At 42.9% G+C, this 72,089-nt stretch overlaps 1 long non-coding RNA gene across 2 annotated transcripts; it reads left to right on the top strand.

Annotated features, from left to right (window-relative positions):
* Positions 1 to 23,979: 23,979 nt before the first annotated feature.
* LOC122543866 (uncharacterized) lies at positions 23,980 to 50,525 on the top strand. Of its 2 annotated transcripts, XR_015752091.1 has the most exons (6): positions 23,980 to 24,087; positions 29,429 to 29,536; positions 32,628 to 32,734; positions 37,738 to 37,844; positions 43,047 to 43,616; positions 50,267 to 50,525. It is a non-coding gene; the product is annotated as an uncharacterized LOC122543866 (long non-coding RNA). The 2 variants fall into 2 exon arrangements; XR_015752090.1 differs by lacking the exon at positions 50,267 to 50,525 and having other exon boundaries at positions 43,047 to 43,866.
* Positions 50,526 to 72,089: the final 21,564 nt, after the last annotated feature.

A 72,089-nucleotide genomic window follows, 5' to 3' on the forward strand; every position in this document is an offset into this window, starting at 1 on the left:
AGGGTTTAAAACAGGTAGGTAGATAAATCCCCAGGACCTGATCAACTGTATCTCAGGACATTGTGGGAAGTTGGTGAAGACATTGTCGGGCCCCGAGGAGAGATATTTGTACCATAGAGAGCGATGTGTGATAGGCTGGTAGACTGGAGGGTGGCATTGCTGACAGTGAAGAAGGTTTCCTAAGATTACAAAGAGATCCTGACGAAATGCGTGAACGGCTGAAAAACCGTAGATGGAGTTCAGTCTGAATAAATGCGCAGGAATGCATTTGGTACAACAAACATGAGCAGGGCTTGTACAATTAATGGTAGGACCTTTGGTAGTGTTATCGAACAGAGGGACCTCGGGGTTCAGGTACATAATTCTTTGAAGTTTGCAACATGGAGAGACAGAGCTGAAAATGTGTTGCTGGAAAAGCGCAGCAGGTCATACAGCATCCAAGGAGTCAACCAACCCAACCACCCCGTAGCCCAACACTTTAACTTCCCCTCCCACTCCACCATCGCCAGACCATGGCAACACAACGGTTGGAGGAAGAGCACCTCATCTTCTGCCTGGGAACCCGCCAACCACAAGGGATGAACTCAGATTTCTCCAATTTCCTCATTTCCCCTCCCCCACCTTGTCTCAGTCAAATCCCTCGAACTCAGCACCACCTTCCTAACCTGGAATCTTCTTCCTGACCTCTCCGCCCCACCCCACTCCGGCCGATCACCCTCACCTTGACCTCCCTCCACCTATCGCATTTCCAACGCCCTTCCCCCAAGTCCCTCCTCCCTACCTTTTATCTTAGCCTGCTGGACACACTTTCCTCATTCCTGAAGAAGGGCTTATGCCCGAAACGTCGATTCTCCTGTTCCCTGGATGCTGCCTGACCTGCTGCGCTTTTCTAGCAACACATTTTCAGCTCTGTTCTCCAGCATCTGCAGCCCTCACTTCCTCCTCGAACATGGAGAGACAGAATGGCTAAAAAAAGGTGCTTGCCGCACTTGCTTTCAATGCTCAGTCCTTTGGATATAGGAATTCGGAAATCACATTGAGATTACACAGGCAATTGGTGAGTCCTCTTCTGGAATACTGTGTCCAGTTCTGTTCGCCCAGTTGCAGAAAAGATATTATTAAGTTGGAGAGTGTTCAGATGAGATTTACTGGGATGTGGCTGGTTATGGTAGTTTTCAGTTATAAAGAAAAGCTGGTTAGGTTGGTATTTATTCATTGAAACCTGAATGTTGACAGATGACGTCATAGAAGTTTATAAAATAATGAGGGGGATAGATAGAGTTAATGGGAGTTGTCTTTTCCCATGGACAGGGGAGTTTCAAGACTAGGAGCTACATTTTTAATTTTAAGAGGAGAGACATTTAAAAAAAAAAGACATGAGAGGCACATTGTTACACAGAGGGTGGGTTGTGTGTGGAATGAACTTCCCAAGGAAGGCGTGAACATGGGTACAATTACAATGTTTAAAATACATTAGGATTAGGACAGGAATAGGAAAGGTTCGAAGGGATATGATCCAGGAACAGGCAGTTTGGACGAGATCAGTTTTAGAGTAAGGTTAACGTTAACCGAACAGTGCGATATGACTCTCTGACTATGAATATAATGTTGTGTCATTAATTAAGAAAGGCTGCAAGAGAAAGCCAGGAACCTACAGACTGATGAGCCAGACAGCAGGGTGGGTCAGATGTTGGAGTAATTCTGAGAGGTAGGACTTACATGTATTTGGAAAGACAAGGACTGATTACAGATGCTTTGTGCATGGGAAAACATGTCTCACAAACTTGACTTGAGTTTGTTCAAGATGTGACCAAGAAGATAGACAAAGGCAGAGCAACAGATGTTGTTTCTGGCTTCAGCAAACCGTTGGTCATGGTGTAGCATGATATATTGGTTAGAAAGGGTAGATCACAAGGAATCAGGGAGAGCTAGCCAACTGGATACAAATTGGGATGACGGGGGAGAAAGAGTGGGAGAAGGTTGTTGTTCAGACTGGAGACCACTGACCAGCAGTGTGCTGTAAGGATTGGTGTTGGGAACACTGTTGTGCACCATTTAACTAAACGATCTGAGTGAAAATATAGGAGTCACTGTTAGTATGTTTGTCGATACCAAGATTAGTGGAAGAGTGGGCAGGCAATATAGTTATTGAAAGGGATGGTAATCAACTGGGCCAGTGGACCAAGGAATGAAAGGTGGAGATTAATTCAGGTGTTGGATTTTGTTAACCCAAACAGGGAGGACAAATACAGTTAATGGTAGGGCCCTGGGCAGTGTTGTCGAATAAAGAGAGACTAAGGGGTACAGTTACATTGTTCCTTGGAATTGGCATTGAATGGGGACAGGGTGGGGAAAGCAGCATTTGGCACACTTGCCGTCATTGGTCAGAGCATTGAGTACATGAGTTGGAGATATGTGTAACATTGTCGTCAATATTTCTCCTGGGCAGAGGAGGTCACGGGGTGACCTTATAAATGTTTATGAAACCATGCATGGCCTAAATAAGGTGAATTACCAAGGGTAGGCGAGTCCAAAGCGAGAGGCATTAACGTGAGGTGAGAGAGCAAGGATTTAAAGAGGGAGCTGAGGGGCAACATTTTCCACAGAGGATGGTACATAGACAGAATGGAAATGGTAAAAACAAGTACAATTTCAACATGGAAAAGACACTTGGGCTGGTACATGGAGAGGAGATGATTTGAAGGAATATGGGCCAATCACAGGCAAATGTGACTCATTCCATTTCAGAAACCTCGACCGAAGAGTCATGAAGCACAGAAACAGACCCTATCTCACCAGTTGTTGGAGGAGGAGACTATCTAGATAAGGCATGTTGTAGAGACTGAAGCAAGTTACAGCGATATGGATGGTTGTCTGAACTGGAAGCTTCAAATATGTGAAATAATTGGTGAGAGGGGAGGAGATGACAGAGGTAGGAAATCTTATAGAAGTTAAAATGATTGAAGGCACTGGTCCACAAGACATGCCATCGATACAGTGTTGGAGAGGGAATAGAAAGATCCCAGGCAGCATTACCACCTTCTCGTGGGAGGCCTGCTTTCCCCTCTGTTATCCTGATGCTCACCAAGACACCACATGCCTGGATTGAAAACTGGGAACTCCTGATACTGTCTCAGTACAACAAAACGTAAAGTAAACGTGGTGAATGAGCCTGGTGTGTGTCTGTACTGTGCTCCCCCTCCAGCACTATATCTATGTCATGTCTTGCTAGCTTATGTTTGGATCCCTCTCATTGCTCTCTGCTCTGTGCACTGGAGTGATCTTACCTGGCGGCAGGATTTATTGAAGGCTGCCGACCTCCCTGACCTTTGTCTCCGTGGCTGACCAACAATCTTTCCAACCAGCAGTTGGCAAGTCTATTGAGTCAGCAACTCCCTACGTACCTGTAGAAGAAATAGGCAGAATGGGAAATTAGACTGATGCTATGAGGGTTACACATGGAGAATGGCACTGAGCCCCATAGAGATCTGGAAAATCCCACTCTCCATCCCTGGCCTGCGCTGCCTCATCTCTCTGGAGTGGAGAATTCTGTTGGCTCAGGATCTGGAGTGACTGCAAGAGTGAGAGATGCTGACAGAGGCAGCAATTAGACCCACACAGTGAGGGATACCACATGGAGAGATACTGAGTGATATCACCAGAGTGCTGGATCAAACAATTGTGCAGGAAGAAAGGGTTTTATTTCATGTTAGACTGGGATGCGCAACCTGTGAGCAGGCGAAGTGATGGCCTTGTGGTATTATTGTGAGACAATTTATCCAGAAATCTGTGAGTGAGTATTAAACAATTGCTGATGTTAAGAAAAATCCATCGGGTGCATTCATGTCTTTAGTGAAGTAATCTAAGATGGGACTGAGATATCACATGTATTACAGAACAACAGCTGAGGGAGGGATAAGACAGGCAGCTAAGTGTTCCAGGGGACAGATGCTGCAGGAAGGACAGAAGGGGAGCTGAGAGAGGAGGAGAGCCGCTGGTTCTGATTGGGTGAAACATCACAGAAGTACTGAGAGAGGATATTCCTGCGGGATCGCCCAGTGAAGCTACGTTCGTGAAATCAATCAATAAAAATGGATCTTCCCTTACTGGGTCCTGGAGGGTCTTTTTTGGGTATTGTTTTTACCTGTATCCAGGACTTGTGAGTTCTCTGCGCTCCTTTCTCCCAGGGAGGCTCTGAGCATCGCTCTCTGAAGCTGATCGCAGCCGTTGCTGGAGAAAGCAGCTCCATGTCTCTCTCTCTCTCGCTGTGTCCTGACCAATGTGACACTGTTAAAAATCACACAACACCAGGTCATAGTCCAGCAGGTTTAATGGGAAGCACACTAGCTTTCGGAGCGACGCTCCTTCATCAGGTGATTGTGGAGCGTCGCTCCAGTCCCACACCGGCATCTCCAAATAGGACACTATGCACACTCCACATAGAAACCAAACTGCGTGTGCGTCTGACGTCATCGGTGAGTTTATAGAGAATATTCATACATGCACAGAATCATGGGTGGAATGTTAGTCATTAACAATTGCTCTGTCGAGTTACGGGCATTGAGCTGTTTAGCATGCAAACAGACTGTTTGGTCAAACTCAACCATACTGACCAGGTATGTAAATTATCAATCGTTCTGGGAGTTTGAAAATAAGTTTCTTACTCGTGTTGTGCAAATCTGTTGTATATATGTACGTTATCAGATTTACATCTCAACTATTTCTTAAAATCTCACATTAATTTATGCTCCACTATGTAGTGAGAATGATCAATCCGACAAAATAGTTTGCTTTCAGACCAATCCTGAAGCGTTCACTCCCGAGAATGCTTTGGGCCCGCTCCTCACACATTCTGTTTGGAGGACCGGCTGCTGCTCGGTCCTCAAGTTCTGACCGTTCCTCTCAATTGCAGAGTTGATTCAGGCGTGACTCAGCAGGCTAAGGGACAAGGGAAGTTAGACTCGATGGAAATGTGTTGCTGGAGAAGCGCAGCAGGTCAGGCAGCATCTAGGGAACAGGAGAATCGACGTTTCGGGCATTAGCCCTTCTTTGTGATGTGGTGAAAATATCCCGAATCTTGGACCGAGAGGCCTGGGTTCAATTGACAGCTTGTGCAGGTGTGCGTAATAATAACTTTGAACAGGCTCATTAGGAAAAACAAGGGAAGTCAGGAACAGAGTTAAAACAATAGACAATGCATGCAATGTGGTGGAGCTCTCAATGCTCAGATGATTTTTGTCTTTACCAAGTGTTTCAGGGCCCCCGTGGGTCCCAGTACAGACAGATACCACGATTGTGGGGCAAATGTTGTGGTGGGATATAGAGGTGCTCTTCTGGAAGGAGCTGGATTTTGGACGTGAAAATAGGTGAGAAGGAGGAGGGTTTTGTATGGAGTTAGCTGTTACCCTCCTGTTGCAGCATCTTATTATTGCCCTGACGCGACCTCGTATATGTTTGGTAGAGATCAATGATATTTCGTAAGCACACAATACAAGATCCGTCACTCTGTTTAAGACAGCAGAAATCTCTTGTCGGACTTTAGTCATAGAACAATACAGCGCAGAAGAGGCCCTTTGCTCCATGATGTTGCGCTGACCTTTGAACTGTTCTCAGCTGGTCCCGCTGCAATATCCCAAAATCACCCATGTGCTTATGTAAGGATTGATTAAATCTTCCTGATGTGGCTGAGTTGACTACATTAGCAGGTAGTGCATTCCACACCCGAACCACTCTCTGAGTAAAGAACCTGCCTCTGACATCTGTTTTAAATCTATCACCCCCTCAATTTGTGGTTATGCCCCCTCGTACAAGCTGACGTCATCATCCTAGAAAAAAGACTTCCAACGTCTACCCTATCTAAGTCTCCGATCATCCTGTATGTTTCTACCACATCCCCTCTTAGCCTTCTTCTTGCCAATGAGAAGAGGTTCAACTCTCTCAGCCTTTCCGTATAAGACCTTTCCTCCAGACCAGGCAACATCCTGGTAAATCTCCTCTGCACCTTTCCCAATGCTTCCATATCCTTCCCGAAATATGGGCACCTGAACTACACACAATATTCCAAGTATAACCTCATCAGCATTTTGTATATTTGCAGCATGATATTGCGGCTCCGGAACTCAATCCCTCTACGAATGAAACCTAACACATCGTATGCCTTCTTAACAGCACTATCCACCTGGGTGGCAACTTTCGGGGATCTATGTACATGGACTCCAAGATCCCTCTGCACATCCACACTAACAAGAATCTTTCCATTGGCCAAATACTCAGCCTTCCTGTTATTCTTCCCAAAGTACATCAGCTCACATTTAGCTGCATTGAACTCCATTTGCCGCATCTCACCCAATTCTGCAGTTTATCCAAGTCCCCCTGCAACCTGTAACATTCTTCCACACTGTCCACTACTCACCGAATTTAGTGTCTTTGGCAAATTTACTAATCCATCCACCTATGCCTGCATCTAAGTCATTTATAAAAATGACAAACAGTAGTGATCCTAAAACAGATCCTCGTGGCACATCACTAGACTCCAGTTGAATATTTTCCGTCAACCACCACTCGCTGCCTTCTCTCAGAAAGCCAGTTTCTAATCCAAACTGCTAAATCACCCTCAATTCCATGTCACTGCATTTTCTCCAACAGCCTACCATGTGGGACCTTATCAAAGGCTTTACTGAAATCCATGTACACCACGTCAACTGCCCTATCCTCATCTACATGCTTGGTCATTTTCTCAAAAAACTCAATGACCTGCCCTTGACGAAACCATGTTGACTATCTGAAATCAAATTGTTGTTTGCTAGATGATTATGAATCTTACCTCTTACCTCTTATAATCCTTTCCAAAGCCTTTCTCACAACACTTAATGGTAAGGTCCTAGGGAGTGTTGCTGAACATAGAGACCTTGGAGTGAAGGTTCATAGCTCCTTGAAAGTGGAGTCGCAGATAGATAGAATAGTGAAGGAGGCGTTCGATATTCTTTCCTTTATTGGTCAGAGTATTGAGTACAAGAGTTGGGAGGTCATTTTGTGGCTGTACAGGACATTGGTTAGGCCACTGTTGGAATATTGCATGCAATTCTGGTCTCCTTCCTATCGGAAAGATGTTGTGAAACTTGAAATGGTTCAGAAAAGATTTACAAGGATGTTGCCAGGGTTGGTGGATCTGAGCGACAGGGAGAGGCTGAACAGGCTGGGGCTGCTTTCTCTGGACCATCGGATGCTGAGGGGTGAACTTATAGAGGTTTACAAAATTATGACCTGCATGGATAGGATAAATAAACGAAGTCTTTTCCCTGGGGTCAGGGAGTCCAGAACTAGAGGATATATGTTTAGAGTGAGATAGGAAAGATATAAAAGAGACCTAAGGGGCAACTTTTTCACGCAGAGTGTGGTACGTTTATGGAATGAGCTGCCAGAGGATGTGGTGGAGGCTGGTCCAATTGCAACGTTTAAGAAGCATTTGGATGGGTATATGAATAGGAAGGATTTAGAGGGATATAGGCTGGGCGCTGGCAGGTGGGACTAGATTGGGTTGGGATATCTGGTTGGCATGGACAGGTTGGACCGAAGGGTCTGTTCCCATGCTGTACATCTCTCTATGACTCTATGTGTAGCGTGTAGTCCCAACACTGACCCCTGTGGAGCTCCCCCATCACCAGTTCCCATCGTGAAAAATACCTCTTTCTTCACTCTCTCTGCCTTGTGCCAATCAGCCAAATCGTCTATCCATGCTCAGCATGTTGTTCTGAAACGGAAATTTCATTTCACACCTACTGCTGGATTTATTTTTCTGTCTGGCTGTAAATAGCAGAGTTTCACCATTACCTTCCCATCTGTAATTCCCTGGAGAAGGTGGTGGTGAGCTGCGTTCCTGACCCATTGCAGTCCTTTGGGTGCAGGGACAGACACAGTGCTGGGAGGATGGAGCGTGGCTTGGAGGGCACCTTGGAAATGCTGATATTCCCGTGCACCTGGAGCTAATGTACTTCCAGGTTATAGTGCTTCCGGGTTTGTGAAGTGCTGTTGAAAGAGCCTTCATGATTGACCTCAATGCTACTTGTAGATCTTTTATTCCTTCATTCATTTATGAACATGAGCTTTGTTGGCTGAGCCAGTATTTATTGTTGATTTGGAGTTGTCCCTGAGAAGGTGGTGGTGAGCTGCCTTCCTGAGCCACTGTTGGAACTGTTGTTATCTGTGTCCCCTCCGGCAGGCGCTACAACACTCCTCATGTCTGTAACTGCATACAGACAAAGCAGCTCTTCCTTTTATATCTGCCATCCTCCCCGATTTATAACTCTTATAGTTCCTCATGATATCTCACCTCCTCCCTTCCCATCTGTGCTACAGATCTCTAAAATTTCTTTATTCTTGTTTAAACTTCTGACCACCTAAAATCTCTCCCTTTTTAAATTTGTAACCCCTTCAGTTTCTGTAACTCTCCATCTAACTGTACTCAATGACAGCACAGGTTCCCTTCCTTAAATCTCTATAATTACAATGGTTGCATGTGCTAAATTGGCACCTTTCATCCTCCTTATCCATCTCAGGACTTCCATCCCCTACAATCCCACTATTTGGAATGCTCCCATTCTCTGCACCTCCCCATGTCCTGGGGGTCCTTGAACACCACCAGTGCTCCAAAGGTTTATATTCCCTCCAGTTATTGCAAGTCGTCCAACTCTGCAACATCCAACAGTCTCGAGTACCCAACAACACTTGCTGGCTCTCAATTTGCATTTTTTGAAGTCTACACATCTCTATAAACAGCTCAGAAAAAGCCCTTTAGACTCTACAAAGCTCCGTCATGAACAAGCCACCATCTCTCTATTTCCTTTGCTGCCTTCAGTGTGTGCAACTCTCGCTGTATCTTCAAGTAAACTTCGTTATTTGCTGCAGGTCTGCCGAGCTCCCCAGATAACCTGTTCCATCCCATACAGCTCGCTCAATCACTGTAACATCCTCTGGCCCCTCTAATCCTCCTTTTCTCCACTGCCTTCCAGGCACAACAACAATCCTGTAAGAGAGCAGTGCGGAATGGGATGTTATAAATGTCAGCTGAGGCTTGAGGTCTACCATTACCTCGGAGTCACAAGGTGAGAGAACCTGAGAGAGAGCAGCACACAGCAGGAGAATATTAATCAGTAGCGAGGAAGAGGGGGAACTGGGACTTGGAGTTGGAGAAACAGCAGAGCAGGAGGCTCGAAATCAGCACCGAGTCACAAAGGGAGTAACCATGTGAGGGAACAACTTGGAGCAGGAGCTTGAGGCTCACCCACACCTAGGAGGTGACTGCAGCAAAGTGGGAGGATATAAATCAGCTCTGAGGATCGAAGCATGGTCGTGCCTGGGAGTCACAGAGACGGTGACCCTGTGAGGGAACAGAGTGGAGTGGGAGCTGGAGGATTTCTCGTACCTGGCAGTTACAGAGACGTTGACCCTATGAGGGAGTAGAGTGGAGTGGGAGCTGGAGGATTACACGTACCTGGGAGTCGCGGAGATAACCTTCTGCTGCTGGGGCCTGCCTGCACCGAGTTTGAAAGAAGTGCAAGAGCCATCACATTAAAGGCTGTAAGTTCATTGGCTGATAATAAACCGTTATTATTGACTGTCAGTTAATTGCTGTAAGTCAGCAAATTTATTTTGTCAACTTCTAAATTAAGGATTGAACTCAGAAATATGAGGGAGATGTGAAATTCTAAGCCAGTATAATAAATTGCCCTCAGTAAGCCACAGTTGAATAAGGGACTTAACCATATTGCTTTGTCCCGGATGTTGACTTCATTCTAAGTCATTAAGTAAGTAACTCTAGACATGTTGCATTTTACGACATGACATGACATGTTTGACAGATGGAAAATGTGTTCTGTTACATTGGAAAGTCATAGCCCCTGCTGGTGTCCGAGATGAACACTGGGTCTTGGAGATCAGACAGTGACTAGAGACTCTGTGATGCTGAGAGTGAGGAGGATAGCGCACACACACAGAACAAATCACCCTGCAGACATGACAGCCGAGAATAAGGAAGAGAATGGGGAATTAGGCAATCGAAGAGAAACAGTCAGGGAATCCAGGAATAGCCTGATGTCTCCCTCCCTATTCAGTTTCCAAGTTTGGAAGGTGATGAAGGTGCTGGCTGCTCAGGGGAGGACAGTCAGAGCCATGTCTGTGGTACCACACGCAGCCTGACTTTACACGAGGGGAGGGAGAAGGAACGAGGAGCAATAGTCACAGGGGAGTCAGGATGTTGAAGAAGGTGTCAGTGTTTCTGTAATTCCCGAATAGTGGGGTTAAGAATGTCAATGTGTCTGCAGGACATTCATCTGGGTGTCAGTGAGCAGTCAAATGTCATGTCCATGTTGGTAGGAATGACCTGGGAAGGAAGGGTGAAGTGGTCTGGGAATCAGAATTTAGGGAGCTAGATGGATGGTTAGCAAGCAAGACCTCAGATGTGGCAATCCATGGAATAGTCCCAGTGCCGTGTACAAGTGAGAATAGAACTCGGAGTTTTTGGTAGGTGAGTGTGTGACTGGAACGATGGTGCAGCATGAAGGTCTTCAGATTCCTGGGACACTGGGACTGGTTCTGGGGAAGGCAGCAACTGTACAAGCTGGATGGGCTAACGTGATAGAGCTGGGACTGAATTTCCTATGGGGTGTGTGGGAGGGATTTAAAATAACTTGGCGTGTGTATGAGATTCAAAAAGGAATAGTAGAGGAGACTACCAGGATTCTCAATATAATGGGAGATACAGTTGGTACTAATTTACAACAACAAGCTTTAGTAAAGGAGTCCAAGAGAAAGAGGACCCGTCCAAGGACAGAATGAAATTGGCTGGAGCTACAGAACAAAAAGTATACAATTACACTGTGAGGTACAGTCTGCCGGCCAGCAACCAAAGAAATGATGGAGAGAATAAATATGCAGGTGCATTTGAGAGCGATGGCAATACTATAGATTAGTTATATTGAGAAACTTAATTTATCCAGATATTGACTGCGTTATTTTTGGTTCAGAGTCACAAGGGGCGAGTATTCCTGGATTATATGGAGGAATGCTCACTGCAGGCGTATGTGTCCAGCCCAAGAGATGATGTACTGTTGGACCTGATCCTTGGGAAAAGGTGGGGCAAGTTGATCCATTGTCAGTAGAGGAAGATTTTGGGTCAGAGTGTTCATTTTTTTGTAAAGTTCAGGATGATGGTAGAGAATGATATGCAATTATTGAGAGTGAGAAACACTAGTTGAATGAGGACAGCCTTCAATGGGGCAAGAATGAAGCTGGGAAGGTTTGACTGGAACACCAGTTTGGTCAGAAAAAGATAAAGTGATACATGGGTTCCCTGCAATGAGGAGATAGCTTGGGTCCAGTCGAGGAATGGTCCCTCAAATAGGAACGGAAGCATAAACAATCCCAATGTTCCCTCGGTGACAGTGAAGAATAATAGATTTCGCGTCAGATGGAGAATCGAGTTGGGAACCAGGAGGAATGCTATAGGTTCAGAGGGGAGATGATAGAGCAGAGCGGAACTATGGGAAAACTGAGAGTCACCATACAGCTGTCTCAGAATCTTCCTATGGACCCCTCATAATGAGCGTGTTAAAAGATGGAGTAAGGCTGCATTGAAATTAGAAAGAGGATTTCTACCTGGAAAAAGATCTCCGCAAGTAGTTAAGATGTTCTTAGATGCGTTGTAGCTGCATGTTTGACTGAAACATTCAGGAGGCGATTGGATGATTTTGGATACAAAACAAATGTGAGGATGTGAGTGAAGGAGGAGATCATTACTCAGCAAAGAGTTCAGTTGAATAGCTGGTTTAACCATGATTGGCCATATGACACCCTTCTGTGCCATGAGTTTTCTGTGCTATTTAGTGTAATGTCTTGAGAGTACTCTAAATCCATAAATAGCCCATCTTTGTAACCTCGTCGATCCTATGTGATACATTCTAATCTCTGCAACCTCCATCAGCCAATATCGCCCTCCTTATCTCTGTAATTCATACAGGCCATATAAACCTTCTTTCCCTGGAATCTCCACCAGCCCCGATAAACTTTTCTCTCTATAAAATATTTCTCAAGTCTTTACAATTCTCCCCTTCTCTGCAACTACTCTGATCCATAGAAACCAAATCTTTGCAATCTCTTCGAATCCATACAACAATCAGCGTTACTAATCTCGTTCTGCCCTGACAGACAACTCTGCCCGCCTCTTTTCTTTGCTCCAGTCTCTGCAATTTTCGCTGTTGTGTAACCTAATCCAATGCCTAACGAGCCGTGTAACATCCTCTAGTCCCGATAGTGCTCCTGATTCTGTAACCATCTTCTGATCCGACACAGCTCATGGTCCCTGAAATCTCCAGATTCTAAACCTGTCCCGATGAGAAATGTTCATTTAGCACCTCTCCGATCTCCACAATCAACCTCCCACTTCTGTCTTTGTTTTACCTCATTCCTACCCTAATCATCCTTTTATTCCTCACATACCTATCGAAAGCTTAAGGGTTCTACTTTATTCTATTTGCTAAAGAGTGCTCGTGTCCTCTCTTAGTTCATCTTAACTCTCTCTTTAAATCCTTCCTCGCTGATCTGTAACTCTCCATCGCCTCATCTGAACCATCTTGCCTCATCAACATATAAGCCTCCATCTTCTTCATAAGAAGCGATGCAATTTCTGTTGTAAACCACGCTTCCCTTACCTTATGATTTCCACCTTGCCTGACAGCGTCACACCTGTCAATGACATGCAATATCTGTTCCTTAAACCAGCTCCACATTTCCATTGTCTGCATCCCCTTCATTTTTCTATCCCATTCTATGCATCCTAATTCCTGCCTAATTGCATTATAATTGCCACTGCCCCATCGATAATTCTTGATCTATGGCATGTACTTATCCCTTTCCATCGCGAAACTAAACGTAACTGAATTGTGGCCACTCACTCCAATGTGCTCACCGACAAGTAAATCAAACATCTGACCTGGTTCACTACCAAACACCAGATCCAATGTGGCCTCCCCTCTTGTCGGCCCTTCGACATCCTGTGTCAGAAAACCCTCCTGTACACATTGGACAAAAACTGATCCATCCGACGTACTAGAGTTATAGCATTTCCAGTCAATATTGGGAAAGTTAAAGTCCCCCATAATGACTACCCTGTTCCTTTCACTCCTCCCCAGAATAATTTTGCTAATCCTCTCTTCCACCTCCATGGAATTCTGCGGACGCCTATAAAAACTCCAAGCAGTGTGATTTCTCCTCTCCTGTTTCTAACCTCAAGCCACACTACTTCATTAGACGAGTCCTCATCAAAAGTACTCTCAGCCACCGTTATACTATCCTTGACTAACATGACTTGCATGGACCCATTGCAGTGCTTCAAACTCCATGAGGCAGCCATACTATCTATGACAGACAGACTCAGTCTGGAACCTCCTCTGTCCTTAAGACCTTATACACTGCCTGCACTCCTCTGTTTCTCCTTCGCATGTTCACTTTCCAACCCACCGCACCTGCATCACTCCACAATTGGAGCTGTCAAGGGCAGAAGTCTGTTAAATAGCCTCCCGAACCTTCTCTATCCTCCTTTAAGATTTTTTTAAAATCATTCTCCTTAATCAACGTTTTGACCATCCATGAAGCACCTGAGGAGATTTGCCATTGTGAACGATTCCATACAATGCAAGTAGTTGTTGCTATTGCTATACATTAGGAGAAACAGGAATGATGCATTCAAAATTCGAACAAGAAAGTCACTGATAGGTGCAGTGTGTAGGCCAAATAATAACATCACATTGGGATGGGCAATAAACAAAGAAATAACTAATGCCTGTAAAAATGGTATGGTTATTATCATGGGTGATTTTAATCTACATGTAGTTTGGCCAAACCATCTCAGTCAGGGTAGCTTTGAGGAGTTCATTAAGTGTATCTGTGATATCTTACTTGAACAGTATGAAATGAATCTACAAGGGAACAAGCTATCCAAGATCTGGCCCTGTACAATGAGACAGGAATAATTAGTGATCTCAGAGTTAGGGATCCTCTCGGAAGAGGTGATCACTGTATGGTTGAATTTTATACATATGGAGAGTGTAAAGATAAAATCTAATACCTGGGTCCTGTGCTTGGACATGGGGGACTACAATAGAATGAGGGAGAACCTGGATAACGTAGACTGGAAACAAAGATTTTATGGTGGGACAGTTAATGAGCAGTAAAAGATTTCCAAAGACACTTTACAAAGTCCTCAGCAAAGGTATATTTCAGTGAAAAGGAAGGACTGTAAGAAAAGACATTCTCTGTGATGGGGATCTAAGGAAAGTGATCAAATTGAAAGGCATACAAAATGGCCAAAACCAGCATGAAACTAGACCTGGGAAAACTTTAAAGATCAACAGAAAGCCACAGAAAAGCTACAAAGAAATGCAAGATAGAACATGAGAAAAATAAACTATCACAGACTATAAGGACAGAGAGCAAAGGTTTATATAAACATACATAATGAGAAAAGAGTGGCTAAAGTAAATGTTGGTCCTTTGGAAAAAGAGAAGGAGAATTTCATTATGGGATATCACAGTGGAGGATACCCTTAGGCATCTGTTGATGAAATTGCGCGGGTATCCGTTTTTGGCGAATACATTGTATCGGTGTTCTTCTTCCTCTTTTTGCAGTTCTGGTGTACTGCAGTGTAATGTGGCTCTTTTGAATAGTGTCTTGATGCAACTTCTTTTGTGTGTGTTGGGGTGGTTGCTTTCGTAGTTCAGGACTTGGTTGGTCTGTGTGAGTGGCTTTCCTGTATACCTTTGTGGTGAATTCAAACTACAACGGAACGAGGACATGTCACAACCCAAAGGACTAGCCACACTACCATACATCAAGAGCATTTCCGAACTGACAGCCAGACTACTGCGACCACTAGGACTCATAACAGCGCACAAACCAACAGCCACTCTCAGACAACTCACCAGAACGAAGGACCCGATACCCAGCATGAGCACAACCAATGTAGTGTACAAAATCCCATGCAAGGACCGCATAAAACACTACATAGAACAAACAGGAAGACAGCTAACGATCCGCATCCATGAACACCAACTAGCCACGAAACGACATGACCAGCTATGCTTAGTAGCTACACACGCAGATGACAAGCAACATGAATTCGACTGGGACAACACTACTATTATAGGACGAGCCAAACAGAGAACAGCCAGGGAATTCCTAGAAGCATGGCCCTCATCCACAGATTCAATCAATAAGCACATCGATTTGAACCAAATATACCGACCACTGCAACGGACAGCTGGAAGTGACAACAGGAAGCGGCAGATTCAAACCACTACAAATGTCAGAGGAAACATCATAGAAGCGCTTCACAGGAGGCTCCCAAGCACTGTGGATGTCACCGAGACAGGGGACGAAATGTCTGCAACACAAATTCCCAGCTCGGCGAACAGAATCACAACAACGAAGACTGTGAAACTTTGCAGAGTAACATAGATACATTGAGTGGGCAATGGTCAGTCATGTAGAATATAATGTTCATAAATGTAATGTCATACTGTTTGGTTGGAGTAACATTTAAAAAGAGATTATTACTTGAATTTTAAAAAGTTGTATTAGTTGCTATGCAGAGGCACCTGAGTATCCTTCTGCATGAACGTTGGTCACCAGATATAACAATCAATTCAGAAGGCAAATACAATTTTGTCCTTCATTGCTGAAGGGATTGTGCTTAAAAGCAGAGGTTATGTTCCAGCTGTATTGGGTTCTGGTGAGGCCACATCTGGAGTACTCCGTGTAGTTTTTATCTCCTTAGTTGAGAAAAGATGTACTGGCACTAGAGGGAGTGTAGAGGAGGTGAAATAGGTTGATTCCAGAGTTGAGGGTGTTGGCTTAACAGAGGCTGAGTAGATTGGGATTATATTCATTGGAATTCAGAAGAATGGAAACATATAATATAATCAATGAAATGGATAAAATGGAAGTAGAGAGGATGTTTCCACTGGCAGGTGAATCTAGGACAAGAGGGCATCAACTCAAGATTAGAGGCAGCAAATTTAGGTCTGAATTGAGAAGGAACTTCTTAACCTCAATGGAATCTATTGCCCAGGGAAGTAGTTGATGCTAGTTCAGTAAATGTTTTTAAAGCTAAGGTAGCTTTTTTTAAAAAAAAAGAAATAATTAATTAAGGAATACGGTGAGAACATGGGTAAATGGTTCTGCGTCCACGAAATGATCAGCCATGATCTTATTGAATGGCAGAGCAAGCTCAAAGGGCAGGATGGCCTTCTCCTGTTCCTCGTTCTTATGTTATGCATTCCTCCCTCACTCGTGACTTGGAGGTGCTGGTGTTGGATTAGGATGGACAAAACTGAAATTCACAGAACACCAAGTTACAGTCCAACATGTTTATTTGGAAGCTCGAGCGTTGCTGCTGCTTTATCAGGTGGCTGTGTGTTTTTAACTTTGTCCCTCACTCTTGTAACTTATGAATAGTAACAAAAGCCACGAAGCAGTGCGCATGCTCCAGCCAACAAAGGTCCCCGGATGATTGATGTCACGGGCGGAGCTGGAGGACCTGGCGGGGCAATTGGCCCTCCGACCAATCAGTGAGCGAGGGGCGGGACTTGGTAATACCACGTGATCATCCTCGCGAACAGCGCGAATGTGCGGACGGAGAGTTGTCAGGTGACGAAAGGAATAAACAACAGGAAACGGGAGGGAAATTGTGTCGGTATGAGCTGAGAGATTTTGCAAACATTTGGTGTACATTGGAAAATACAAATTTGAAACTTAGTCTCGTTTTTTGCAGTAAACGGAAAAATGCCTCATTTAGCGATTGACTTGAGTCAGCGCCGCCATCTTTATTCGGGGCAGCAATTCACTGGACACGTGCGGCCGCCAGCTTTGTAGGTGGCAAAGTTCAGAGGGCTGTCTGTGCAGCCTTTTCTGGCAGAGAGTCATAGAGCAGGATTTACACAGAGCACATTCAAACACAGAAATTGATTTTTTTTTCTCTGGATTTGTTTCGTCATTCATTTAAATGATTTGGATATGAATAGAGGCGGTACAGTTAGTAAGTTTGTAGGTGACACCAAAATTGTTGGTATTGTGGTCAGTGATAAAGATTGTCTCAGAATACAATGAGATATTGATCAGATGGGCCAATGGGCTGCGGAGTGGCAGATAGGGTTTAATTTTGATAAATGTGAGGTGCTGCATTTTAGAAAAGCAAATCAGAGCAAGACTCACACACTGAATTGTAAGGTCTTGGAGAGTCTTGCTGACCAATGATATCTTGGAATGCAGGTTCACAGTTCCTTGAAAGTAGAGTTACAAGTGGATAGGGTAGTGAAGAAGGCATTTCGTATGCTTTGCTTTATTGGTCAGAGCGTTGAGTAAAGGAGCTGGACAGGACATTGGTTAAGCTTTTGCCCGAAACGTCGATTTTGCCTGTCCTCGGATGCTGCCTGAATTGCTGTGCTCTTCCAGCACCACTAATCCAGAATCTGGTTTCCAGCATCTGCAGTCATTGTTTTTATCTCTAGGACATTGGTTAAGCCACTTTTGGAATATTGTGTGCATTTCTGGTCTCCCTCCTATCAGAAGGAGGTACTGAAACTTGAAAGGTTTGCGAATTGATTTTTAAGGATGTTGCCAGGGTTGGAGGATTTGAGTTGCAGGGAGAGGCATAATAGGCTGGGGCCATTTTCCCCGCAGTGTCATAGGCTGAGGTGTGATGCTGAAGAGTTTTATATAATCGTGAGGGGCATGGATCGCGTATAGACAAGTTGTTTATCCTGGAGTGGTGGAGCCCAGAACTAGAGGAGAGAGGTTTTGGGTGTGAGGGGAAAATTCAACAGGAGCCTAAAGGGCAACAAAAATTGTAATATCTTGTTGGCATAGAATATCTTGTTGGCATAGACGGGTTGGATTGAAGAGTCTGTTTCGGTGCTAGATATCTCTGACTGTGGGATCATAAAAGTGAACACTGCTCTGATTCGCCTGTGAGCTCCTTGATGTCCACTTGTTCATTATCTATCTTCCTCAGTCTCTGAGTGTATTTTTGCTCTGTTTAGTATTTTATGATTACGTTCACAGACCATTCTGTAAATGAATTGTCCACTACAGCCCAGCCCCTGGCCATATTACAGAGGAGGTAGTACTGGATGTCTTAAGCAAGGTGGATAAATCCCTGGGACCTGTTAAGGTGTATCCCAGACATTTGTGGAAAGCTAAGAAGATGATGACAGTTACCCTCCGAGATATTTATATTGTCATTGTTTGTGACAGGTGAGGTGCTGGAAGACATGTGCTATTATTTTAAAAGTTGGTAAGCAGAGGCCAGGGAACAAGAGAACAGTGAGCCTGAAGTCAGTGGCAGGCAAGTTGTTGGAAGGGAATCTGAGGGACAGGATTTACATGTATTTGGAAAGATGAGGAATGATTAGTGATAGTCAACATGGCTTTGTGTGTGGGAAATTCTCTCTCTCTAACTTGATTGAGTTTTTTTGAAGGTGGACTGTGGACGTTGTCTATATTGACACTGAACGATGTTCCAAAAAGCAGACTGGTTAGCAAGGTTAGATAACATGCAATGTTGGGAGAACTTGCCATTTGGATACAAAACTGGCTTGAAGGTAGGAGGCAGAGGGTGGTGAAAGAGGGTTGCTTTGTGGACTGGAGGCCTATGAGCAGCAGTGTGCTGCAAGAATGGATATTGGGTCCTTAAATAATTGACTTGGATGTGAATATATAAGATATGGTCAGTAGGTTTACAGAAGACACCAAAATTGGAGGTGTCGTGGACAATGAAGAAGGTTAGTTCAGAATGCAACAGGATCTTGATCAAATGGGCCATTGGGGCAAGGAATGGCAGACTGGGTTCAATTTAGACAAATGTAAGCTGTTAGATTTTGGAAAGGCAAGTCAGGACAGAACTTATACACTTAATGGTAAAGTCCTTGGGAATGTTGCTGAACATAGAGGCCATGGAGTGCAGGTTCATTGTTCCTTGAAAGTAGAGTCGAAGGTATGCAGACTAGTGAAGGTGGTGTTTGGTATGCTTATATTTATTGGTCAATGCATTGAGTACAGAAGCTGGGATGTCAAATTGTGGCTGGACAGGACATTGATTAAGCCATTTCAGGAATTCTGTTTTAAGTTCGAAATTCCCTGTTCTGGAAAGGATGTTGTGAATCTTGAAAGAGTTCAGATAAGATTTGCAAAGACTTTGCTAGAGTTGGACGATGTGGGCTACAGGGTGAGGCTGAATAGACTAGGTGTAATTTCCCTGGAGAGTCAAAGACTGAGAGGTGACCCTCAAAGATCAGCAAGGCAGCCATTGTGTGGAGCTGCAGGCGATGGGCGAGATACGGAGACAAGTATTTTGCATCGTGTTTACTATGAGGAAACACATAGGAGGTATAGGATGTGGGGAAATAAATGGTAACATCTTGAAAAATGTCCATATTACAGTGGAGGAGGTGCTAAATGAGTGGCTAAGGAGCTGGTGCAGGGGAAAAGGATTCACATTTTTTGTATCATTGTGATCTCCTCTGGAGTAGAGTTGACCTGCATAAGAAGGATGGATTGTACCTGAATTGGAAGGTGTTTAATATGTAGGCAGCGAGTCCTGCTAGTGATACTCGGGAGGCAATAAACCAGTGAGGGAGTGCGTGTTAACCCAAGACGATAGTGAGAAAAGAGGTATGTCTGAGGCTGGTAAAGTTCAGAAGTCAAATAGTCACGGCAGGCAAGGGCAAGGCACAGAATGAAGTCGGACTGAGCAGTTGCACTGCATTTACTTCAATGCAATAGGCCTGACAGGGAAGGCAGAGGAGCTCAGGGTATGGTTTTGAACATGGAACTGGGATATTATAGCAATTACAGAGGCATCACTCAAGGATGGATAGGCCTGGCAGCTTAATGTTCCAGGGTATAGATGCTATAGGAAGAATAGAAAGGGGGACAATAGAGGAGGGGGAGTGGCATTTTTGATACGGGATAGCATTATGTTTTTGCTTAGGGAGGATATTCAGGTGGAACTGGGAAATAAGAAAGGGATGATCACCTTATTGGGGTTTTCTCCATGGATCTCATCGGAGTCCTCTGGTTTCCACTCATAGTCCAAACATGTGTCGAGTAGGTTCGATTATCCAGGCTGAATTGCCCACAGTGTTGAAGGATATGCAGGTTGGGTGGATTGTGCAGGTTGGGTGGATTATCCAGGTTGGGTGGATTAACCAGGCTGAATTGCCCATAATGTTCACGGATGTGTAGGTTGGATGGCCCTGGGAAATGCAATGTTACAGGGGGAGGTTAAGAGGCTCTCAGGTTCAGTATCAATGTGATAGGCTGAATAACCTGCTTCCACACTGTTTGGAATTCTCTCATAATTCTACTAGTTTTAAAATAGTTACAGAAAATAATATACCAGATCTAAACGTTAAGGTTCTGAATTGGACAAAGGCCAATTTTGATGGCACAAGGCAAGAACTTTAATCTGGCCCCTCAAGCCTGCTCTGCCATTCTATAAGATCAGGCCTGAGCTTTTCATGGCCTCAGCTCCACATTCCTGCTCTCTCACCATAACCCTTAATTCTTTTCCTGTTCACAAATCTACATTTTGCCTAAAAGGCATTCAAGTTGATAACATCAAATGCTGCACTCGGCAGGGAATTCCACAGATTCTCAACCCTTTAGCTGAAGAAGCTCCTCCTGAACTCAGGCCCTAAATCTGCTCCCCCTTATTTTCAGGTTATGCTCTAGTTTGACCCGCCCCCAGTGGAAATAGCCTCCCTGCTTCTATCTTGTCTACTCCCTTCAGAATTTTATTGTTTCCTCTCCAACCTCCATTCTTTTAAATTGCAATGACTATCGAACCAGTTTTCTCAAGCTCTCCACATACACGAATCCTCTCAACTCCTGACTCAAACTAGTGAATCTCCTCTGTACTCCCTCCAGTGCCAGTACATCCTTGCTAATGTAAGGGGACCAAACCAGTACACAGTACTCCAGGTGTGGCCTCACCAGCACCCTGTACAACTGCAGCATAACCATCCCTCCAGCAAGGAAGGATAATATTCCCTTCACTGCCATAATTACCTACTGCACCTGCAAACCAACTTCCTGTGATTCATGCATAAGTCCACCCAACTCCCTCTGCACAGCAGCCTGCTGCATGTTTTCACCCATTTCATCATCCAGTTTGCTGTTAGTGCAACCAAAGTGGATGACCTCACATATTCCAACATTGAACTCCAGCTGCCAGACTCTTACCCACTCACTTGACCTATCTGTCTCCCTGTGCAGACTGACAGTGGCCTCTGCAGATATTGCTCTACCTCATCTTTGTATCAAATGTGAACTCTGACACCGTACACTTGGTCCTCAACTCCAAAACATTTGTGTAAATTGCAAACAGTTGTAGTGCCAACACTAAACCAAACACCCATTTATCCCCATTCTTTATTTTTTGTTGGTTAACCGATCCTGTATCAATGATGATACATTACCCATAATGCTGTGCATCTTTACCTTATTCAGCAGTCTTTTGTGTGGCAACTTGTCGAATACCTTCTGGAAATCCAGGTACACCACATCCACTGAGTCCGCCTTGTCCAACGTGCTCGTCGTATCTTCAAATAATTCCAGTAAATCCTTAAACGTGACCTGCCTTTCATGAATCCATGCTGTGTTTGCTAAATGAGACAATTTCTACTCAGATATCTCACCACTACTTCCTTGAGAGATTCAAGCATTTTCTCCACTACAGAAGTTAAGCTAACGGGTCCTTTTTGAAAAATAGTGGCATCGCATTTGCAGCTTCCAGTCTGTCAAAGCCATCCCAAAATCCAACAAATTTTAGTGAATTATCACGAGTCTATTTGATATTCACTCCCCCCCCCACCCCAACCACCACCCCCCGCCATCTCCTTTAGTCCCTGGGATGCAATCCATCAGGGCCAGGAGACCCATCCACATTTAGGCTGTTATCTTTCCCAACATTACCTCTTTACTGAGAATGATTGTTCCTCTGTCCTCATCTGCCATTGCCTCCATAGGCATGCGACAACAAGAATGCACAAACAGTATGTTCCTGTTAAGGCCAAGGCTGGTAGGTGTAGAGAATGCTGCCTATCGAAAGAAATTGAGGGCCTGGTCAAGAAAATGAAGGAGGCATATGGTAGGTACAGAGAGCTGTTTTTGTGTGAATCCCTAGAGGAGTATAGGGGCAGTAGGAGTATACTCGAGGTAAACCATGAGGGCAAAAAGTGGACATGATATAGCTTCAGGAAATAGGTTTAAGGAGAATCCAAAGTGATTGTACAAATACACTAAGGACAAACGAGTAACCAGGCAGAGAATAGGTCCCCACAAAAATCAAGGCTGTCTGTGGGAACCGCAGGAGGTGAGAGAGATTCTGTATGAGCGGAGAGGTTTTACAAACAAAATGTGCACATCGGAAAACACAAATTTGAACGTCCCAGTTTCGTGTTTTCAGTAAACGGGAATTGCCTCAGTGTGGCTGCAGGCATGGGTGCGCGCCACCATCTTTATTTGGGGCAAAAATTCACTGGACACGTGCGGAGCCACCAGCTTTGTAGGGGGCAATGTGCAGCCAGGCGCATGTGCAGCCTTTCTCTGGTACAGAGTCATTGGGCAGGATTTACACACAGCACATTCAAACACAGAGAAATGGATGTTTATTTCTGGATTTGTTTCGTCATTCATTTAAATGATTTGGTATCGTAAATGAGTTTGCAGGTCATACAAAATTGGAGGTATTGTGGATAATGGAGAAGGTTACCTTAGATTACAATGAGATATTGATTAGATGGGGTTTAATTTAGTTTGGAAAAGCAAATCAGGGCAGGACTCATACACTGAATGGCAAGGCCCTGGAGACGTTTGCAGAACAAAGAGACCTTGACTGCAGGTTCATAGTGCTTGCAAGTCAAGTTGCAGGTAGATAGGATGATGAAGAAGGTGTTCAGTATATTTTCCTTTATTGGTTCGAGCATTGAGTATAGGATGTGGGAGGTCATGTTGCTGTACAGGATATTCGTTAGGCCACTTTTGGAATATCATGCGCAGTTCTGGCCTGCCTCCTATCAGAAGGGTTCTGTGAAACTTGAAAGGTTTCAAAAAAGACTTACAAGGATGTTGTTAGGGTTGGAGGATTTGAGCTGTAGGGAGAGGCATAAAAGGCTGGGACTGTTTTCCCTGGAGTGCCATAGGCTGAGCGGTGATGTTATGGAGATTTATACAATCATGAGGGGCATGAATAGAGTAAATGAACAAGGTGTTTTCCCTGGAATGGTGGTGTCCAGATGTAGAGGGCATTGCTTTCGGCTGGACGGATAAAATTTCAAAGGGGCCTAAAGGACAACTCTTTCATGCAGTGGGTGGAATGAGCTGCCAGAGGAAGTGGTGGAGGCTAGTACAATTAAAACATGTTAAAGGCATCTAAATAGACACATGATATGATTAGGAAGCGTATACAGGGATATGGGCCAAGTGCTGGCAAATGGGAATAGACTTGGTTCGGATACCTGGTTGGCAAGGATGAGTTAGACCAAAGGGTCTGTGTCGGTGCTATACATCTCTATGACTGTGGGATCATAACAGCTAATACTGCTCTGCTTCATCTCCGGGCTCCCTCATGACCACTTTGTCAATATCTAGCTTCGTCAGTATCGAACAATGGGTGTATTTTAGGTCTGTTTGGTATTTTATTATTATTTTAACGGACATTTTTGTAAGTTAATTTTTCACTGCCGCACAGCCCCTGACCATGTGCTGCTTATCAATATTTTCTGGAAATTCTTTAACAGTCAAGAATTCCTTTTTCCAATTAGCAAGTGTATCTTCCTTCCATTTCTGACTATCTCATTCTGCACCATTTTCATTCCCTGTAATCCATTTTGCACTTCCTGAAACATCAACTGTGTTTCTCCTTCCACAGATACCAGTGATCAATGCCAAAGCCCTGTTGCCTGTGGAGAGGGTGATGTTTGACTTTCTTGTACAGCTGCAGTTTGTGTGGTGAAGGTGCTCCCACAATGTGGTTGGGTAAGAGACATTACAGAGTATTCATTACAGCAACAGTAAAGATCTGAAGATAATGTCCAAATCAACAACAGTTTGTATTTTTATTATCATGCTTATAATTCCACAAAAATATCATTCAGAATTTTAAACATAAGGCCAGAGATGGTGATATTAGGTCAGGTGACCAAAAGCATTGCCAAATAAGCAGGTTTTGAGGAATGTCTTAAAGGAGGAAAGCAGACCTGTGAGGTTTTGGCTGCGAATTTCAGACCTCGTTGATTTGGCAACTGTAAAAGCAGCCACACAGGTGAAGTAATGAATTAACAGGTCATTGGAAGACTCGAACAGAATGGGTTGTCGAGGTCTCACAGGGTGTGAGATGCAGCGAGCTAGGGATGATCACAATCAGGAATTAAATCAAGAGTGAGAATTTTAAATTGAGGGATGTGGGCCGGATGATGGCAGGTGAGACGAGATTGGGTTGGGATATCTGATCAGCATGGACGGGTTGGATTGAAGGGTCTGTTTCCATGCTGTACATCTCTGTGGCTATATGTTGTTGATTATGAATAGCAACCTTTTGATGGATCAACAAGTTTTGGTACGAGGGAGTTCTTGGGCAGCAGAGATTTTTCTTGAGATTACAGGGAGGTTGGATGTGGGAAGCTGGCCAGGAGTACGTTTGGATAATGAAGTCTGGAGATAACACAAGATGGATGAGAGTGTATGAGCTGAGACAAGGGTGGAATCAGCTAGAATTAGTGGTCTTGGAGTGGGACTGGGCTGTCCCCCTCACCTCGCCTCTGGGATTCAGTTAGTTGTCGGGTTGTGAATCAGGGCAGTACCACAATCGGGAGCTAAGTGGCCCTGGTGGAGACTAAAATGAGTGTTACTCAGGTGGCTGTTGCTGAGCAGCTGCTGCTTGATAGCCCTGTTGATAACATGTTCCATCACTTTACTGCTGATCGAGTGTGGACTGATAGAGGGAAATTGGCTGGGTTGGATTGTCCTGTGTTTTTGTGTTGAACATGCCGAGGCAATGTTTCACATTGTCGGTAGATGCCAGTGCTGGAGCGGTACGTGACTTGGGTGGCAAGTTCTGGAGGACACGCTGTCAGTATTATTGCCAGAATGTTGGCAGAGCCCATAGCCTTTGCACTGCTTAACCATTTCTTGATGTTATTCAAACTCAAGCTAACTGGCTTAAAACTCACATCTGTGATGTCAGAAACCACTGGAGAAGGCTAAGATGGATCATCTCACTTTGCATCTGGCTGATGATTGCTGCAGATGCTGTCATCTTATCTGGTACATGGATGTGTGAGGCCCCTCCATCAGTAAGGGTTGGGATATCTGTGATGCTTCCATCAGTGAGTTGTTTAATTGTCCATCACCGTTCACAACTGGGTGTGGCAGAACTGCAGAGCTCCGATCTGTTCCATTGGATTTGGGATTGTTTAGCTCTATTGCTTGCTGCTGATGCTGTTTGAAATGCAAATGGTCCTGTTTGGTAGCTTCATCAGGTTGGCACTTCATTTTTAGGTATGCCTGGTTCTGCTCTTGGCATGCCCTCCTTTACTGTCCATTGTGATGGGTGAGAGCGGGATTTACAAACCCATGAGATTTCAGATTGTGCTGGAGTACAGTTCTGCTGCTGTTGATGTCCCACAGTGCCTCAGAGATACCCAGTTTGAGATCCTACATCTCTTCAAAGTCTGTCCCATTTAGAACAGTGATAGTGTCACTCAACACAATAGAGGTGTTTCTCAACTTTAAGCCAAGACTTGTGACTCATAAAGGAATGTGTGATGGTCGTTCGTACTGATACTCTCATGGACAGATGTATCTGCAGCTGGTCACTTCATAACAATGAGATCAAGTAGGTTGTACACTCTTGGTTCCCTCACCACCCACTGCAGACTCAGATGAACAGCTCTATCCTTTAGGACCTGGCCAGCTCAGTCAGTAATTCTGTTGCAGAGTTAGTCTCAATTGTGGACATTGAATTCCTGCACCCAGAGTACGTTTGACACCATTTTACTTCCTCAGTGCTTCCTTCAAATGTTGTTCAACATGAAGGAGAACTGATCCATCAGCCAAGGGAGGACAGTACGTGGTAATCAGCAGGAGCCCTGAGATTTCCTGGTGTCCGGAGTCAATGCTGAGTACTCCAAGGGCAAATCCTCCCTGTCTGTGCCACGACCTCTGCCTGGTCTATCCTGCCACTAGGGCAGGACATATCCAGAGATTTCAGAAGAAAGTGAAGACTGCAGATGCTGGAGATTAGAGTCAAGAGTCTGGTGCTGGAAAAGCACAGCAGATAAGGCTGATGAAGGGCTTAGGCTCGAAACATCGATTCTCCTTCTCCTCGGATGCTGCCTGACCTGTTGCACTTTTCCATCACCACAATCTCAATATCTTGGGATGGTGATAGTGGTGTCTGGTCATTGTCTGTAAGGGCTGTTTTCATGAGTATGAGTATGTCAGGCTGTTCCTTGATTGGTCTGTGAGACAGCTCTGCACATTTTGGCACCAAAATCCAGATGTGGAGGTCATTGCACCATCGAGAGGGCTGATTCTATGGTTGTATTTTCTGGTGCCTTCTTAGATGCCGAGTGGTCCATCCAGTTTCATTACTTTGTTGAAACGTTGCTGTGATTATTTCAGTGAGTAGCTTGCTGGGCGACTGTCAGGTTGGCAGGGTTTTTTTTGCCATTGACAATGGTTCCATGGAGATCAGGAGATTCCTAATTCCAGTTATTTTTTCTTGAATTCAGATTCCACCATTTGCCAAGATGGGACTCGAACCAGGACTTCAGTCGTTTGTTTTAATCGTTTGGATAAAAGTTAAACACATTAGGTTTGTTCACTCACTTTAAATATGACTTACCCAGGTTTTGTTTCTTTGTGAAACACTGTCCATCATTCTGTCTCCTCCATCCTTCTCTCCAACAACAAGAGTTTGGAGCACATGGAGTTTCTCTGTCACTAAGACTGAGATAATCTGATGTGCTGCTTCCCTCCCTCCCACTAGCCCGCCGAGCCAAACTGCCTCACGGGGTGTTCCCGGTTTTTGTCCTAAACTTACATCTTCCTCCAGTCTCTTGTCAAGCCTTATCAGAGCTTGACCCTTTACCCTAATTTCACTAAACTATAGACTTTCCAACTCTCTTTCCTCCTCCTCCTCCTCCTCATCAGTCCCCCTCGCCGATTCACAGATATTGTTCCTTGTTCTGTCTTTTCTGGTTATGTCCTTCTCTCCCAAAATCCTGCTCCATCTCCACTCTCCCTTTCCTTTCTGAATTCCTTGCATTTGGTGTCCTTGGTCCCTTCTGTATCTCAGGTACATACTACCAGGAGATGACATTGTGCAAAAGCACCATGTTGGGTTTCACATGTACACTGACGATGCCCAGCTCTCCCTCTCCATCATCCCTCTCCATTACCCCACTGTTATTCAGTTATCAAACTGCTTACCACATTCCCACTACTCGATTAGGCGCAGTTTCCTCCAATGAAACATTGTAGTGGTTAAACCCGTTGCCTGACAAATTCCTTTCCCTTACTGCTGAGCCTCTACCTCTCACTGGGAACTATGCAGCAGAACTACACTCTTCACAGTATTGCAGTTATATCTGACGCGAAGCTGACCTTCTGATCAGACATCTACACAATCCCAAACACCAGAAATTCCAATCTCTTAAACGTTGCTTATCTCCTCCTCACCCCAGCTCCATTTCTACTGAAACACCTTACCCGTGTCTGTGTTGCCTTAAACTTGACGAATCCGAAACAGAACCCTTGATTCTGTGACTGACTCAGAGTCTGGTTTCAAACTCCCCCCTCAGTATTTACCCTCAGACACATCAGTATTTATTCTGTCAAACCCCTTAAGAATCTGGTGGTCCGGTCTGATTGTAGCTCGTGGAAATTGCAGAGGATGATATGTTGTATCTGGGTGGAAGGTAAGGACTTGGGGGGGGGGGGTGTTCTATCCTTGTTGCAGTTGGAGATGTGGGTTTCAAAGGCAGATGTGCGGGAAGTGGAGAAGATTTCGTGGATCATATTGACCACATGGGAGGGGAAATTGCAGTCCTTGAAATACGGGGCCATTTGGAATGTTCTGGCCTCACTGGAACACTGCACTAAGCATGAGACAGAGATGTTGGCCAGGGAACAGACTCGTGTGTTGAAAGTGGCAGGCAGCTGGAAGCTCGGGGTCTGTTTTTGCAGCAGAACGTAGATCATCAGTCGCCATTTCCGCCACCTCCACTGAGATGCTGCCAGACACAGGTTCCTGTCCCCTCCATTAACAACAATACACCCTCCTAGCCAGATCGTAATCCACTCCTTTTTCTTTCCAAAATGTTCTGGTCTCTCTTTGGGTTCTGTTCCTGCCTATTATTTACTCTTTAACCCATATCTCCTGCAGTATAAAGATCTGCAGGTTAGTTGAATTGGCCAAGCTGAATTTCCCATAATGTTCAGGGATGTGTAGATTAGGTGCATTAGTCAGGAGAAATATACAGTAATAGGGTAGGGGAATGGGTCTGGGTTGAATACCCTTTGGAGGGACGCTGTGGAACTTTTGGGCCGAATGGCCTGTTTCCACACTGATTTTCCCAGCTCCCATCGGTTCTGAGGAAGGGCCACCGGACAGATTTCTGTTCCCAGATGCTGCCAGACCTGCTGAGCTTTCCCAGCACCTTCTGCTTGTTGTTCCTGATTGACACCATCCATACACCTTCAGGGTTTGATTCAGACGGGGGAGGATCCCACCACTGACCTCACAATGGGCTCCAGCTGATTGATGGCAGCTTCGGACCAATAGGAAAAGGTGGCAGGACTGGTGGATGAAGTGGAAACCAGCTGGTCATCCAAACAATGGGAGTGAATGAGGGGCGTGGCCAGTGGGATGACACGTCACCAGTAACTCTGCCTGTGCAGTGCCACGCGATTCGGCCGTTGGTGAATGTGGGAGACACAAACAGGGAAGGGGAGAGTGGCCTTGGAGACAGGGAGATAATGAGTCACTTTAGACTGGGAAGTTTTAATTACATTCTGTGCGGTTTGTAAGTCTGAATTAGAAACTCTTAATCCCGCGTTTGCAGCAGATGGGAAAATGGCTGCGGCCCTCAGGCGGTGAAAGGTCCTGGGATATGGCCGCCATTTTTATTCGGGGTAAGGTACAGTGAGGTGCATGTGCATGTCCCCTTCCTAGGATTGGGGGGGGGGGGGGGGGGGGGGGATCGTGCAACTTGAAGAGAGGCATTTACACATCAAGCACATACCAAGAAAAAAGTATGTCGTTATATTCTTCCTGTACTGACTGTGAGTTTTGTTTTGTGAATTCATTTCATAGAATATTAAATCAGAATAACTGAGGCTGGGATCTCAAAAGCAAGTTTTTACAGTCAATGGAGTCATCAGGATCTGAATATCATTGGCATTTAACTGTGGAAGGAAAAAGGTTTGTCTGTTCTGTTTGTGGGGAGATATCTTCAATATTTTTGTTAAGCAGAAAGATGTACAAATTCATGGTTGGTTCACCCTTTGGGTGTATTCTCTGTTATGGGACCTGCAGCTGACGAAGGGGATATTGGCCTGAGAGGGAGCACAGATTTATCCAAATTACATGTCGTCTCTTTGTAAGAACTCTCAGATTTAGACCCAATCACCCACTTCATGATGTTAACCTGTAAACTTCATATTTTCAATTCCGTGCAAATTTCCCATTAAGAATCCTTTTGGACTCAAATTCCAGTACCTTTTCAGGTGGAATGTTCCAGCTTCTGACAAGTGTCTGTTCATTCAGAAACTGCTGAGGTCCATGTTGACTCTGGGGTTACAAAGGGTTGAATGGGGAGATGAGGTGGTGTCCCTGAGCTCACATTGAGATGCATTGGAAAGTGCAGGAGGCTGAGGGCAATGTAGGTATGAGCAGACAATGAAAATGACAGGGCTGCACTGTGAGGGCTGCTTGGCTCAATGAGATTGTTCTGGAGTTGGGTGTAAACAGACTGATGTGAGACAGGGAGAAGGTGAAGCTGAAACTCAGTTTTAGTTCAGGCCGTTCAGAAATTCACATGGTCCCAATGTGAACAGCCAGTTTTTAAGTGATACCTGCGGAGTATTTGTTAACAGTTTGTAAAGTATTTTTCCTGAGGGCAGTTGAGAGTTAACCACATTGCTGTGGGTCTGGAGTCACATGTTGGCCAGATCAGGTGAGGATGACCGTTTCCTTCCCTACAGGACATTAGTGAACCAGATAGGTTTTCTAACAATCAACAATCATGGCCTTTTCATTCTAGATTGTATTGAATTCCGATGCTGCCATCAGCCATGTTGGGATTCTATCCCTAATCCTCGGAACACTGTACATATCACTCACCTGGCAGGCATACCATTAAGCCATTGTCTCCCTCTTTAGCAATGTTTAAAAGAAAGTTCCATCATTCTACGTGTACAATTTGAGATAAAATACTGCAACGTCCATGTGTCAGCCTCTCCAAAAGGTCAATCAACAGAAATTTGTTTGGGGGCAAAATATTTCACTTTTTTGGGGGAGTTTATGAAACAAAAATGAATCCAAATAAAAATCTTTTGCCACGGACATGTAATTTCTGAAGCCGGAGGGGGATTACAGAGACAGGGAGGGTTGTATGGCCAGAGGGGGATTGTTGTCCAAACATCACTGTTGTGTACATGGACTGGAGCATTTCAGGGAGGCGGTTAACCACACTTTCTCCAAAACAAGTAAAGGTGGCCAATAAATACTGCTCTGGGCAGCAAAGGCAATCCCCAGTGAATAAAACCAAGCAGTGACCTCTCTGAGCTGACTTGCTGTGAAGTTAAAAACCTCTCTGGAAATGGAGTAGGCAGAGAAGAGAAACAATGACATTTCACAGCTGCCCTCCGAGAGACCTCGCCCTTGGAAGTACTCCGAGCCGGGGATCAGCTCAGTGAGTTTCAGTCTCTTCAAATATCAATCTTAGTCGCTTTTATTTTATTAAATCTACAATCGTGAGTAAGGTGAGGATTTCTTTTTAATGTCTTAAGGTCTCTTGATTAAATGTTTAAAATATGAAACGTAAGCATTAAGTTATTGTCTGGCAATATTTTCTGAGCAGTAAGACTGTGCCTTTGTCTTGGTCTGTAGGTTGTTAAGGCAGAGAGATGGCCTATGTAGAGTGTCGTGCTGTTCCTGTCGGATGTGGGAGATTAGGGAGAGTTTCAATGATCCTGATGATTATGTCTGCAGCAAGTGTGATTGCAAATCCTGTTGGATCTCATGGATTGGTGGAGAAGTGATTAAAGGCAGTGAGGAATTGACAGGAGCCGGGGGGTGTTATAGGTGGCAGTCTCAGGAATGCAGAATACTGCAGATACAGTCAGGTAGATGGGTTACCGCCAGAAAAGCTAGGAGGGGTAGGTCGGTACTGCAGGAGTCTCCTGTGGCTATCCCCATCTCAGACAAGTATACTGTTTTGGAAAATGTAGGTGGTAATAGACTTTCAGGGGAATGTAGCACTGACAGTCAAGTTACTGGTACTGAGACTGGCTTCTAACATAATGTGAGGTATATCCAGTTCCACATGATCGATGGTGAGTGGGGACTCTCTAGTCAGGGGCACAGTCTGCCATTTCTGCAGCTGACAGTGAGACATTAGAATGTGGTGGTGCTGCCCTGGTGCCAGTGTCAAGGATGTCTCACAGAGGGAGCAGAATATTCTCAAAAGGGAAAATAACCAGTGGGAGGATATTGTACATTGGTACCAATGGCATAGGAAGGGGAAAGCATGGGGTCCTGACTAACAGGGAGATTTGCTAGTGCCACTCGGGAGGCATTAAACCTGTGAGGGAGTCAGGGTAATCCTAAAGAGATAGTGAGAAAAGTGATGAGTCTGAGGCTGGTACTGTTCACCAGTCAGACTGTCGAGGCAGGCAAGAGCAAGTCACAGAATGAGGTGCGACGGACCTGTTGGACTGCATTTATTTCAGTGCAAGAGACCTGACAGGTCAGGAAGGTGGGCTCAGGGTATGGTTTTGAACATGGCACTGGGATATTACAGCAATTACAGAGGCATCACTCAGGGATGGATAGGACTAGCAGTTTAATGTTCCAGGGTATAGATGCTATAGCAAAGATAGAAAGGGGCCAACAGAGCAGGGAGAGAGGTGTTTTTGATTAGGGATAACATTATGGCTGGGCTTCGGGAGGATATTCCTGGGAGTACCTCTAGGCAAGTTATTTGGTTGGGACTGAGAAATAACAAAGGGATGACCATCTTACTGGGATTGTAATTTAGTCTCTCTCCCAATAGTCAGCGAGGAATTGAGACACAATTTTACCAGGAGACATCAGTTATCTGTAAGAATAATATGAATGCAATGATAAGGGTTTTTAACTTTAACAACATGGCCTCGGAGTGCTGTAGTGTCAAGGGCTTGGATGGGAAGGTATTTGTTCAGTGTGTACGAGAACATTTCAGATTCAGTTTGTAGAATGTACCTACTAGAGAAGGAACAAAACCTGACCTGTTTTCTATATTCATTCACAGGATAAGGCTGTCACTGGCTCGGCCAGCATTTATTGCTGCGTTTACCCAGAGGGCAGTTAAGAGTAACCACGTTGCTATGGTCTGGAGTCCCATGCAGACCAGACCAGGTAAGGATGGCATTTTCTTTCCCTAAAGGTCGTGAGTGAACCACATTGTTTTTTCCAACAATTGACAATGGATTCCTTGTCGTCACTAGATTATTTTTCCAGATATTTATTGAATTCACGTTCCAAAATCTGCCGTGATGGGATTCAAACACGGGTCCCCAGAATGTTATCTGGGTCTCTGGATTAACTGTCTAGCGATAATTTCACTCCGTCATCACTGCTACTTAGGAAATGAGGCAGGGTGAGTGACTGAGTTATCAGTGGGGCAGCGCATCAGCACCAAAGAACCCACAGTATTGTGGCTCAGTGGTTAGCGCTGCTTCCTCAGCCCCAGGGTCCTGGGTTTGATTCCAGCCTCAGGCGACTGCCTGTGTTCAAGTTGGCACATTCTCCCCAGTGTTTGTGAGGGTTTCCTTCGGGTGTTCCAGTTTCCTCCCACAGTTCAAAGATGTGTAAGTTAGTTGGATGAACCACGTAAAATTTCCCATAGTGTCCAGATGCAGTATATGAGGTTTTGGGATGTGCAGGCAAATCTCTGCTTGATGTGAAAAGATCCTTTTGTTGTCTTGGACAGAGGTCAGAGGGAGGTGTGGTCACACGTTTTACATCTCCCATGACGGCAAGGGACGGTCAAGGGTGTGGAACGAACATGGGAGGTGCAGAGGGAATGGTATCTGCGGAACACAGATAGGGTTGGGGAGGGAAGTATGTCTGTACTGGTGGGGTCTGACGTTAGGTAGCAGAAATAACAGATTTTAATGCGCTGTATCTGGAGATTAATGGGGTGGAAGGTGAAGACCGCAGGGTTATATTCTTTATTGTGGCTGGAGGGGTAGGGTAAAGGCGGAGGTGCGGGAAGTGGAGGGTATGTGTTGGAGGGCATTGTTGATCAAGTCAGAGGAAAGTTACAGACCTTGAAGTAGGCCTTTCTGGGATGTCCTGGAGTAGAATCCAAAGAGCTTAAACAAATATATCACAGACAAAAGATTAACTGGACCAGAGAATAGGACCCCTTAAAGGTCTTCAAGGCTGTCTATGGAAACACAGGGGGTGCGAAAGATATGCAAATATTTCACTTCATTTTTACTGGAGAAGTATATGGAAGCTCGAGAGTTTGGAGAAATAAACCGTGATAACTTGAAAAGTGTCCATGTTACAGAGGAGGTGGTACTGGATGTCTTAAATCGCATCAAGGTGGATAAAGCCCTGAAACCTGATCAGGTGTATCCTGGAACTTTCTGGAAATATAGGGAAGTGATTGTTGGGCCTCTCCTGAGGTATTTGTATCGTTGATAGCGACAGGTGAGGTGTCATTATTTTAAAAAGGTGGTAAGGAGAGGCCATGGAACAAGAGAACAGTGAGCCTAAAGTCAGTGGCAGGCAAGTTGTTGGAAGGGATTCTGAGGGACAGGATATCCATCTTTTTGGAAAGGTAAGGAATGATCAGGGACCGTCGATGTGGCTTTGTACGTGCACAATTGTGTCTCACTAACTTGAGTGAGTGTTTTGAAGTGACAAAGAAAATTGATTAATCCAGGCTGTGAATGTTGTTTATATGGACATTCAACAAGGTTTCACAAAGCAGACTGGTTAGCAGGGTTAGATAACATGGAATGCAGGGAGAGCAAGCCATTACAAAACTACCTTGAAGGTTGGAGACAGAGGATGATGGATGGTTGCTCTGCGGACTGGAGGCCTGTGAGCAGCAATGTGCTGCAAGAATGGATATTGAGCCCTTAAATAAATGACTTGGATGTGAATATATGAGGTATGGTCAGTAGGTTTACAGAAGACACCAAAATTGGATGTGTAGTGGACAGTGAAGAAGGTTAGTTCAGAATACAACAGGATCATGATCAGATGGGCCATTGGAGCAAGGAATGGCAGACGGAGTTCAATTTAGATAAATGTGAGCTGTTGTATTTTGGAAAGGCAAATCAGGGCAGGACTTTTACACTTAATGGCAAAGTCCTGGGGAACATTGCTGAACAAAGAGACCTTGGAGGGCAGGTTCCTAGTTCCTTGAAAGAAGAGTCACAGGTAGGCAGGGGAGTGAATGCAGCATTTGGTACGCTCCTCATTATTGGTCAATGCCTTGAATGCAGCTGTTGTGACGTCATATTGTGGCTGGACAGGGCGCTGATGAAGGCCATTCTGGAATTCTGTTTTCAGTTCCAATTTCCCTGTTCATGGAATAATGTTGAGAAACTTGAAAGGGTTCAGAAAACATTTGCAAGAATTTTGCCAGGGTTGGACGTTTTGAGCTATTGGGAAAGGCTGAATAGGCTGGGACTATTTTCCCTGGAGAGTTGGAGGCTGAGAGGTGATCTTATAAAATCATGAAGGGCATGGATAAGGTGAGCAGTCAGGGACTTTCTCCCAAGTTCGGTGGGTCCAGAACTGGAGGGTACAGGCTTAAGGTGAGAGGGGAAAGATTTAAAAGGGAGCTAAGGGGCATCTTATTCATGTTGAGGGCATTGCAAGTATGGAATGAACTGCCAGAGGAAGGGGTGGAGGATAGTACAATTGCAGCATTTAAAAGGCTTTTGATTGGGTACATGAAGAGGAAGACTTTAGAGGGATAAGGGTGAACCGCTGGCAATGGGACTCCATTAACGCTCTCCGTTATTGGTCAATGCATTGAATACAGAAACTGGGATGTCATATTGTGGCTGGACAGGACGTTGATTAAGCCACTTCTGGAATTCTGTTTTCAGTTTGAATTTTCCTGTTCTGGGAATGATGCTGTGAAACTTGAAAAGGTTTGGACAAGATTGGAGGATTGGAGGATTTGGGCTACAGGGGGAGGCTGAATAGGCTGGGGCTATTTTCTGTGGAGAGTCAAAGACTGTGAGGTGACTTCATGGAGATTTATAAAATCACAAGGGGCGTGGATAAGGTGAGCAGCTGGGTTCCTATTTCCTCAGGTTAGGTGGGTCCAAAACTAGAGCACCTGGGTTTAAGTTGAGAGGGCAAAGATTGAAAAGGGATCTAAGTGGCAACGTTTTCAAGCTGAGTGTGGTGTGTGTATGGGAGGAGTTACCAGATGAAGTAGTGGAGGCTGATAAAATCACAACATTTAAAAGGCTTCCAATTGGGTACATGACTAGGAAGGGTTTTGATGGATACAGGGCAATAGTTGGTAAATGGGAATCCATTAGCTTAGGATTCCTTGTTGGACCGAAGGTCTGTTTCTTTGATCTTAATAAATTAAGATGCATTCCTCTATTTTGTGGAGAGGTAGCTGAAGCACAGATAATTATCCTTGGAGCTGAGAACGTGAAGCAGTGATTTCGATCTGGTGCAGATTAGGTTCCAAGATCTTGAATTTGCAGAGAGAGAGAGGGATTGTTAACACTGTCACAATTTTTAGTAACTACTTTCAAGTAATTGGCAAATAATACAAGGTGAAAATGTGAACACTATTTTACTCAGTAAGTTCTGAGCATTTGGAACAGTCTGAACGACACAGATTCAGCAGGTATTCTGAAACAGACTTGGAATTTTACTTTTTAAGGAAAGATTTGGGGAGCTATGGGCACAAGGGAGGGGACTTGGGACAGATTTGCAGCATCTCCAGAGGGAGAGAGTACAGCCCCAATGGGCTGAATAGCCCCCAGCCCCTGTGCTCTGTGATACTGCCCCATTCACTGTGAATGATGAAGCTCATCCCAGGGCAGAGAGAGGGATTAGCCCTCCACTCTCATCACAATGGGGCCCGGATGATTGACGGCAGCTCCAGACCAATGGGAGGAGAGTCTGTGTGGTCCTGCAGCCATGGGATTGAATGAGGGGTGTGGCCAGCAAGACAACACCTGTCCATGAGCTGTGCAGGTGCAGTGTCACTGTTTGGGGTTGGGAGAGACAGCAGAGACTGGGACAGAGGCTGTTGGACCTGAATTACAAACTCCCGTTAAATTAAAACCAAAAGAACTGCGGAAGATGTAAATCAGAAACAACAACCAGGAGGTTCTGGAAAGGCTCAGCAGGTCTGGCAGTATCTGTGATGAGAAATCATAGTTAAAGTTTCAGACCTAGTGTCCCTTCCTCAGGACAGATGTTACTGCGAAAAAAGTCAGTTTATGTGCAGAAGTTAGTGTGGGGGAAGATAAAAGGAGTAAAGGATAGGTGGGGATAGAGTGAGAAGAACGGTTGGATAAAGGTTAACGATCTGGCTGGGGAGGGTGGCTGGCTGTTAATGGAGACTGTTAGTGGCTAACCATAGGTAGTGTGTAATGGCAGGCTGTGAGAACAAGGCCTGGTGGGTTGGGTAGGGGGCTACGACATGAGGTTGTTAACCTATGGTTAGCCACTAACTGTCTCCATTGTAAGCTGTTGCCCACCTATATCACTCCACGATTGTCGCTGCCGAGGACACAAACCATTGGAATATCCTCCCTAAACCCCTCTCTCCGCCTTAAAGATGTATCTAAAAATCGTTCTTTTTAATCAACGTTTCCATCATTCGTGAAGCATTTTAGGAGATTTGTCAGTGTGAAAGGCTCCATTCAATACAGGTAGTTGTTGCTATTGTCTGACATCAGGAGAAACAGGGATGAGCCCTCTCTCTCATACCTGATGAACAGCAGCAAAAGCAGGAAGCACTGAGCATGCTCCAGCCCACAATGGGCCTCGGATTATTGATGTCAGCGCAGGACCAATAAGAGTGGGGGAACGGGGGCTAGAGGTGCTAGTTGGTCCTTCAACCAATCGGAGTGAATGTGGGGCGGGACAATACTCAACCACGTGATAAACGTCACTGACAGCACAGTGTTGTTGTGACCAAGGCATTGGAAATGTGTGAAGGTGAAGGGCAGGGGAAAGGAAAGACATATTGACCAGGAAGAGAAGGAAATTTTCATGGTATGGGATGAGAAGTTTTATAGAACTTAGTGCACATTGTAAAACACAAATTTGAAAATCCCAAATTCTGCACCATTATCCCTCCCTATAATGCATTTTTCACTCCCTGAAATATTAACTGTGTGTTTCTCCCTCCACAGATACCAGTCATCAGTGCTAAAGCCCCATTGCTTGTGGAGAAGGTGATGTTTGACTTCCTTGTACAGCTGCAGTTCGTGTGGTGAAGGTGCTCCCACAATGTGTTTGGGTAAGAGCTGTTATAGATTATTCACTCAGCGACAGTGAAGAGTTGACAATGTATATGCAAATCAACAACAGTTTGTTTTTTTTTAATCATGTTTATAATTTCACAGAAATACTATTGAGAACATCTGACATAAGGCCACAGATGGGGATATTAGCTCAGGTGATCAAAAGAGTTGCCAAATAAGCAGGTTTTCAGGAATACCTTAAAGGAGGAAAGCAGGTCTGAGAGGGTTAGAGTGGGAATTCCAGACCGTGTTGCCTTGGCAACAGTAGAAACAGCCAGACAATTGAAGCAATGAATAAACACATCATTGGGAGTCTGAAAGAAAATGAGTTGTCGGGGTCTCACAGGTTGTGTGGTGCAGGGAGACAGGGATGTTCCCAGCCAGGAATTACATCAAGGGTGAGAATTTTAAATTGTTGCTTGTTAATAGGAGCCTTTTGATGGATCAACAAGTTTTGGTACAAGTGAGCACTTGGGCAGTAGGGTTTTAGATACTCTTGAGATTGCATGTAAGTTGAATGTGGGAGGCTGGCCAGGAGTGTGTTTGGATAACGAAGTCTGGAGATAACACAGGGATGGACGAGTATTTCAGTCAATGAGCTGAGACTAGGGTGGAGTTGGGTGACGTCACTAATGTAGAAATAGTGCTTTTGGAGTTGGGCTCCTCCTCCTCCTCATCACTCCTCCTCACCAATTCACAGATATTGTTGCTTGTTCTATCTGTCTGTCTTTTCTGGTTATGTCCTTCTCTCCCATTCTGCTACAAACTAATATTTGACCCCACCGTTGTTGGAAAAACCTGCTCCATCCCAACTCTCCCTTTCCTTTCTGAATTCCTTGTATTTGGTGTCCCTTAAGGATCTCTCCTTGGTCCCTCCTGTATCTCACCTACACACTGCCAGGAGATGACATCGTCCAAAAGCACCATGTTAGGTTTCACATGTACACTGACAATGCCCAGCTCTCCCTCCTCATCATCCCTCTCCATTACTCAGTTATCAAACTGCTCATCATTCTCCCACTACGGGATCGGCTGCAATTTCCTGCAACGGAACGCTGCAATGGTTAAACCCATTCCCTTCAGTTGCTATTACAAATTACTTTCCCTTACTGCTGAGCCCCTCCCTCTTCCTGGGAACTATCTGGGGCAGAACCACACTCTTCACAATATTGCTCTCATATCTGACCCCAAGGTGACCTTCTCATCAGACCTCTACACAATCACAAACACCCAGGAAGTCTAATCTCTTAAAATGTTGCTTGTCTCCACCTCACCCCAGCTCCATTGCTACTGAAACCACTGACCTGTGTCGGTGTTGCCTTAAACTTGACGAATCCAAAACAGAACCCGTGATTCCGTGACTGACCCAGAATCTGGTTCCAGACTCCCTCATGATGGGAAACATCCTCCCAGTATTTACCCTGTCAAACTCCTTAAGAATCCTACATGTTACAATGAGATCACCTCTCATTCATCCCAAATCCAGTGAGTAGAGTCCGAACATCTTCAGCCTTTTCTTAAAAGATAATCCCTGTAATCAAGGGTTCATCCCAGTCAATATTCTGTGAAATGCCTCTGATGAATTGACGTATTTCCTTAAATAAAGGGACCAAAACTTCTGTCATTACTCCAGATGTGGTCTGACTCGCACTTTATAAAGTTACTCTCAGGTATATACTCCAAACAACTCCCTTTAAACTTGCACAGATGTTGTTGGAAATGCTCAGCAGGTCATGCAACATCTGTGAAGGAAAATCAGTTAAAGTTTCGGGTCTGGTCACCCTTCCTCAGATACGTTAACTCTAATTTCTTTTCACAGATGCTGCTAGACCTGCTGACCTTTTACAGAAACTTCTGTTTCTCTTCCTGGTTTACAGTATCTTCAGTTGTTTCGGTTTTCATTTCCTTTAAACTTGCCATCTCTTCTTTAGAATTTGTCATTTCCACCTTGGAAAAAAGATTCACATTTGTTTGGTCTCCCCTATCCTTGGAAAAAAGAAACCATGAGTAGTCACCCTATCATTGCTCCTCATGATTTTATAAAGTTCGATAAAGCCACCTAAAGTGTCCAGTGCTGCAGGGAAATAGCCTCAGCCGATTCAGCCTCTCCCTATGGTTCAAATGTTCCAGTACTAGCAACACCCTGGAAAAGCTTTTCTGAACTCTTGCAAGTTTCCCAACATCCATCCTATAGCAGGGAGACTGGAATTGAAAGTAGTATGGGGCTTGCAAAAGTGTCCGAGCCAATAAACTGTACAACCGAAACATGGTCTCCCAACTCCTATCCTCGATGCACTGCCCAATAACAGCTAGCATATCGCACACACCACCTTCACCGACCTGTCTACATTCAACCACACTTTCAAGGAACTATCAACCAACACTGCATGGTCTGTTTGTCTGTCAGCACTTCCCAGGAACTTGTCATTAAGAGGTTGAGTCCTATTCTGGTAACATCTTTCTGAAATCAGGGAGACCACAATTGAATGCAGTATTTTAAAACTGGCCTCACCAATGCCCAACTCAGCCACAACGTGACCTCCTAATCCCTATACTCAGTGACAGGATCCCTACAGTGTGGAAGCAGGCCTTCGGCCCATGAGACTATACCAACCATCGGAACAGCATCCCACCCTAACTCTGTAACCTACCATTACCCAAAGCTAATCCAGCTAACCTGCATGTCTTTGGATTTGTGGGAGGAAATTAAGAGCATCCAGATGAAGCCCACGCAGACACACAGGGAGAATGTGCAAACACCCCACAGACAGTGGAATCGAATCGAATCAGCACATTCCATTCAATGTTAGTGTCCCAAATGCCCTGTTCAGCACCTGATCTCCCTGAAACTCTACTTTCCAACAACTATACAGTTGTTCTGAGCCCTTCAGATGGAATTAAGGTGAGGAGGAGAAAACAGGAACAGGGTTGAGTTTTAGATGTATAAAATAACTCTCCATCATCCCCCTCTGTTCCCCTAGTCTTCCCCCGCTCTGTCTGCTCCCCCCGTCTCCCCCCACTCTGTCCGTTCCCCCCCCCCACTCTGTCGGCCTGTTCCCCCATGCCCCCTCTTCCTCCCCCACCCACCGTCTCTTCCCCCCCCCTTTGTTGGTTGCCTCCCCCCCCCACCCCCACCCCCGGTCTGTCCCCACTTTCTGTCAGCCACCTCTGTTCCCCCTGTCTGTTCCCCTCCTCTCTAGTCCCACTTTCTGTCCCCACCTGTCTCTGTCCACCCCCTCTCTTTCCCCACCCATTTCGGTCCCACCCCCTGTCTGCCTACACTCCCCCACAGTCCCCTAGTTCTGTACTCCCCCACTGTAGGGCAAAAAACTTGTCTATTACCGTATCCATGCCAAGCCTGATTTAAAAAATCTCTTTCAGGTCACCATTCAGCCTCTGACGCTCCAGGGAAAACAGCCTATCCAACCCTGGCAACATGCTATAATTCTTTTCTGATCTCTTTAAAGTTTAAGAACATCCATCTGATAGGAAGGGGAACAGAATTCTATGGAATATTGATTCAGCAACTTTTGAAATATCCTGTACAACCGCAATATGACCTCCCAACCCCTTTCATCAATGCTCTGACCAATAAAGACAAGCAGACCAACTGCGGCCTTCACTATTCTATCTACTTGCTACTCTACTGTCAAGGAACTATGAACCTGCACTCCAAGGACTCTTTGTTTAGCAGCACTCCCCAGGAACTTACTATTAACTGTATCAATCCTGCTAAAGTTTGTTTTTCCAAAATGAAGCAGCTCGCATTTTTTCTAAACTGAACTCCTCAATCCATTCACCCATCTGATCCAGATCCTCTTGTACTCTGAGGTAATCTCTTTCACTGTCTACTACACCTCCCATTTTTGGTGTCATCTGCAAACTTACTTACAATACCTCTTATGTTCACATCCAAATCATGCATATAAATGACGAAAAGTAGTGGATCCAGCACCGATCCTTGTGACACTCCACTGGTCACAGGCCTCCAGCCTGAAAAGCCCTCTCTGCCTTCTACCTTCGAGCCAGTTCTGTACTCCATGCGATCTAACCTTGCTGACCAGTCTCCCATGAGGAACCTTAACAAACACGTTACTGAAGTCCATGTAGATCAAGCCCATGCTCTGACCTCAACAATCCTCTTTGTTACTTCTTCAAAAAAACAGAGTCAAATTCATGAGATATGATTTCCCATGCACAAAGCTGTTATTAGTATCCAGGATTTAACTCTGTACATTGGGGTCTGCGTTGCCCAGTTATAGGTGTTCATATTCTGGATGAAGTTCAAGTACGCCAGCATTTTGTCAGTGACTCTGTATTGAGTCTTGTTAATGTCACCAACACAGGTGAGTTCCTTTTGAAAGGCAGTCCCTGTATCCCTTTGAAGAGGCTGATTAGTAAACCCGCCCAAGCCATCAGGCCATACTGTCTCCCAGCTGTCCCTGCCTGAGCCTCCAAACGGAACGTTTCTGTAGTTTCACTCCTGTCAGACTCTCCCATTGCTCAGTTTGTCCAGGATCCCCTCCTGCTGCTGCACTTATCCTGTCCCTCACTGACCTGTCCATCCCCCAGTGTCCTCCATATTCATTCACTGTTCACAATCCCATTGACCCAGTCCTCCAGTCATGTCCCCTCCACTCAACAGAGACGGCTCAGTGATTAGCACTGCTGCCTCACAGCACCAGGTACCCGGGTTCGATTCCGGCCATGGGCGACTGTCTGTCTTTGGCAATTTGTATGCATTCTATTTCAGTTTGATGGACTCTTATTTCCTTAGCCACCCATGGCAGATTATTCCTTGTCCTACAGTCCTTTCTTTTCCTTGACAAAGAAGGATGTGACCCATTCTCCCAAACTGAAGGTTCCTCTTCTGTCCAGGATCTGCCATCTCCCTGTCTGTTTCTTTTTGTTTCATTCTGCTGTTACATTATTGACTTGCAGCAACTGAAAGGAAAGGAAGTGAACCCGGAAAGGGTGCAGAGTCTAACCAGGGACGGGAAGTGGTGTATGGATCTGTTTATCAGTAACTCCATGAGAATGTGAAGGGTGTATATTAGAGATAGTAGAGTCAGAATGGTGGGAGAGAGTAGGTGGGCTGGAGGGTTACAGCTTTGGGGGAAGAATGAGGAAAAAGATATTCCAGAGAAAATAGAATTGTCTGCTCTGAATTTCTAATCTGTACATATTCCTTTATACAGGGTGCTAGATGGTGAAGATTTGCAGACTGAAATCTCAAAATCATGAGCAGATTGTGATAAAGTTAACCAGCATTTGAAGAACCAAAGATGGAGAATCACTCGGCCAAAATCCGGCAACAATCTCCTCACGGCATTGTCGGTCTCTCTGCGCCAAATGGACTGTGAATTGTACAAGACAGCAGCTCACTACCATCTTCTCAAGGGTAAGGAGAGATGGGGAATAAATGCTGGCTGAGCCAGTAATGCCCATATCCTGGAAACGGTTTCTATCTCGAGTTGCTGAAACCCAATTGATGTTACTGCAGGATGACGAGGGACGCTGGGTGTATCCTCCAGGAGCCAGCACCATCACATTACCCCTGCCTACACCCACACATTTACATAGCAACGCCACTGGAACAAAAGGCAGTGAAGCCCAAGGAGGACTTGGATATAGTTGTTTGAGGTAAAGTCATGAAAGGGGATTGGAACACAGCAGGAACAGGAGATTGAGCTGGATGGTCAGCTGTTTCCCCTTGAATCGTGGAGCAGGATTGAAAGGCCAAATGGCCTCCTGCTGCTATCTCCCAGGTATGTATATAGCGATGGAGCCGCGGTAGAAAGACATAAGCAGGGCAGGGATTCTGCAGGAGATTGCACTTTCACATCAGTTTTCAGTGAGGGACGGTTTGATGGATTTTATTTATCATTTGTCTTTAACACCAGGTTTGTGAATTTAGTTTTAAAATATTGTAAATAAAACTAAACGAAAAGAAATGAAACTATCTGAATATAACAGTTTTAAAAATTTCAAACGCCCTGTAAAACAAAATCCTGTCTATTCCCGGAAACCATCACTTTCCAGTTACTCAAGCTCCAGGGAAATATTCCTTCCCTTTCTACACCATTGATTTGATTTAACTGCTTTTGAGTTATTCTTTTGTGAGCTGTGAAGTGTTCTATTTCCCCCCCCATTTCCCGTACCCAGAAGTGTTAGTTTAGATTACAGATTAGATTACGTTACAATGTGGAAACAGGCCCTTCAGCCCAACAAGTCCACACCGACCCGCTGAAGCGCAACCCACCCATACCCCTACATTTACCCCTTACCTAACACCAATTCACCTGACCCTGCACATCTTTGGACTGTGGGAGGAAACCGGAGTACCCGGAGGAAACCCACGCAGACACGGGGAGAACGTGCAAACTCCACACAGTCAGTCGCCTGAGGCGGGAATTGAACCCAGGTCTCTGGCGCTGTGAGGCAGCAGTGCGAGCCACCGTGCCGCCCATCACACAGCTGTGTGAATGGGTCACATACTTCTTTGTTTCTCATTGGTTGATTCCAGTGTTATCTCACACAGCTGAGCAACATTCCCACGTTCATCATTACGCCATTTTGGGTTTTGTTAATATATAATCACCTGCAGTAAACCACCCGTGTAACCAATTGAATGTTTACAAACAAAGCCCATTACAGGCAAAGCAAACCATTACAAATGACAGAGTGGGAAGGGACCAAATCAAAGTAGTTAGGGGTGAGAGGGAAGCAGTGGAGGGAAAGCACTGTATCCCCTACGATGCCCACCTCTATCCAAAGGCATCGAGAGCATTGATACATACCACATACTCCTTCTCTAAGGACACCCTGCTTTATCCTCAATCATAGAATAGAATCCCGACAGTGTGGCAGGAGAGCATTGGCCCATCAAACCCCACCAACCATCCAAAGAGCATCCCACCTGGAGCACTCCATCCCTGTAACACTGCATTTCCCATGGCTGATCCACCGAGTCTGCACAATCCTGGACACTGTGGACAATTTCGCACAACTGATCCACCTAACCCACAAATCTTTGAACTGTGGGAGGAAACCAGAGCACCTGGAGGGGGCTCACACAATCATAGGAGAATGTGCAAACTCCACGCAGTCTGTTGACTAAGGCTGGACTCCAACCTTGTATCTGGTGCTGTGAAGCAGCAGTGCTATAATCCCAATTTAAATCAAAACAGATGATCCCTGCTCATTGTCACATTGCTGTTTATTGGAGACTTATTGCCCAGAGAGACATCCTGAGATTCAGAAAGAGACAATATAAATTGAGTCAACTCCAGCCGAGTTAATGTGATTAACAACAACATCAATACTCCAACAGTGCCATCAGATTTCGTACATACTCTATCATTTACGATTTTTAACCCATGGGAAGTTTGTTACCAGCTTCGATGACAGCCATAATGCTCTGACCACTTTGACAGAGCCACTGCAAGTCAGTTCTAATAGTTATCAATAGATTGAATCTAAACAGGATGCCCCACAACAGGAAGTGCTCTGACACTCAATGCCTGTAAGCCAAGGTCATTTTCCTAAAACCACTCACGTCTGGTAATACCATTGAAGATATTTTATACAGTAACCTTTCAGTCTCAATTGTCAGTTCCAGTCCATGAAGCAGCCAGTAACATGCACCAGTGAATTGAATTCTAACAGCAGCATTGCCCTGGCAGGAGAGATTGAGGAGCTTGAAGCTGACTTCTCTGGGGTATCTAAACATGATACCCTTCAAAGGAACAAAAGTCTTCAAGAGCTAGAGAGGATAGATACAGGAAGCATGTGCTCCTAGGCTGGTGTTCCTGGAATAAAATAAGCACTAACCACGGTATCTTTACCCAGCATCCCCTTTCGATGCATAAATGTTTAAGATTTATTTGCTGCTCTAATTCCACTCTCTTGATCACTCCCAGTTTTAACTGCTGTAAAGTTGATGACTGTGCAAATATATAAAATATAATTTAATCCGTCCCAAAACCTCTCTGTACCTGTGTCGCACTTGTGTTCACCGAGACACTCATTCAATCTGACGTCTTTATAAACCCTGCCCGGATATTTCCTTAGAATGAAATATTCACTGAATTGCTACTGCGCAAAAGGAGGCTGATTGGCTCATCAGTTCTCCAAAGGATCACCTCACTGAATGCCATTCTTCTCTCTTAACCCCATAAACCGTCCCATTCATCCTCTTCCAATAACACCGGCCAGTTCACAAGTAACCACAGCGATTGGATTTGTTTTGTTTGTTTGTGGGATCACGGCATCACTTGCTGGGGCAGCATTTGTCATCCATTCTAACTGCCCAAGAGATGGTTCAGAGTCAACCACGTTATTCAGTGTCTAGATTCACATGTAGGCTGGACTAGGTTAGAATTAACAGTTTCCCAGACTCAATGGGCGGCACGGTGGCGCAGTAACAATTCAGTGAATATTTCATTCTGAGCCCTCTAAGGAAATATCCGGCCAGGGTTTATAAAGCGGTCAGATTGAATGAGTGTCTCGGTGAACACAAGTGAGACACAGGTACAGAGAGGTTCAATTCCCGCCTCAGGCGACTGACTGTGTGGAGTTTGCACGTTCTCCCCGTGTCTGCGTGGGTTTCCTCCTGGTGCTCCGGTTTCCTCCCACAGTCCAAAGATGTGCAGGTAAGGTGAATTGGCCATGCTAAATTGACCGTAGTGTTAGGTAAGGGGTAAATGTAGGGGTATGGGTGGTTTGCGCTTCGGCGGGGCGGTGTGGACTTGTTGGGCCGAAGGGCCTGTTTCCACACTGTAAGTAATCTAATCTAATGACATGAAGAGTTGATTTCTGGCCTATTATCTTATTTCTGAAATGATCATGATTAATGTTTGCAGTTGAATTAAAAGTGAAAGACCAAAATATGTTTTATTCTGATTGAGCACATCCTCCTATTTTCTAAGTTGTTATTGACAGTCTCATTCCCCTCGCACCAGAACCTGTTCCAGAGAGTGTTAAAGAAAAGGCAGAATGGTCAGCTGCAGGTGGTCACCTGACCGGTCACTGGAACCTAAGGTTCACTCTCCACAGATGCTACCAGATCTGTTGAATTTTTCCAGCAATTTCTGTTTTTGTTCCTGATTTCCCAGCATTTGCAGATGTTTCGTTTTTGAATATTGATCTTGTCTGTTGCAGATGGGTTTATTGATGAGTTTGGAGAGTTTTGAACATTGCATCTTAGGCCACAAATAAGCCATGATCTATTGAATGACAGAGCAGTGTTGAAAGGCTGAATGGCGTCCTCCTGTTCCAATGAAAGTTATCCATCTGCAACTTGTGGTAACATTTCCCCTCAATGCTCACTTCACATTCATGTCTAACACTGTTACTGACTGAACAAACCTCCTGTGTTTGAACTAAACCTGCTAATGTTCAGTGGCTCCCTCCACTGCCACCCGGATTTAACTCTCATCATGGAATGCTGCCTCGTGTGACTATGGGAATGCCAACAAGGACTAATCCTGGAGTCTCTATCCCGTGGGATCCAAAAGTCCCGTTTATTTGCTGCTTCCTATTTCATTCTGGCACTGAACTCTCGGTTTAAATCCATTCTCCTGTCATGCTCTTCAACATGCCCATGTGGGTGGACTAGAGGCAGCTGGCACCTGAGATTGAATCTGCCTCCCCTCACAATCAGGGATTCGGGAAAACACTCAGACAATTACCTATCCATCTGATTGTTGACTCAGACAGATGGGCAGAAAGAAAGATGCACATTTAGATAGCACCTTTGATGACCTGGGGCAATGAAACATGCTTCCAGCCCAATGATTTCAACCTCAAATCTCTGAAAACACAGACACAAAGCTTCCTACTTGTACCAAGTTGTCTCTCAGCCTCCTCTTTTCTTAAGAGTTTTAAGATGTTAAGCCTTTCCTGGTGACTAATAACCACTGCGTTTCTGTCAGATTTGTGACTGAATCTTTATTTTCCTGTTGTGAGTGATGCTAGTAGCAGAACCAATTCCTGACTTGTGACGAGTTTCAGTTGGAGTATTTATTTTTACGGATTCATTCCCACCCTCACATACAGTGTGAAATTGATGTAAAACAGAACGAAAGGATTGAGTGAGCACCCACAGAAACACAAAAGGCAGCATGTGTACCTGAATTGAATGAACCTGGACTTAGGAAAATGTGACAACAATCATAAGTATTTAGAATTACAGAATTCCCTTAGGCGCACAAAGAGACTATTCGGTCCATCGAGTCTACAATGACCTGCTGTCCCACCCTACCTCCATAAACCCACATTTAGCATGGCTAATCAAACCCACCTAACCTACACACTACAAGCCATGTTAGCACAGCCAATCCATCAAACCTGCACATCTGTGGGAGAGTCACATATTATGTCTAAGTGCTCAGGATTGTGGATGAAGGCTGACAAGTACTTGATTCTGACGCAAATCCTCTTTTTTTTCCAAAATAAAATCTGGGGGAAACTGCAGCCAGAAAGATTTCCAATTATCTCATGAGGAAGAGAATTCAAAACTCGTGCCACTGACTCAGGGGGCGCTGTGAAGTCACAGAGGTCTGGGAAACATCAGAAATGTAACGAGTTTTGAGCAAGGTGGGGGTGAGACAAGGACAAAAAGACAGTCTGTCACACGGGGGAACGCAGAAGAGATTAAATTTCAGAAATGGTAGTCCCTCAAGGCTATGGGGAATGGAGTTAGGGCTGAGAAAGAAACCAGGAAACAAGGGGAGCAGCTGTCAAAGAAATACATTGAAAAAACAGATTATAACAACATGGAGGGCAGAGTACGCAGTCTGAAATTGTTGCTCTCATTGGTGAGTACAGAACGCTGTAAAGCCTGGGTCATTTTATTACAGCCAACACATGCAGGATAGGCCAAGTGGCCTCGATTTGTGCTGTAACTTTCTGATAAATTTATTCTGACATTTGGAATTCAGGTTGGGTGGTGTTCATAAATTCTCAAATTGGACTTGAGTTTAATATTCTGGAGAAATGTTAAATAAATCACAATGATCCCATTCTGCAGACTTTAGTCAGCAGCCCTGCATGTTCCAGTTACATCCATGTCCTTTTATTCTAATGTGATGCAGGTTACTGTCCCATCAATGCGTTCCTGCTCCCCACCATCTCCGAGTGAAATGAATTCTCCCTTCCTCTTCTTTCTGGGAATTAGTTTCAATCTAAATCCTCCAGTTTCTGACCTCTCAGTTAATGAATAGCTCCTCCCTATCCACTCGATCTGGATTCTTTAGCATTTTATCACTTCAATTAAATCTCACCTCATCCTCCTCGGAAATCATCCCCAGCCTATCCAACCTTTCCTCAGAGCAGAAATTTTCCAATTGTAGAAATATTCTGATCAATCTCCTCTGTACCCTCTCTGGTGTGATCACATCAACCCTTGAATGTGGGGATCAGAAGCGAGTGTAGTACTTTAACTGCAGTCAAACGAGTGTTCTTGACATTTCCCGTGTCACCTCCGTGTTCTTGTGGTTGTCACTCACACAAGAAGTGTCTTGGATTTCCCACATGGAACTGGATGTGCACTCCATGGGGCTGGGATTCCCTACCATGTGTTTATTTGTTAACTAATCCTAAATTAACTTCAGATTAAAACAAGATTATCAGCTACCCACCAATCAACTTCTTCCATTATACTCAAGTCACCATACTTTTTAAACATCTCTTTAAAATTATTACTATCTTGAAGAGAATTGTCCTCAGAACTCCAGCTGTGCTCTGACTTCATTCACAACTGGATTTGGTTGGACTGCAGATCTTAGATCTGTTCTGTTGTTTCCCGGATTGCTTCACTCTGTCTATCGCTTGCTGCTTATGCTGTTAGGCACACAAGTAGTCCTCTTTGAGAACTTCATCAGGTTAACACCTCATTTTTAGGTATTCATGCTGCTGTAACTGACATGCCTCCTGAATTCTTTCAGTTGAATGAGGATTGATACTCTAGTTTGATGGTAAGAGGTAGGTTTGGGGATATGCGGGGCCGTGATTCTGTAAGTTTTGTTGGAGTAATATTCTATTGCTGTTGGTGGAAGGAAAGAGCTAAACTCTTACACTATTGGCCCATATACTACATGAAGTATCATGAACACTGATAGGCCAAGACATGAAATACGAGCAACACTGTACAATGATGCAGGACCACAACTGCAGCAAGGGGAGTTTAAGATCCAACTTGACACAGGATTAGGGACAGAAGCAGCAGATAAGATTGTCTCATTCATAGTCACAAAGAGACACTATGAGATTATTGTACTGTTGGGGGTGAAGGTGGAGGAGGTTGGGGAGATGGAGAGCCCTTCAAAAGAAACTAATCTGCCTAAGAGTTGTGAGATAGAATTGATTGCCATGCATTTAACAGAAAGCTAATTGAAACTGCTTTTATCCCCAAAAGATAACAAGACTGATGGTGCTTCCAATCATCACCAGAAACAAACCCCAGAATACATGGTTTGGAGATGGATGTCAATTTCCAATCAACATCCAACTCCTGCAATCATTGAGCAAACGTATGTGTGATTACCCAGTCCTGATGAACCAGAAAATCGCTGTTCACTCTGTGCAGATGGACAGCGATGTGGGGAAGTATTGGCCGAGTGATATTGTCGCGAGACAATTAATCTAAAACTCCAGATAGTGTTCTGGAGACCTGGGTTCAAAGCCTGCTGCAGCGGATGGGGGATTTGAATTCAATTTAAAAAAACTTGTGAATTTAGAGTCTAATGATGACCATTAATCGATTGTCAGAAAAAACCATCTGGTTCGCTAATGCCCTTTCAGGAAGGAAGCTGCCATCCTTACCTGGTCTGGCCAACATTGTGACTTTAGACTCACAGCAATGTGGTTGACTCTTACCTGCCCTCTAGGCAATTAGGGATGGGCAGTAAATACTGCCGGGCCAGCGACACCTTCATCCTGTGAATGAATAAAGGAACATAAAAGTCTGTACCCAGTGTGAATCTATGCATGTTCAACAATGTTGTGAACATTTCCAAAGCTAAGATCTCTATGTGCACAACTTTATGAGCTGCCAAAACCATTGTTCATTACTTGGCATGAAAAAGAGAAAAAAAATCCTTCAACTGTGGCTATCAGTAAATTAACTGGCATCTCAGCAGGATGGATGCCTGAGTGAATCCCTTCCCCCGCCCCCCCTACACACACACACACAGAGCAGGTGAACAGGTCCCCAGTCTGACTGGTTTGGCCAGTTTCCAGGTGGGATGGGTAAATAAATCCCTTCTGGCATTCCCCACATTTCCAGAGTCGGTCCCTAGTGTGGCTGCACTGGTGTTTTGCCATTTCAGATAAATGCTCGCAGACTGTTACACACACCGTTAGCACGCACCCCCCCCCCCCCCCCCCCCCCCTCCAAGAACCCAGTATAAAGCAGTAAACATTATCCCCTGCTGTGGAGGGACAGCCTGTATTGATCTGAGTAGGAACACTGAGTAGATTTACCTAAATAACAACTTAACCAGTGACCAGAGCAAGTGAAGGAAGTCCAAATAAAATGCATTATAGCACAGAAAGAGGCCCATCAAATCCAAGCTGGCTCTCTGTAGCAGAATCCAATATTCTCATCCCCCATGCGTACCACAAACTCTGCAAGTTTATTGCCCTCAGAACTGATCTAATTGTTTTTATCAATCATTGATCTTCTCTACTTTTACCACCATAATAGGCAACATGTTCTGCATATTTCCAGCCAATACAGTCAGCAGAAACACTTGCTCATCTCCCGCTGTCTCAAAACCTTACATCTGACCTTAACTCTTGTGCCATCACCTATAAAATACAGATATTTTTGTCTGCTATATCTAGGTCTGTTATAATCTTATACAGCTCTATCAAAAATATATCCAACTTCATCACTTCAAAGAAAGTCGCAATTTCTTCAAATCAATCCAGTGACTGCATGTTCTTCATCAGTGAATCACTCCAGTAAGTCTGAACGCCACAGACTGAAGATCACTCATATCCTTCATAGTTGATGCCTATTTTGTTCCACAAATCCAGACGATGCAACAGCAGTAGCTTTATTATTGGATAGCCGGCGAGAGTTTCAAAGCGTCTCTAAAGTAGCCGAGTGTCTACTTGTAGAGACTCTTCTTCATGAATCTCTGCCTTACCCACAGAGACAGTATATTTAATAGGAATTAGACAAAGGCATATCAGTCACATGGGTGATTGTCAACAGATAGTTTACAGTAGTTAATTATGACCTTACAAAGCTTGATGAATGACGATGTCCTGTGATAACGTGTGAATGGATTACAGAAATTGATTATCATATTGTTCATGATTATGTGTTGATGGGAAGAGATTAAGGCAGAAGGGTTCTTCCTTCAGTAAATGGAGGATTCACTTACCTATGCTCATATGGAGGGGAGGTAAGATATTGGGAGTGAGAGGCAGTTTAACAGGGTTGTGCACAGGGCTCTCAGTCTTGTCTGGAAAGGGCAAATTCCTCTGTCTGGGGTTACGGGAGAATCCACATGTGTGGCTGTAAGAGGTTCTATTTTGAGATACTATCAGCCTCCCCCTTCTGAGGTGTCCTGTCTGTATTCTATGAGGACAGGCCTTCAGTTGATGAAATAAGGGGAATGTTTAACCCTTGAAGAGGCATACTCCACTCAAAATATTATCTCTCGCTCCACACATTCTACCCCCTGGAAAACAGAACAGTGCAGCACTGGAATAATTGGTCCAACATGTCTGTGCGGACCATGATGCCATTCCTAACTAATTCCACCTGCCCGGACATGATCCATAAAACTGCCAACCTTTGCCAGCGTATGCGCCTGCCCAAATGCCTCTTAAACATTGTGATTGTTTCTGCTTTTACCACCTCCCAGGAGAGTACGTTCCAGTCATCTACCACATTTTGCATAAGAACCTTGCCTGACGTAACTCCCTTGAAACTTTCACATGTTGTTGAAAATACTCAGCAGGTCTTGCAGCATCCGATAAAATAAAAATCTGTTAATGTTTCGGGTCCTTCCTCAGAAACGTGAAGTCTGATTTCTCTTTACAGATGCTTCCAGACTTGTTAAGCATTTCCAGAAGCTTCTGTTTTTGTTTCTGATTTACAGCATCTGCTGTTCTCTCGGTTTTTATTTTCTTTAAATTTCCCCCTGTCCCCTGAAATCTATGGCCTCTAGAATTTGTCATTTCTACCTTGGAAAAAGATTCAGATTATAGAACATAGAGCATAGAACAATACAGTGCACAAAAAGCCCTTCGGCCCTCAATGTTGCGCCGACCTGTGGAATTTTCTCAACTCGTCCCCCGACGCTATCCCAAAATCATCCATGAGCTTATCTAAGGATTGTTTAAAACTCCCTAATGTGGCTGAGTTGACTACCTTAGCTGGTAGAGAATTCCACACACTTACCAATCTCTCTGTGTAAAGAATTTGCCTCTGACATCTGTCTTAAATCTATCACCCCTCAATTTGTAGTTGTGCCCTCTCGTACAAGCTGTTGTCATCATCCTAAGAAAAAGACTTTCACTGTCTACCATATCTAATCCTCTGATCATCGTGTATGTCTCTATCAAATCCCCCCTTAGCCGCCTTCTTTCCAATGAGAACAGATCCAAGTCTCTCAGCCTTTCCTCCTAAGACCTTCCCTCCAGACCAGGCACCATCCTGATAAATCTCCTCTGCACCTTTTCCAATACTTCTGCATCCTTTTTGCAATGGGGCGACCAGAACTGTACACAATGTTAAAACTGTGGCCGCACCAGCATTTTGAATAGTTGCAGCATGATATTGCGGTTCCAGAACTCAATCCCTCTACCAATGAAACCTAACACGCCGTATGCCGCCTTAACAGCACTATCCACCTGGGTGGCAACTTTCAGGGATCTATGTACATGGATTCCGACATCCCTCTGCACATCCACACTACCAAGAATCTTTCCATTGACCCAGTACTCTGCCTTCCTGTTATTCTTCCCAAAGTGCATCACCTCACATTTAGCTGCATTGAACTCCACTTGCACCTCTCAGCCCAATTCTGCAGTTTATCTAAATCCCCCTGCAACCTGTAACATTTTTCCAAACTGTCTACTACTCCACAGACTTTAGTGTCATCTGCAAATTTACTAATCCATCCACATATGCCTGCGTCTAAATCATTTATAAAAATGACAAACAGCAGTGGTTCCAAAACAGATCCTTGTGGAACACCACAAATAATTGGGCTCCAGACTGAATATTTTCCATCAACCACCACTCGCTGCCTTCTTTCAGAAAGCCAGTTTCTAATCCAAACAGCTAAATCACCCTCAACTCCATGCCTCTACATTTTCTCCATCAACATACCATGTGGAACCTTATCAAAGGCTTTACTGAAGTCCATGTATAACACGTCAACTGCCCTCGTCTCATCTAAATGCTTGGTCACCTTCTCAAAAATCTCAATGAGGTTTGTGAGACAGGACATGCCCTTGACGAAACCATGTTGACTATCTGAAATCAAATTGTTGCTTTTTAGATGATTATAACTATTATCTTTTATAATCCTTTCCAAAAGCTTTCCTACAATGGAAGTAAGGCTCACTGGTCTATAATTACCTGGGTCATCTCTGTTGCCCTTCTTGAACAAGGGCACAACATTTGCTATCCTCCAGTCCTCAGATACTAAACCCATAGACAATGATGACTCAAATATCAAAGTCAAAAGCTCTTCTGTCTCCTCCTTAGCTTCCCAGAGAATCCACGGATAAACCCCATCCGGCCTGGGGACTTGTCTCCTTTCACTCCTTCTAGAATTGATAACACCTGTGCTTAACTAACCTCAATCCTTTCTAGTCTAAATCTAGTACCACATTTTTGTCCTCTACAGTATTCTCCTTTTCCTGTGTAAACACCGATGAGAAATTTTCAATTAACACTTCTCCGAACTCTGCAGGGTCCACACTCAGCTTCCAACTTCTGTCTTTGATTAGCCCTATTCCTACCCTAATCATTCTTTTGTTCTTCACATACCTATAGAAAATTTCAGGCTTATCCTTTATTCTGTTTGCTAAAGACTGCTCGTGTCCTCCCTTTGCTCTTCTTGACACTCTCTTTAAATCCTTCCTAGCTGATCTATAACTCTCTATTGCTTCATCTGTACCATTTTGCCTCATCAACACATAAGCCTCTTTCTTCTCCTTAACAAGAGATGCAATTTCTGCAGTAAACCATGATTTACAAACTCTGTTTGTGCCAGTTGGGTCACCCCACAGCCATTGACTTTCCAAAGACAACAATCCAAGATTTTCCAACCTCTCCCAAACCAGGCAATATCCTGGTAAACCTGTTTCCACCTTCCCAAAAGCCTTCACATTCTACCTATAATATTTTGATCAAAACGGCACACAATACCCCAAAGGTGGCCTGATTATAGTTTTATATTCACTCTCCTGACAAAAGAAGTCAATCCTGCCATTCACCTCCTTCACCACTTTCAGGGATCTTTCAGCTTGCAACTGAAGATCCCTCTGTATATCAGTGCTGCTCAGGACCCTTCCGTTTATTGTATACACTCCTCTTGCTATGTGTCTTCCAAAACCCATCACCTCACACTTGTCTGAGTTAAAATATATCTGCAATTTCTCCACAAAACTTTCTGACTCATCTCTTTCTTGCTGTATCCTTTGTCATCATTCTTCATGATTCACAACTTCAACAGTTTGTGCCATCTACAAACTTGCTAATTAAATCATTTGCATTTTCAAACTTTTCATTTATATACATTACAAACAACGGATGTCCCAGTTCTGATCCTTGTGGAACAGCATTAGCCATAGACCTCCAGCCAGCAACATGCCCCTGCACAACTGTTGCTGGGAGAAATATCAAAGAGGAGCCTTGAGTTCTGTGTTGAGCAGCATAACCAACGTTTATTCAGAGCTCCTTACTAATACATGATGGGAGAGGTCCCTCTCTGTCTCCCCCAAATAAGTCCAGCATTTTGATGTGTTTATTTCATATGTTCCAGTAATATTTTCCCCCTGACCTGAACTCCAGGGTTTGGAATGTCAGCTCGGATATTTCCGTGTTCCCTTTCACAGTCTCGGATTCTCTCAGCTCATGCAGCTGCTTTGCCATTTCTTTCACAAATGGTTTAATCCTATCCTTGTCATTGCACATCTCCAGCCTCCCACTACCACATGTCTCTGGCCCTCTCACTACTATACCCTGTGGCATCTGCATAGTCCATCCAGTCACTAATTCAACGGGAGACAGCCCCATCCCTTTTGCTGGGGTTGTCCTCAGTTTCATTAAGCTGGTGGGGAGTACCCTAACCCATCGCTGTTCTGTCTCTGAGAGAGCCTTAGTCAGACTAGCTTTCAGTGCCTGCGTCATTCTTTCTACTGTCCCAGAGCTCTGGGGGTGGTATGGGGGATGGGATTTCTGTTCAGTACCAAACAGGGCACATAGCTCTTTAGCTATGTTCCCTGTAACATTTGTCCCTTGGTCAGAATCTGCAGGGGACTGCTTCCACCCACTGAGTAAACCTATTTATTAAAACCCAGTAGGGCTTCCTTCCCTGGGACTGGGATGGGTGTGTGTGTGTAAAATCCATCTGTAACTGTTCCCATGGGCCCCTGGGTCCCTACTGCTACCTCCATTTTATCCTGATTGCTTTCCCTGGCTCACACTGTGAACAGACTACACACCTTCGACAAAACCTTGCTGTATTTCTCCCTGTTCCAGGCAAGGATTGGAGTGGATCATCTGATATTGCATTTTATCCTCCCCAATATGGGCCAGCCCATGATATGTTTTTAATAATGTTTGTCTTATACAGTGTAGTGGCACTGCTGGATCATCCAGACTCTGTCGTGTCCTATTACTGCCCCACCCTTTTCCCATTCCTGTTTCTCCTGTTGTGGGACTGTTTCTGGGAATATCTTTAAACCTCCTCTCTCATTTCTGTAGCTATGCTCATTGCCAGCTCCTCAAATGCCTGCACTGTTTCAGTCAGTATTTCACTTATAATTTTATTAAAGGATTGGACACTTTGGAGACAGGAAGCATGATTCCGCTGATGGGTGAGTCGTGAACCAGAGGACACAGTTTAAAAATAAGGGTTAGGCCACTTAGAACAGAGTTGAGGAGAAACCCCTGCCCCCAGAGAGTGGTGTGTGTATGGAATGCACTGCCTCAGAAGGCTGTGGAGGCCAGGTCTCTGGATACTTTCACGAAAGAGTTGGATAGAGCTATTAAGGATAGTGGGATCAAGGGTTATGGGGATAAGGCAGGAGCAGGATACTGATTGAGGATGATCAGCCATGATCATAATGAATGGTGGTTCTGGCTCGAAGGGCAGAAGGGCCTACTCCTGCGCCTATTGTCTATTCACCTGCCTTACCCACATACTCACTGCCCTGATGGTGTGAGGTTTCTACTTTCCTGTGAGCTATAATCTTCATTATTGCTGCTTCACTGGGAAAGTTAGCTGCTTCCACAAATTCTCTGACCTGTTCTTCATGCTCTATGTGGCCCCCAGACAAGGTGATGTACCCTCACCGAGCCCAGGCCATCACTTGGTCATGAACTATACCAAAGGCATGCTGTCTGTCTGTGTCTATGCTGACTCCCTGACCCCTGGCTACTGTCCGTGCTTCTGTCAGGGCTCGTGATGGTTCTGCCATTTCTGGGTAATTCTCCACAAAAGTCCTCCAATAATTAAACAATCCTAAAGTTTGCCTTATCCCGTTCACGATTTGCGGGTGGATAGTTTTGAAATCATGGTCTTTCGTTCCACTGGGATTGTCCCCCTCCTTTGCTGATTTGATTTCCCTGATGTGATGTGCCAGGTACATCTCTCCCTACCTTCCCACGCTCTGTGGTTAATTTTAAGGCCGGCCGGCCTGACCTGACCCAATACTCTGTGTAATATCTGTGTTCTTTCTCTCCAACTGAGATACTGAGGTGTTGGTAAGATTAAATTGACGAACTCCATCAGCCATGTATCAGTGGGATATACTGGAATATTATGGGATCCCTGAGGTAACTGGATCCAGGTCTACTGCTTTCCTCAGACAGTAAATGCTAGCTTATTCTGCCGTTCCAGGTCCACAGGAACCCATTCACAATATCAAGGGCTGAGACTATATCCTGTTGCAAGTTTAATCTATTAAATACAGTGGTGTGGTTCACTACTGTAGGATACTCTTTAGTGGCGTTTTTACCGAGGGAGGTATAATCAATAGTGAGGTGGGATGAGCCTTTCGGCTTCTGTGAGTTAGTCTGGGATACTGTTGGTCTGACTATTCCCTGCTTCTCTCACAATTACTGCCTCCTCAGCCTCAGCTTTAATGGGATCCGGTTTGTGTGGGGAGTGAGAGGGCCCTCGATCTTTACAGGAACAACAGATAATAACCAGCATTCCTGTTTGAGTTACGCACACTGCTGTTTGGGTCCTAGCTATAACTCCCCAGATTCTCTGACAGTTCCAGTCTCCCTGCAAGGTAACTAATCTGGAGATGTCGCTTCTCCTTTGCTTCCTGTCCCGGGCCTGGCCAGGTTGTTCCCACATTAGAGTTTGTGTCTCTACATCAATAGTTGTTCCGAACTGTTCTAAAATGGGAACTCCCAGAATGGTCCCTTCCTCAGTTTCACACTCCCATATCTGAATATATTTTGCCATATCCATGATCTGCATGACAGGTTTATTTCATCCAGCTTCCTCGATTCCCTCTCCAACTGCTCTCATTTTAGTAATTGAGGGGTGAGGGGCAAATCCATATCGGTAACTGATATAGATGCTCCTGTATTAATATTATGTTCTGCTGGTTCCCAAACACAGCATCAATGAATATTCATGTGCCGACGTGAACTCATGCACACACACAATGTGAACATCTATCTCCCTCTCTCTGCCTACGTTCCTTGGCTATGTGCCCTTTCATGCTTCACTTGTAACATTGTGGGTCTGGTTACCCTCCCTGTATTGCAGCTATTCCCCTATGTTTCTGACATTGCCTCAGCTCTCATGGTCCAATTCAGAATGTGGTTAGAATTATCTTCCACTGGGAGTCCCATGTTTATAATTACAGTTAAATAGGGTCCCATGTCATCTTTTAAATACATCAAACCAATTTCATCATCACAGGTTGGGGTTTGGTAATCCCCCGTGGTCCTTACACACCTCAGGCTTCCTCTCTGTATGATACTCGATATTACCCTTGGCTCCCTGAGTCACCAAGGTTAGTTTAGCCCATTCAGCCTGTCTCCTCCCCAGTGAGTCCCTGTAATATCTGTAAATGCCTGGAGACACTGATCGGCTGTGCACTGGGGGGGGGGGGACCGGCTTACACCCTCACCCTCTCATTGCAGAGACAGGTTCTGCTGTACACATCGGGCCTAAAAGATTTTAGCCTGACACCATCATCGGTACCTCAACTAATTTATGCATTCTCCCAGTAAGGCCCATTATTACCATTTCTCTATCAGGCTGGATATTCATTCACCAACATCTGTCGTTCAGCCAGGTAAACAGTTCAGTTTGGTTTCTGTCAGTTCCCTTTCGTGCCCCCCTCCTGTCTGTCCAAGTTTGAGCTTTGATGCACAGCGGTGCCATAGACACGGCCTTCTGGGCCTTACAGGGCAGTGGGTCATCCCACCCATTGTCGTCCCTCTGTCCATACATGGGCGCTTTGTCATCTAACCTGTTCCAGTCAGTGTCACCATCCTCACTGCCTTCTGAGGAGAGCGGGGCTCTAGGTACCTCCCCCACTGTAACTACCACCTGGCCCTTTGGCTTTAAGGCCTCACGTCTGAGAGCCACCACCTTCACTTGTTCCTGTTTCCCATAATAATGTAACACATCCTGTCATTCCTGGAATAAAACAGAGCAAAATGTGAATTTGGTTTGACTTGAAACATTAATAATTTGACATTCACTTTACATATCTATACAGGTGAAAATTTTTCTGTGATTATTTAAGTGAATTTAACGTGATCATACAGTGAAAATAACTGATAATCAACGACAATGAATGAACTGAATAATATGTGATTATTTGTCCAAGTTCTTGCAATGAAAATTCAATTTTATTTAAAGCTTGTCACCCATTACACCATGGGCATTCTTATTAGGGAATAAAGTAATGGAAGGATATCAGAGAAAATAAATAGACTTTAATTTTAGCTTCACTGCAGTAATGAAACAAAACAATATTTGGAAATATGGGCAAACTACATAACAAAGTTTCCAGTGTCATTATTAACATGAAAACTATTTTAGTATGTTACTTGCCTCCTGTAAGCCCAAGCCTGGATATTGTCCAGATGTTGTTGTACTTGGACTTGGACTGCTTCAGTACCTGAGGAGTTAATTATTTATTAACATTAAATAGTCATAAGATTATGCAAATTCATTTTTCTATCAAATGTCATGGACTGTATCTTGTGGTCACTCTCATATTCACTTTCACTATCTTTTTATTTTCTTCCTAATTCAGACACAAATGTTTGAACATCGATCAGAATAAAATTACATAAATTAAAAACACATGTTTCTACAAGTAAACTAATTGAATGAAATACATTACTTCTGTATTGTCTGCATTTTGACAAAAAAAATCATTTTCAATAACTGTTGAATGGCTCATTTATTGCCCTCAATCCATCAATCTAAGTATTATATTTCAGTCTTCAGTTTACCGATCTTAATGTACTTCTAATCAACATCAGAGCAAAGTGTTTTTAAAATATTGAGTCAAGTTATTTGTTCAGAATACAACATTTATTAGGAATTCATTATCCTTATAATAATTGCAGAATAATTTGTCTTTCTAACGTATATCATCAGATCCATTTATTATTTTAATCCATATTTTAATTTAATCCATTGCAACAATGCTATTGTTTTCAGGTCAACTATCCCACAGTGGAACCAATCATTTTGCATCCAACACGCTTTGCAAACTGACTTTTGCTCATTTGAATAATCACAGTAATCTCAGCCTTATGAATTCAGAGAACTATAACTACTTTTCACTGCAACAGTTCCTGTTCATGTCTGCGCATTGCACAGTCATGTAGCAAAATTAAATTTCTCCTTCTTCTAAGTGTACTGATAGATTTTCGAAAATCTAAGTGTTGCTAATATCTAATTATTGTTCAGTTCAGTAGGGGGTATAAATGTGTAATAATGGCTCAGTACATGAAGTAATGTGAAGATATTACAATGTACAAACTCACAATCATTGTGAATATCAATTTTTATTTTAACTATGGAAACACAGTTGAATTGATTTCATTATATTTCACTTCAATGCTCACATTCATTGTATTTCTAATCACAATAAGAGCGAACTACTTCATGTGACAAAATTATTAAAAATTCATGTCACTTTTTTATGGACACAAAATAGAATTAACACCCGTTTGTTCTTTTCTTTATCAATCACAGTGACGTTTGAATTGTAGAATGCTCGACTGATACAGCACGGAAACAGGCCATTCAGCCTAACTTGGCATTCCGGCCAGGTTTCCTAAACTAAACTAGTCACATTTCCCTGTGTTTGTCCCATACCCCTTTGGACGTTTTCTATCCAACAAACTGTCCCAAAGTCGTTTAGATGTTGTAATTGTACCAGCCACTGCCCTTCATCTCACAGCTCATCCCAATATGTGAAACACACTGTGTGGAAAAGTTGCCCCTCAGACCCCTATTAAATCTTTCCCCCTCACCTTAAATAGTATTTATACTGTAGAATCTTTAATACTGCAAAGTTATTAAAAGTTGAGAGGTATTTAGAAGCAGCATAATAACATTCATACTTTAATCAGTGATGTTAAGCAAATAAATTCAAGATGTTGTGATCATTATAATGAACAAAAGTTACAAGTTGAGACAATGTTGGTTGAAAAGCAATTCAATAGACACTCAGATATTTTCGAATCAACTCTGAGGTGTTTTGACACATCTCTTTTGAAGGTGGGAATTGAACCCATGGCTCCTGGTCTACTAGTACACACATTACCAGAGCCTCCATAATATTCCCATGCAGGAAGGGCAGGACTATAATGGCATACTTACTGTGTTTATTCACAGGGAAAACTGCTCATATATTTATTGTTATAATTGGACTAGGATTGTATTAGACAGTTCCAGTGTGTAATGGACCAATAAAAGGAATTAGTAATTTCTAATAATGATGGAATGAAGCAACAATGGTCTTAAATAAATATAAATCTCATGATAATCAAATAAGTCAATTTGTTTGAAGCAGTTATTCATCTGCATAAATTAAAATTAACCTGCTTTTTAATGCACATGATTTGGAAATAAAGCATTAGAGATTCAATGTGACTACTCGGCGAAAGACAACTTCCCTCATTTTCAAAAAATTGTGATTTCTAAGAATTCAATATCTATTGTAAAAGCATGGAACAAACATTTGTTAATTCTGGTTTATTTACACAAGGAACACGTGAAATTTAAATAATGCTTAACATGGAAAATACTTATCTCTTATTGTAATAATTAGAAATGTAGAAATGTTAAAATTGAAGTGAAATACAATCAATACAAGAACGTAAACCAAACTGTGGATGCTGGAAATCACAAACAAAATCAGTAATTGCTGGAAAATAACTCAGCAGGTCTGGCAGCCTCTGTGGAGAGAAATCAGTGTTAATACTTGGGCCTAGTGACCTTTCTTCAGACTGCACTTTTTCTCACAACCAATTCAATCCAGCTAAGACTCCACACTTAAAATTATTTTTGCTAAGATTAAGAGATTGTAGAGTGCAATATTGTTTGTATCAGTTGATGTACTGAGACATAGTTCTACATCTACAGCTGGAGATATTGGATTTCAACAATGATTACCGGTTAGATTTTGGTAATAATTCGTTTTAAAATGGCTGATAACAAATTTAAGAATGATGAGAAAACCCTTATTGTAATGTAATTGTACATCATGTTGGAAAAAACTGAAATATTGATGTGAAAAATAGTTATCCATCTCTTAATTGATAAGACTGATTAATGATCCTTCCATTAATACAAGAATTCAAATGAAAGAAAATGAGAGAGTTAGAATGATTGTTGGGTGAGAGAACTTTGGTTGATTGCAGGTGTTGACCTGAAAAGAATTTTAATATTTCATTATAATACTGGCTCTAATAAATAATGGATTGAACTAAAATGTAAATCTCATGATGGTGTGATAAATGAAATGACAATTAAATAATATTTAATGTGAGAACGCAACACTTAAAATGATTCAATATTTTCAAAGCAGTTTGTACTGGATATTCATTAAGATAAATAAACTCAGAATTAAAATATTGGGTTAATTTTTTTAAAAAATCACACTTTAGAAGATTATTCATCAGAATTGTTCTGTCATTGAAAAAAACCTCATTTCTTCAAGAATTCTGCATTTCCCTAATTTTCTGTCTTTATTCCACAGGGATCTGTACTGGAACCCTTCTGTTTGCGATACAATTATATAGAAGTGACATAGATTAAAATCTAATTGGGTGAGTTAATAAATTTGCAGATGGTATAACGTTCATTGCCGTTGGGGACAATGTAGAGGGTTGTCAAATAAATCAACAGGAAAAGGATAAATTGCAGATATGGGCAGAGTAATTAAAAGTAAAGTTTAATTCATACAAGTGTGAGGTGTTTCACTTTGGAAGCTCAACTGTTAAGGAAAGGTAGATAGTTAATGGCAGGAGCCTAACAGCTTTATTATTCAAAGGGATCGTGGCGTTCAAGACCATGGCTCCCTGAAAGTGACCATGCAAGTAATTAGGTGGTTAGGAAGGCAAATGGCATGCTTGCCTTTATTCGTCAGGGAACTGGTTACAAGAGTCAGGATATCATGTTGTAACTTTACAAGACTTTGGTAAAGGCATACTTAAAGTATTGTATTCACTTCTGTTCACCATGTTCCAGAAAGGGTATGGAGGCTTTAGAGAGGGTACAGAGGGCGTTTACCAGGATGCTGCCTGGATTTGGAGTGGCGAGAAAATCTCAGATTGCTTTTTTGTGGATTGGCGGAGACTGGGGAAAGACTTGATGGAAGTCTGTACAATCATGAGATACATAGATGGGGTTGACGGTCATAAAGTTTTTTTCCCAGAGTTGAAGTATCAAAAACTATGTGACATGCGTTTAAGGTTAGGGGGGTAAGTTCAAGCGGCATGTAAGGGGCAATTTGTTGTGTACACAGGGAGTGGTAGGTGTCTGGAATGTACTTCCAGGGTTGGTGGTGGAAGCAGATACATTAAGGCTCTTTAATGTTCATTTTGATCATTTGGAAGGATATAGACCAAGGGTAGGCAGAAGTGATGAGTTTCTTTTGCATTACGTTCAATACAACGTTATGGGCCAAATGGCCAATTCCTGTGCTGCACAGGTCTTTGAAAGAAAACTAATGTATAACTCATATGACATTTAATCTAATCAATATTTAGCCACTGGTGTCAGAAATAGTATCTAAGTAATAATAATCATTTTATTTAATCAAAATACATCCAAGTGTTATCCATATGGTAGGCAACAGGATTTTACTTCCAGTCAGCTCAAGTATGTTCAAATATTGATTATTCTGTGAACTTAATTCTGCAGAAGAGTTTCAATAAACATTTAACGCATCACTATTTTGCATTTCAACACCTCACGTACACTAATCCTTATTCTCTTGGCCGAGCAGATGAAGAGATGAAGATCGCCTGATGAAGAGGCAGCACCTCTTCATTGCTTCCCAATAAACCAGTTGGACTATAACCTAGTATCATGTGATTTTCAACTTTGCTCACCCCAGTCCAACTCCGGCATCTCTAAATCATTGTTTCACAAAGGAATTCTCATAATTTTTAAGAAGAAAATATGACTTTAATTAAGAACTTGAACGCGATTATTAATCCCTTCCTGCATAAGCAAAATATCTCAATGTCAATGAAATCAATGCTCACACAATAGGGCACACACAGCCAGATAAATGTCTTCCTGGTCAGCTAATTACTGCTCAGGAGAAAAACCGGAGTAAGTATCTTATCGTTCCTGAGAACAAGAGCCACAATAAACATTTGGTGACCAGTTCCATCCAATAAATGCATTTGATTTCTTACATTTTGATTCAGTAATTGCACACAAAATATTTAGCTAAAACTAATAACCATGCTTTATTACAAATGACCGAGGATGCTAACATCAATATAAGTAGTCGCTTGCCAATCAAGGTTCCAGTTGAAGTATTGCAAAATAAAATAATTTAATTTCGGCTTCGTGCAACTGTAGGTGAAAACATGTTGATTTTAGAACAAAGAACAGAGAACATAGAAGAATACAGCCCAGTACAGGCCCTTTGGCCCTCGATGTGGCGCCGATCCAAGCCCACCTAACCTACACTAGCCCACTATCCTCCATATGCCTATCCAATGTCCGTTTAAATGCCCATAATGAGGGAGAGTCCACCACTGCTACTGGCAGGGCATTCCATGAACTCACAACTCGCTGAGTAAAGAATCTACCCCTAACATCTGTCCTATACCTACCACCTCTTAATTTAAAGCTATGCCCCCTCGTAATAGCTGACTCCATACATGGAAAAAGGTTCTCATGGTCAACCCTATCTAAACCCCTAATCATCTTGTATACCTCTATCAAGTTACCCCTAAACCTTCTTTTCTCCAATGAAAACAGCCATAAGTGCCTTAGCCTTTCTTCATACGATCTTCCTACCATACCAGGCAACATCCTGGCAAACCTCCTCTGCACCCGTTCCAGTGCCTCCACATCCTTCCCATAGTATGGCGACCAAAACTGCACACAATACTACAGGTGCGGCCGCACCAGAGTCTTATACAACTGCAACATGACCTCAGGACTCCGGAACTCAATTCCTCTACCAATAAAAGCCAGTACGCCGTATGCCTTCTTCACCGCACTATTTACCTGGGTGGCAACTCTCAGAGATCTGTGTACATGGACACCAAGATCCCTCTGCTCATCCACACTACCAAGTATCAGACCATTAGCCCAGTACCCCATCTTTTTGTTACTCTTACCAAAGTGAATCACCTCACATTTACCTACATTGAACTCTATTTCCCACCTTTCTGCACAGCTCTGCAATTTATCTATATCCCGCTGTAACCTGACACATCCTTCCTCACTGTCAACAATTCCACCGACGTTTGTATCATCCGCAAACTAAAATTTTGCACATTAAAAACCTTTATCTGCTTATTCAGAGAAAATACTGAAAGGTGGCACTGTAAATTTAATTTATTTTGACTTTCACGAAAACAATCATGTGAATTGCTTCTCATTTTCTTCCTTGTTCTGATACACATGTTAACATATTTACGATATTAACTCTTTATGAATAATGAAAGAGTTTTCTTTGCAAGAACGACATGAAGATGTTCACGGTGCTCTAATTACTGTTGAGCAGAATACTCTTCATAAGGGTTTTATTGTCTTAACCAGATGCTTTTAATGACCTTGATTTTATTTCTGACTGGTGTTTTTGTGACTGATGTGTTTTCAAACCATGTGCAACGCATAAGGAGTTCTTTCAATTTGTTATAAGAAAAAAAAAACTGCTTTGGAGGTTGATTTCTAATTATTTTTTACTCCCGAGTTATTTGTCGATGTGCAATAATCACAAAATTATGGAAGTTCCCTGTATCTTATGTTCACTGCAATATGCACTTTCACTATCTACTTATTTACTTCCTACGTCTGACACGAATGTCTAAACATTGGTCATGAACAAAGATAGTTGTAAATTAAAGCTACATCTCAATAAGCAAACCAATGGATGGAAACATGCAATTCTTGTAATCCTGCATTTTTGAACCAAAAGCAATTCTGCTGAATAATCACTGAATTACTCATTTTTGTGAATCATAAAGCTAGCTACCATATTATATATCTCAGTTTACCGACCTTAATTAATATCCAATCATCATCACAACAAAGTGCTTTGAAAATATTGTCTTTTTTTTACATTACAACGTAATTTTCCAGTCACTGCCATGACAATAATTGCGCAATTATTGAAGTTAGTCGTTCTAACAAATATAGTGCTATTCGCATTTTAATTGCATCAATTGTTTGTTAGTATGAACACCACAACATAAAAATCAATTTACTGTTCAGGTGAACGATCCTATAATGGAACCAATGACTTCCCATTCAATGCCTCATTGCAAGTATTTGATGATTGCTCATTTGAATGATCGCAGTAATGTCAGCCTGAAGCATTCAGAGAAGTGTAATTTCTTTTCATTAGAATAATTCCTGGTCGTTTCTCCACATTGCTCAGTGAAATGATTAACTGAGATTTCTCAGTATTCTGAAACGAAATTATATAACTTTGACAATTCAATTGTTGCTATTATCTAATCATTGCTCAATATAGTTCAGAGTATGACTACGAAATTATGGCTAATAAATTAAATAATGTAAAGATTTTGCAGTGGGCATTGTGAATATCAATTTTTATTTTAACCGTGGAAACAGTTGAATTGATTTAATTATGTTTAACGTCAATGTTAACATTTACTGTATTTATAAACACAATACAAGTTAATCACTTTTCATGGAACAAAATCATTTAATTTTTTTATGACTGTTTGAAGTACAACAAAAGGAACTAACATCTTTATTGTTTCATGAAATAGTCACAGTACATTTTAAACTTTGGGAAGTTGAACATTTCTGGAAAGAAGGGAAGTTGTCTTCAGATGAATAGCCGTATTGAGTGACTAATTCATTTATTTTCCTAATCATTAAGTTGCAAATGCATATTAATTTTCTTTTCATTCTGTGTCAAACAGCATTGGACATATGGAACTATTTGATTGATTGAGTTTCGTTCATCAGTGTACACTGATCAAATGATTAGATTTTTTTCTTATCATGAATAATCATGAGATTCATATTTAATTAAAGTCATTATTGCTTTGTTACATTATTACTGTAAATTACTAATTCGTTTTGTCAGTTCATTACACACAGGAAATACGCAATTAATTCCCATTCAAATAATTACAAGACACATCTGATTAATTTTCATTTGAGTTGCCGCCGTAAGCATGCGACTATACACCTGCCCTACCCGGATGGTAACATTATAACGGGTCCTTGTGGAGCTCTGACAGTGTCTCTACGACAAGATCAGGAGGAATGATTTCAATTTCCACCTTCAGCGGAGATGTGTCAGAGCAGCTCGGAAATTTCATTAGAAAATATCTGAGTATAGATTGAACTGCTTTTCAAAACATCATTAAATATTCTTCAATCCGTTCTGCATTTCAATCATCAACCTATTTCCCATTTATTTTCTTCAGTTCACTAATAAATGATGCATCTAATTGTGCTGGTTCTAGATTCCTTGGTAAAATAGTTGACGATGTTGCAACCTTAAAGTTGGAAGAGTCTAAGACATGGTAATCATGATTTGTTTTACTGTTTAAAGGAACCTCGTTCAAACGTTTCAAGCACATAAATCCTTATTCTCCGGTATTATAAAGAGGAAAATATTAACAGTCGAAATTCCTCTTCAGCAAAATAAACAAATGCAACTTCATGTTATTCATTGGTCAGCTGATCACCTACATTTATAACTAAATATTGGAATTCATCTAAATACTGGTATGTGCTTTGATCAATTTATTTTCTAAGTATTACTTATTCATGAATTGTCAGGAAATTATTTTTATTTTCCATTCACCTATTCATATTGAATGTAAAATTGATATGCTGTGAAACTAATGGCGTGTTTTCATTTGAACATTTAATTTCTCTCTCTCTCTCTCTCTCTCTCTCTCTCTCACTTATCTCACTTCATGCATGATGGCTTCAATGTACCTTGCTAAACTTAAAAGATTTTGTTGACTTTTTTGTAGTATCTTTAGCACTCACTTATCAATTTAATCCAAAATCATATTATCATAGAATACCTACAGTGTTGAAACAGGCCATTTGGCCCAACAGTCCACACTGACCATCCAAAGAGTCACCCTCCCAGATACTCCCTTGCTCTATTACTCGACATTCCCCTGACTTATGCACCTAACCTCGGTAAAAACAATGACTGCAGATACTGGAAACCAGAGTTTAGATTAGAATGGTGCTGGAAAAGCACAGCAGTTCAGGCAGCATCCAAGGAGCGGTAAAATCAACGTTTCGGGCAAAAGCCCTTCATCAGTAATACAGGCTGTATTCTTAATGAAGGGCTTTTGCCCGAAACGTCGATTTCACTGCTCCTCGAATGCTGCCTGAACTGCTGTGCTTTTCCAGCACCACTCTAACAAAATCTAATGCACCTAACCTGAAACATCCATGCATCATGGGCAATTTAACATGGCCAACTCACCTCAGCTGCACACTTGTATACTATCACAATGTTATTGAAATCAATGCTCACACAAAACACAATACATAAAGCCACACAATGGTCTTCATGACCATCTAATTACTGTTCAGGAAATAATCTGAGTAATTGTCTTATTGTTCCTGAGATTAATCACCACAGTAAGCAGCTGGTCATCATTCCCTCCAAAAAGTAGAATGGGTGTCCTCTGAAATTTCTGTTCAGTAATTATCCATGATATTTATTGCTCAAAGCAGTGTTTATTCTTCGTTATGAGTGGCCAATGATTCTAACAGCCATTGGTCTTGATCTTATTGTTACTGAGTGCAATAACCACAGTAACCATCTGGTTATCATTCTTGCCAATAAATGCAAGAGCTATCCTCTTACTTTTCAGTTCAGTAATTATGCATGATACTTGTTGCTGAAAGTGATATTTATTCTTTATGACAATTGGCCGAGGACACTGAGAGCAAGATATGTTGATAGTCCTGACTTGTTCATGTTTTCAAACAGGTTTTCAGGCCATGTATTTCAAAAAGAAGTAATTTGACTTCGTTCAAAATTAAATGTAAACATTTTCAGATATTTCCATTCAAAATGTTTAATTGCTTATTCAGATCAATTTTGAATCTTTCCTCTGTAAAGTGAATTTATTGTGCTTTCCATTCATGGAAGTACTCATTAATTGGTCCTCATTTTCATCTTAGATCTGATGGAAATTTGAAATACTGATTACAGTGAAACTTGTATGAATTATACATGAGTGGTCTCTAAAAGAAAATCACGAAAGGCGAGATAGAATTCTTGAACATTCTGAATATTTGAATAAAGAAAACATTACTTCCAAAAAACAAAGTTAAAAATCACACAACGCCAGGGTATAGTCCAACATGTTTATTTGGAAGCACTGGCTTTCGAAGCGCTGCTACTTCAACCACCTGATGAACGAGCAGCGCTCTGAAAGCTCGTTCTTCAAAATAAACATGTTGGTTAATAACCTAATGGTGTTTGATTTTTAACTTTGTAAAGCCCAGTCCAACACTGGCGCCTCCAAACCATTCCAAAACTAAAACTCTTAAGTCTGTGGTTTAACAATTCAACAATCCTGCAACTAGATTATAATTCTCAGTTTATCTATCTTAATAAATATCTAATCAATATCAGTGTAAATTCCTGGAAAACATCAAATCGTTTTGTTTGTTAAAACACAAACTTTAATTACAAATTCATTGTTATCACAATATGTGAATTATATTTTAACTCTCCAGTGATGTTAAGTGACTCTTGGACAGAAATTGGATGTTCTAAATTCATCTACAGGCAGAGAAATCGGGACAAATACAAAATCAATCAAACTCAATCAAACAGCAGGTAGAATCAATCAGTCCCAGGATGAATCAGATTTTCTTAACCTTGACTTCCAGCCAGTGCCTGAGCATTATATATCTCTCTTGGAAATGTCAATAATGAAGGGTTTTAATCCCAGCTCATGATCACATGTGGATGTTTGTCAAACAATGATTAATCATTTTACAAAGTATGGAAAATATCTCAAAGCTCTTGAAATAAATTAGTCACTGCACATAAAGCCACACGATGGTATTCAAGGCCACCTAATTACTGTTTAGTGCAAAATCTTTTGTCAGTATTGTATTGTTCTCAAGATGAGTAACCACAGCAAACATCAAGCTTTCACACCATCCCAAATATATGCACGAGATGCCTTCTTATAATTTACATAAACATCTTTCTCACACCATTAAATAGACTTCATTATTTACGACGAAGGATGCTGATAGTAACATGTTTTGAGATAAAGGAATTCCTAAATATAGGCGAGTTTTCTGATAGGTTCCCCCCAGTCATCATGATGAAAATGTAAATGCGGCTCAATTAAACTTTTTCATTAAACAATTAAACCATACCCATTAAACTTTTTCATATATTCACTCAGAGACAATGTTTAAAAATTTCCTCTATAAATGCTGTTGACTGTTTTTTTGCTATGATACCCATGTTCGTTGTCGATTTATTTTCTTTGTAATGCTGACAGAAATGTCTGAATATTGATGACATGAAAAGTTGCATGGATTATATATTGTATTTCCACAGAAGAAAAGCTGAGAAAGCAAGTACAGATTGCAGGAGTATCTGAGAATGTTGAATGATCAATAATGACTCCATATCATTATTTTCTAAAACATCATGCCAGCATTCTAATTCTCAGTTCACTGATACTAATTATTATGTAATCAATTTCACAGCAAACCCGTTTGGAAATATTGAATCACTTAATGTATCAGTGTTCTAAAATAGATTACCAATTCATTGTTAGTCCAACAATCACATAGTAATTCAATTTAGGTTTTGTAACAAATATCGTGAGATTCACATTTCAATTTAAATCATTATTTCTTAGTGCAAATTTTACAAAGAAACAAAGTCCTTTTATTCCAGGTCAATACAACCACAAACCAAGCAATGATTCCTCATCCAACACTGACAGGAAATATCTGATATCTTCTCATTTAAATGTTCACAGAATTGATTGGATTAATATTCGGCCTTACAAAATGAAGATACGTCTGATTGTTTTAGACTCCAATAATTAATGTTCAATTCCACAAGTTACAGATAGTAATATGACATTTCTAATCATTTTAAGTTTACAGTGACTAGTTTTAACACTAATTGTTACTTATATCTAATATTTAATCATTGATCAAATCAGTAGAGTCGACTTTAAGTGTGGAATTAAGTCTCAGTGACGTAAGCATATTGCATGGTACTGTTTCCTAATGGTAGCGAATGCTGATTTTTATTTTAGTGCTGAAATCCTTATTGATTTGCTGCTGTAG

This window comes from Chiloscyllium plagiosum, unplaced genomic scaffold (genome assembly GCF_037043375.1).
Source record: "Chiloscyllium plagiosum isolate Xiang-an unplaced genomic scaffold, Cpla_swu_hap1 HiC_scaffold_29, whole genome shotgun sequence".
NCBI lineage: Eukaryota > Metazoa > Chordata > Chondrichthyes > Orectolobiformes > Hemiscylliidae > Chiloscyllium > Chiloscyllium plagiosum.